We start from the raw sequence: 67913 nt of genomic DNA, 5'->3' as shown, positions 1-67913 counted from the left end.
ATATAAGAGATTTTCCTTTGGGGTCAACAATCTTAAATATTTCAGATTTACCGTCAACAGCCATCAAGTGTCTAGTTACTAAATGGTGTGCATTTGATGCATCACTTTTTTCAATCCATGGATTCACTTTACCCGAAAACACTAATACTACATTGGTGTACTGTGTGCAAAGATCAGTAAATATTTTTGAAACTTCATTATTATGCTTTAGCAATGTTGTTTGTCTGCTATCATCATTACTATCATGGATATTTTCATTAAGATCAGCCAAAGCTATAATTTTTCCTGAACTATTTTTATATGTATCTGCGTTATAAACTTTTACAGCAAAATCATTCTTTGATAACATTTCAAGGGCTTTTTCTGGTTGATCAACCGATGGGAAAAAACGACGGTCTTCAGAATTTTCAAATAATTGGAATAAGCTGTGACCATCAGTACCTTAAACACAAACAAAATAGATATAAGCTAATTATTACACATATTTTATTATTTTATATTTCAAAATCAATATTTTTATGGGTGACCTTTGCTAATAGTTGTTTTTATTATCTATATTCAATTAAATGTTTTAATATATTAAGTAATAATATAGAATTCCATTATAGTGTCCGCTTTATAGCTTCAGATAAAATGTTACCTACCTACTTAAATGTATAAGTGACAAACAGATAAAATGGATAGAAAACTTTAGTAGATACAGTTAAATGGCAAAAAAATATTATCAATATTACTTAATACCGATTTTATTTAGTAAAAATAAACAATAAGCATAAGCAAGTTCTTGGTTTTACCTTTATAAATGTAACTTTTTCAATTTTATATTCAATGTATTATTTTGATAATATATTTAACATTTATAATATGGCAATACAAATGCTGACTGGCTGATACAAAGAGCAATTAATATTAAAACAAAATATTATATATTTATATCAACATAAAGTAGATACCTATTAAGTAAGGTTAAAATTTCAAATATATAAGAGGAAGACTGAAGGGTGTACATAATTTATCGTTATAGGGGCATATTTGTGTTATAGTAATCATATATGCCACACCCAATACTTATTTTAATATTTTAAATAAAAAATAAACAGTTGACGGCATTTGGAATTATACTTAATATTTGTAGTTCTAATATTGAAATAAAGTAAAAAGCAATCAGACACAACCCCAAAACTAAAAAAATTATAATTATTTAATTTTTGTTAATTTTATTGTACTTATAATACCTAAATGATTTTGAATGTAACCATATTTGTTTATATTAGTGATTTTATTCATAGCAAAAATAACTAAAATAAGAGATAAAAACAAAATGGCCAAAAATTGTAGATCAGAGTATGAGATATTTATAAAAACAATTACAAACTAAACATGGAGTCTGATAAATTTTACAAAAGTGGATTGTTTAAGTCTGGAAAGTACTAATTGTCGTGTACTAAATGTGTTTGTAATTATATGTTACCTTTCATTGTGAAATCTTCAAGACTTAATTCATTTTCTAAGACCATTACTACTTTAGTATCCTCATCCCAGAGAGACAAAAGCATTTTTTTAAACTCAAGAGTACCCATATATTGTTGATATTTGGGTAAGGTTTCCAATTTTGTATTGCCACAAGAAATAGCAATTGTTGGCACTTCATTGGCAGTGGACAACGAAAGTGCACTCAAACACCCGAGTATTAATATAAGGTAATAAGACATTTTTTTTTTTTATAAAATGACAATTTAACTTATTCACAAATTAAAAAGCATACTCGGTGTATGAGATGTATCTAACTAAAAAAATATTTAGAAAATAGAAATTAGAAATGCACTTAACTAATCTAGTAGTTGAGTACTGTTCGACTGATAAGAAACAAAAATGGATAAAGGGAAACGCCCGGAATTCTTACAGTGTGTCCACACGCCGCACGTTTTGTCCTCTATTAATAAAATATGTTTTAGCAGTAAGTTTCCGCGCAGTTCTTGTCATAGACGTATTAATAAATTAATAATTTATTTATATGTCTATGGTTCTTGTAATAAAAAAGAGGGTAAGTGGAAACTGGAAGTTGCTTTGCTGTAAAGTAGGTTACAAGTTGTAAATAACTCGTCACTGAACTTGTAATGACTAATGCTTGGTGTTAGGTTTGAATTAAATGATATAAAATAATTGTATAAACAATTCTGAGCGAAGGCGGTCTGTGAGTCTATAACATTACAAGGTACCTTTATTTGATTATATATTTGTGATTAAAGTAATTTATTTTACTATCGTACATTTACACAACGGTAGGTTAATTTCATTTTTACCAAAAATAATTACATATGAAAATGTCATTGTGTTTAAACATTATTTAGATTTTTTGGTTGCAGTTTGTATTATTTATATAAAATAAATAAAAACATAAAAACAAAAAAATTCACATCATTATAAAATCAATACATTCATTGCTCCATTCAGAATGTAAAAAATAATTGGACAGCCATTTTATTTTAAATATTTTGTTCAGTACAAGTTAAATAAATAATTTGTTAAGAATCATTTATGAGAGCGTAGGGGTGAAGCCTCCCACTGTCTTGGTGCATAAGAAAAAACGTAGCTCACCCCCCCCCCCCCCAACTTTTTTCAATGGATTTCCGCCTACTCTTTAGTAATGGCTGACAATAACGATAAGTGGTTTTATAATAAGTGATTGTATTGTATAATATATTAATATATTATAACTATTTATTACTATAACACTTGTACTTTTTTACTATAAAAAAGTTTATCATGTTAATCATATTTATACAAGTGATTTTTTGAAGTGGATCCCCAATACAAACATATTTTTTGTCACGCCTGCACCGAAAGTTTGGTTTTCGACCACGGTTGAAGCGTTCGAAAGCAACCTTTTTCCGTCCAGTGGACGGAAAAGAGGAAATCCCCAAAAGTGCCGGGCGGAAAAGAGGAAATCCTCAAAAGTGCCGGGCGGAAAAGAAGAAATACCCAAAAGTGACGGCCGCCGGATGCGTATCCCCTGCACAACCAGAAACTAAAATGTATACCTACCACGGTCCTTCCAAAACATAAACTTTTGGTTACATCTTAAATTTATAGTATAACCTCCTTGCATGACGCATTAATATTTAATCATATTTTGTAGAATAGTCTATAATTGTTGCATAGATCCCTGTATAACCTTTTCCATGAACGCAGAGGCGTGACAAAAAATAGTATGTGTGGCTCACTTCCCACCCTTGCCACACAATATACTATTATATTCTTTTTAATTTGTACTTTTTAATAATTTCTTAAAAAGTAATAAAAACCCTTACAAATTAATAGGGTAAGTTAAATATTTAAAAGTATTAAAAGTATTAAAAATAAATAAAAATAAATAAATAGGTACCACTTAATATTTCAGCGGGTTGACCTTGGATTGAAATGAGGTTTTCGGGATGTGGCAGGAAGTAGGTACCTTACACACTTTCAAGAAAATGTTAAATTTGTAATTCTCAGTTACGCGCTGAAAATGGACGATTAGTTCATGAGTTTATCTACGTCGCGGTTTAAGGTCTGTATGTGTCGAGGGGACATTTTTTCACTAGTACATTAAGATAAATAACACCTCCTAATAGACAACCGCTCAAAATTCCAATTTCAAACAATTTTAGAAGTAAAAAGTGTGGTCGATAACCATCATTACTTTATTACTTTAATAACCTTTATAGTATTTTGTTATTGATTTATTAAAGTACATTTTTTTTTTGTTATACAAATTGAATAATCATTAAAGCATTTAGCTTTTAGCATTCAATTTGTATACTTTTTTCAATGATTTTATGACATCTGACTTTTTCATTTCATATATATACCGACAAATGATTTCATGAATACGTCAAAGCATAAAATATAAATAACCAACAGTGAAAATGGATGTTACATTTATTCAACCATCGTTTGAGAAAAAAATTGAATTATTCGTTATTTATAAAACGTTGAAAATCTGAAATGTGCATTTATGAAGTTTTAGAAAAATATTATGATTATTATTAAAAATAAAATAATTCCCATTTCCCAACAATTATTGTGACGTTATTATTAAATTTTCTACTCAATTTTGATAAGGTTACATAACAGAGGAATAGACCTGCTCAACGCTAAAACAAATACAAAAAAGCGGGTAAGTGGATATCGCTCTGCTTAAGTGGGTCATTGTTTAATGGATTGTATTAAACTTGAATTCAATGATATAGTATCATTCAAAGGTGGGCAAGTTAATGAAAATAATTAAGTTAAGTTAATAGGACACAAGATCGATCATTTAAAAGTTAACAGTTAACAAATTATAAATTTAACTCAATTAGTTAAAAGTTAATATTGAAAAAAAATATTAACTTAACTCAGTTTAAAAAAAGTTAATCTATTTTTTTAAAACTAGTATGTAAATCACATAAACAGTGAATTTGTGTTTCTAGTTTCTAACTTATAGATTATAAAAAACAATTTTATTGAACTTTTATCATAATATACTCTGTATACCCTTTTACTTTTACTTTACCTACTATTATTTACTATATAATTTAAACAATACTCATCTCAAATTAATAATTAAAAATTTTTTTTTTTATCGTATAACGATTGAATGTCATAATACGTGAAGATGAGTACATGACCTTCATATATATTATAAGTTATATAACATTAAAACATTAGCATGTTTGTGCCTAATTGCCCTAATTAAATTGCAGATAATTATTATTAAAATGCTTAATTCCGTGACAAATTTCGTATGTGTGGTATACTCGGCACACGATGCACGGTTAAGACATTACTTTTATTTATTTTTGCCATTGGGATCATTTTTCCGACAAATCATAATATTATAATAATAAAGCTTTAAATTTTTTTAATTACAAAATGAAGATAACACGGCGCTTTGGATATGCAATTCAGCTACAACGCGGTTCATTGTTATTAGTGCGCCTCACATACCAACGAATTGACATCCCACAAACATTTCTCTTGTGTATTATTATTAAACCCTATACGTGGCTCAGTGTGTATGTACAATTTTAGGAATCTGTAATAGAAATAGTGAAAACCGCGGAAGTAATGCAAAAGCAGTTTCCACGGCTTCACGTCGTCGGTTCAAAAGGAAAAAAAAAGTCGTCAGTTTCGTTACAGGCAACTATAGTTGCCAGTATAAAATGCAGACCGTGTAATTGGATACATTCAATAATATATAGTAACCATCTCTTTTGAGTTTACAAATGTATAGGGCTTGATCTGCAGGCAGTGAGGTGGGGTAGAATTCGACTTATCCACTACAGATGAGCGACCGATTACCGCAGTGTGGCTAAATTGGCGAGAGCTGAGAAGTCGTTGTTAGCTGTAAAATCTTTACATAGTCATTGAAGATCTACAAAATAATATTTCTTTGTCTGTCCATTCCATTTATTCGAACATAACCACGACTTACACGTGACTGCATACTCACTATTTCATTTTTCTAAAATTGTTGGCCTGCGCAATTATTGATATATTTAATTTCAAAAGTAAATATTAGTTCTAAAACTTAACAAGTTATACATTACAAGTTAAACTAGTTAAAGAATTTAAGTACCTCGGAGTAACTCTAAAAAACAACAATATTATGCATGAAGAAATAAATGTGAGGCTGAATGTAGCTAATTGATGTTTTTTCGTAATGGAGACTCTCTTTAAATCAAAAACACTATTGAAAAAAGTCAAAGAAAGGAAAATATTGTGCAATTTATTAAAAGTATAAGAATACAATGGGCCGGACATGCGTGGCAAGCAGATGGATGGCTAATAAAAGAAGTAATGACTTGGACTTAGCGGGGAGTATACCAAGGGGAAAATCACGAAGAAGCATAAAATAGATATGGAATGCGGCAGACCATGGTGGGGCGGATTGGCAAGTTATAGTGTATGATTGAGAAAAATGGGAGGAGGTAGTTTTGGCAGTAAAGATCCTCAATGGATTGTAAAGCCGGAAAAAAAATAGTATTGTATTAAATATAATTTTGATTGATATTCTGTAGGATGTCGATTTAAAATGGGTTGAAGAAAACATACCAGGTTCATTGTATGAAACGTAAGTTTTTAACATTTTGTTATAGCTAAACATTTGATATAAAAATTAACATTAAACTTAAATTTGTCCACTTCTTGTACTGTACCAATTTTGGACTATAGTGAGGTTAATATTTAATTTATTTTAGTTTACTAAAATATAGCCTGTGCACCAAATCATATAATTTTTATATTTTCAGGATGATCATAGTACTGCCATTGAGCGGTAAAAACTACAATAGACACTTTAAATTTAAGCTTATAAACAATGCTGTAGTCCATCACATAAATTAAACTAAGTAAAAATGTTTATTATTATTATTATTATTATTATTATTATTATCTTTATTGACGGAAAAAACTCCATTTACATAACAATATATATGCAATTGTGTAGAAATACAGATACAATATAATTAGGTACGAATAATATAAAATTCACATACAATTATATAAAAAAGAACATATATTATGAGGTATATAATTATATTAAATAAATTATATTATTATATATTAAATGATAAATTGTACAGCCATAATTAATTATTAACTAAAATGAATATCCATAGTGTTTTCTATACATATCAGTATATTTGTAGGTGATGATTTTAAGTATGTTTTGGAAACATTATTGATTAAAAAACTTTCTTGATATCTAGTGGATTTGGTATTAATTTAAAACTGTAATCGTTCAAGTAAATAATTACAATTTCTGATTTTAAAAAGTTTTATAAAAAAAATGCTTGGAAAATGTTCAGCAATGTGGCCTAAGCAAAATATGTCTCCTTTAGTAGCTGAAAAAATACATGATACTTTAGAAGTTTATTTTAAAACACCAAATAAAATTAGGTGGAACTGCATGTATGATGCTTTACTACAATTAAAAAAAAAATATTAAATGCACAAAATGGATTAGACAAGATCTATCTGGTATTGGACTATTGTGAAATACAACGAATCAAGAAATTGAACTAATGAATGAGTATTGTGATGTTATGTCACTGTAACGTCTCCTCTTCACCTATCGCTCTCTCGGGCGTCGTTCTGTTTATTTTAACGAGGTCTCGGAGACTCGAAATCGGTGTGTGATATTATTACTAGGGATCAGGGTTATGGTACTGTTGACTATCGACTTTCGACTATTGACTATCGACTCTCGACTATTCTATTTAACTATTTACCGCCAGGAGTCCCGGTCGTCTATTAACACGACATCGCGTCAGCAATATATATATTTCATACATAATATATACACATTTGCCATTACTAACACTCAGCATATTAGCCGTGCTCAACGTAGGGAGTAATGTACGATGTCGATGACGACATTCGTTACATCACCATTAGCTGATACTTTAGACTTTTTACAAGGGGTAGAAAGGTACATGGGCTTCTTACCGCCAAGTCTTCATGCATTGGAAAAAAAATTAAAAGCGATTGAAAACGAAATGTTGGTTTATTGTAAACCTCTATTACAAACAATCTGGAAGAAAAACGAATTAATATTAGCATCATGTTTAATACCAAGGTTCAAACTTATTTGGCTTGAAAGATATGATCAGTGTTTAGCTGAAGCAAATTTGAAAGCTTTGTTCTACACTACAGAAATCGATGCAAATGATACAAGTGATACTACCGACGAACAATTTGAGCTTTATCAATTGCAATGTCTTCCATTGAATAATCAACCAAAAAGTTCCTCTGCAGATGAGTTGAAAATGTACCTAAAAAGCCCATTGACAGAAGTTATGAAAGTTTTATTGGAGTATAATACACTAATACCCTCAAGTGCTCGAGATTGTTTTCTACTGGATCCAATATAATGACTGTTAAAATTTACAGATTAGGTGATGAACTAGTTGAGAAATTAGTTCTTCTAAAACAGAAAAAAGTTACTATTTAGACTATAGTACTTATAGTATAGTCTATTGTTATATAATATTAATATTTTATATTGTCTAAACAATTATGAGTAAAATATAAAAATATAAATGAATAAAAAAAAACTACAGTCAATATTATATTCTTAACTTAATAGTAAATTATAAATTTACTTGTAGGTATGTATAAGTACAGTAGAACCTCATTAATCCGGACTAATTGGGGCTCTAGGTTGTCCGAATTAATGAAAGTCCAGATTAAACAAAATAACCAAAAATTATAAATCTATAAAACTTTTATTGCATATTTTATTGGATAACTTAAATGACAATTGGTATTGATAAATATGTTATCGCAATAACCCGAATTTATAGGAAACTTGTAGAACTCGTTTTCATGTTTATTTTAATCTACGGTGAAAACTAGCGTAATTTTCCTACGACCGGTTTATTTACGTATTTTAAACGACTGTCCGGATTAAGCGAAGTCCGGACTAATGAGGTCCGGAATATAGAGGTTTTACTGTATAATAAAAAATTAAAGTACCTAAGTATATCTATTAAAAAAAAAAATTATGATTAAATAAGAATTTTTATTTTATCTGGAACTAAAAAAGGAACTAGTTCTTTTTCCAAAGGAACGAATTATATTTTTTTTAAGGAACAAGGAATGGAACGAATTCCTTTTTCTAAGGAACTTGCCAAACCCTGTTATCTGGATATGGGCCCATTCATAGTATATGATTTAAGGTTAATACAATAACTGTGATCACAACTTGAAAGTATGATTGGATGTAAATTGTAAAAGTCATAAGTATTAATGATTTATCAGCATGTATCCCCTCAATCTTACAAATGGGTATTAATTTCAGCAGATCTTATTTAGCATTGTTAGTTTTAACATTATAGTGATTATTTTTGTTAAAAACTAACGATGCTCAATGATAAATTTGATATCTTTCACACCTTTAAGACACACTTGGAGACAACACACGCATGTGTAACGCCTTCTTTAAAGTAAAATGTTTTATTGATTTTATTGATTTTATTGATTTTATTTTAGCTAACTCTAAAAATACTAGGAAAATGTTGAGATTTGGAGCAACTCTATAATGTATTTAAATTATTTTATTTTGGACTCCTTAAATCATGATCTGGAGAGTAAACCTTTTGGTCTTCCAGTATCCACAAATATTTCAATTTATAATGTAAAAGCCCGACTCTGCCACATACTCTGATATAAATAGCCACCTTTAAATTCTCTATATAAAATAAATTTAAGACAGAATTGTAAATCAAGTCACGACAGTATCTCTGAATATTATATAATATTTCTGATTTCAATGATTTTCAGTAGTTTCAATTTTGTATAATTTGATTGGAAAAATAGATGCCAATATTATTTGCACAAGATTGTGACTAACACAATTATACTTTTATCAAAACAAATTATATAAAAACTATTTTTGATATAATTTTTTTTTCTTGTAACGACGCGACGTTTTTAACCGAATCAGGCGACCGGGCACGTTTATCCAATACAACTGGTACTCATGAGTTGCACATTTCGTAATGATTTTTTTTTGAAAGAATATAATTTGATTTTTTTTTTTTGAGCTTAAGCCCAGCAACTTTGACCATTAGCTGTTTTTTTTTGTTTACAGTTTGTTTGTAGTGGGGAGTAACGGTTGGTTAACACACGTTTGTGTTAACCTAATCAGGCGATCGGGCACGACTGTCCAATATAACTTATCAGTATTGTACATTTCGTAATATTTTTTTTTGAAAGAATATGATTTTTTTTTTCGATTTTAAGCCCAGCATCTGTGACCATTAGTGTTTTTTTTTGTTTGTAGGCTGTTTGTAATGGGGAGTAACGGTTGGTTAAAACATGTTTGTATGTGCGTGGTAAGGATTTGTTGCTAAAAATGCCGGGTGGTCACCCATCCGGGAGCTAGTAACAGCGGTCGATACGTACACTCAAAACGTTTCCTCAGTTATGATGTCCAAATATCCACACTAAGGCACAGGATATGATTTACCGTTACTTGAAACATTCGATTTGTATTTCTCGCATAATATTAGTGGACGATACTTGCACCAACGTCTCTCGACATAAAGAGCAGACGACCGGGCACGTCTCTTTCAGATAAATTATTAAACCAAGTCCTTCGATTTACTAATGATTTACATTTTGTAGACGGGATAATTTTAAAGAGAAACTGTGTGAAATAACAGAATATTGTGCAGCCAATAAATATGTGGTCTGCTTTGTTATGATATATTATTATGCATTTGAACATTTATTACAATATACGACTATAATAGTAAATTATACATAAATTTCAAGTATGGATTTTTTTTACACTAACTATAGGGTCACTCAAAGTATAGTCAATCAAAGAAATTAATTGTTAAAGTTATTTAATGTGGGGAGATGAATTTAATTCAAGACACTCATTATTCTTAATATGCTGAAGTATTTATATCTATATAAATTAAATATCGGACAATTAGTTTTTTTGGTAAGTATTTAAAGTTCGTATGAGCAGAGTAGTGACTAGTGGAATAACATTTTTGAAAGGTTCATTGAACCTAGAATGTAGTTAATAGTTAAATTAAAACCCAAATGTACTTATAATATGTGTAATAGCTGTACTTAACCAACTATGGTAGTTTTTTTATAAAGATATTATAAGTAAAAACTCAAATTTGGCACTTATACAGTACTTAATACATTTTCCTTTAACTTAACAGAAATTATGGAGCTAAAATATAGAAATATCTATACGTACAGCGAGACATGGGACACACTAAGATACGGTCCATAGTTCATAGTTTTGTTTCATTTGTAAATTGTAATGATAATGCTTTGTAATATTTAATAAAGTTAGCTTAATGATTTGTTTGAACTATTTGTATATCAGGGAGATCAGTATTATTGTAACACGGTTATTAATATGAGTCTCACTGCATCCCAGTTTCGCCTACAGATAAATCATTACTTATTACCAGGGCTGTGAATTAAATGCATTTGTATATTTTTTTGATACACAGTATAAAACAATGCGGAACAGTGGATACAGCCAAAATTTGTTTTGATTTATGTATAGTTCAAATACGAAATCTTATTTAGCATATAGTTTAATGGGTCAGGGTAAATAATTACATGTTTTTTTGGTTACCTAGCTTGTATGTAAATTAAACATTTTTTTTTTTTTGTAAACCAATTTTATTATTATTTATTAATTTTAATAGTTTTTTAATAAAGACTTTTTGGTTTTTATAGAGCTTTTTTTTGAATAATTTTATTAAATATTTAAGACTTTTTTTAGTTTTTTTAGTGCATTCAACTCACAGCCCTGCTATTTACTTAACTTCCAATCATACCTATCGGCTACCGGCTACCACAGTTAATGTTAAATATCATATCAACAATTAACTTGATGACACTTAAAAGGATGTCAGATTTTTAGCACACTATTTATTTCTCTCTCTGACCCACACACAATTATAAGCGCAACTTACGGAGGCTGAAGGGGCTCAATCCCCGAAAACATGCAAATAAAATGCTAAAATGTGCAAAATGGTGCGAAAACAAATTTTTATTAGGAATTATGATAATTTGATTAGAACTTTTGTTTTTCGAGTTTTTAATTTAGTTTGGCAACTGGGAAGACAATTAATGTGATCGAAAAAATGATAAATAAGATATAATAGATGTAGTATACCTATATAGGTATTCAAAATAGATTATACTTTTTTGAGAGATTATTTAATCGACAATCGTTATTATAATATCGTAATTTTCTTAATTACGCCTAATTATATATAAAACCACATAATTGAGCAATGATAAAGTAGATGATAGCTGTCCATCCGCATATTAATATATTTAAAAAACAAATCTAAGTTTAATGAACTCAATTTATTGATAGATAAAAACAATTTTAATTTACCTTTTGTAATAATTGGTAATTTTTTATAATTTTTCAACAAATAAAGTAACAATATAGGTATCAGGAGCCTTGTATTATTTTTTTACTCAACAAAACGCTTTTTGGCCCAACAAATAAAATTTTATTGATATTTAATATTTATAGAAAAAAAAAAAATCGAAATTTAAAATTTTCCGTTAACCGATTTTTACCGATTTTGCGTAACATTTCCCGGTTTTCCTTAATTTTTTGTTCTTGACGCTTTTGAACACTAATGGGAATATTTAACCTTCCAAATGCATCAAAAATTCATTTTCCCATTGAACAAGAAACTGAAGTGGAAAATGAACCATTATATTTTTAACTACTTATCGTGTACACAGACACACAAAAAAAACACACATCATTGTAAAATCAATACATTCATCGCTCCGTTCAGAATCTAAAATAAAAATGTGTTCGTCACATCAAAATAATTAAAAAAATCATCTATATAGTATAGTAGATGAGTATAAAAGAGTGACCATATTCGTCCCGTTTTCGTAGCCCTGTCGACTGTAGTTGTCCCCTGGGGAATAACCGGTTTTCAGAAGGTAGACCAAAAACTAACTAAAATCAAAAATATATTCTTGGAGATGGCCATGGAACAGTTGATCAACTGAGTACTAAACATTATCATTTGATAATTTCAAGTACTTATCATTTGGATTTTGGGGACACGCAAGCGAATGTTTTAATAGTAATTATGTGGAACAAAATTTTAATATTATTTATTTGTTCAAACAAAAATTATTATTCGAATAAATATAAGCACCATCTAGCTGTCTAGAATCACTTAGATACTTCTATATACCGTATAATTTTTATAAAATCTGTTCACTTCACAACAAACTTACGTTCGTTCCTTTGTACGCTCGCTTGAATTATTTATACAGTTATAAAATTGCAATCGTCAGTAAAATGTTTATCACATTCTTCAGTGTCGTTCGAGTAACAATTATATTTGTACTTCTGAATTTAATAACCATCATCCGATGGAAGAATATTTTCGATGAGTGGATTTACCAGTGGAGGACTACAGTTTGGTGTCTCTTGACGGTATATACAGTAGAGCTTCCATATAACGGTCACCAAAGGGACTGTAAATAATGACCGCTATTTAGAAGTGCCCGTCCTACAGAGGTAGAATAACACTAGGATACACTCGATGGGACCAAAAAAATTACCGTTACATGGAGGTGACCGTCCTATAGAGGTGACCGTTAACGGAAGTTTTACTGTAGTATTAAATAAACAAATTACAACACTTTTATATAATGATAAATAATAGCGAGACCTAGGTAATTTTTTTATCTGGAAACAATTCCGTGCGAGGTTAAAATGTTCACCTTTTTGACTTACCCACCTTCGACAAGGAAAAATAATATTATAATTATTTTGTGATCATTTTTGTGTTTAAGAGAACCGTCGCGGATATAGAGATGACTGTCGCGGGCACTCCCCCGCAGCCATCCGAAAATTCCACGAGCAGGCCGACACCACGGCCCGTCATTGAAGATCCGGAGGTAAATGTTAGATCTCTGTTTTATTTTTAAACTAAAAATTTACTGTCCAAAATTAGTTTTAAGCTTAAGCTTCCTTCATCCTTGGTCCCTAATCGTAACACTATAGACAACCAAACACTTTATACGTACCTACTATTCCCGTCTAACAATAATTATAATGGTCGAAATTCAATATGTTTGTATTTTGATATGCTGTTATCGCTAACCTGTTGTCCGAAACGTTTGGCTGTTATTATTAGTTTTTAGACTTATTACGACTTTACGGTAGTTTGTGGAAATGTTAAGGCAAATAAATTGTTATTTACTATTTAAGCTTTTAGTTTTGATATATTTTGGCTGCGTTATAATATTGTTTATTCAACAGGTTTCAATTAGTAACTATGCTACTGCGTTGCTATAAGCTTGATGTCCAGATATCTTGAAAATATAAATTTAATGAATAAAAATGATTCTTAATTATTACGGAAAGGTACCTACTAATATAGCTATGTTTTACACTTATCAGACGGAGACAACTAATATCTGTGTAGCGTTCTCTTAAACAAGATGTTTACCAACTTAATAATTTTTCATCTAATTCGTAAATTTTTTTTTGAATGTGGTATCTGGATAATCAATAATCTTAAGAATTGAAAATTGGTAATAGTTATTTATACTGTTAATTCAGCTTTATGAATGACCTAGTCGAGCTTACAGCATTTGACTACATCTATATATATATAAATGAGTTGTTGTTCCTTTGTCTTGCTTAAACTCGAAAACGGCCGGACGGATTTTGCTCAAATTTTTTTTAAGATGTTCGTAATTGCCTGGAGAAGCTTGGAACGATCGAGAATTATAGGAAAATCCACTGGAAAAACAGAAAATTTCTATGTAAAAAAATTCAATAGTGGCGCCATCTGTACAAAAAAAAATTAATTAAATAATAAAAAAATTAGTTTAAAATTAAAATAATAATAGTGTATTGTATATTGGTTACTATTGGTTAATCGGACATGTTTGTTGATTTGTATTGTTGTTATTGTTGTTATTTTTATTTTTTAAATAAATAATTTTGATAATGAAGTACAAGATAACTTTTTCATTTTCATCAATTACAATTTACGATGACGAGGAAAAGACGACCTGACATAGGTTGTCGCAGTCAATCAAATGCGCGAAGAGCTAATTCACGTGCTAACCGAGTTAATGCAAATAAAACACAACAACAGCTAGCAAGAAATTATGAAATTGAGAGATTCCGCAAACGCAGTTCTACTGTGATTCTTGAACGAGCTGCATTTAACTATGATCCGGCAATTATTATTATTATTATTATTATTAAACATGCAAATAAACGAAACACCAATTTGCAACATCGCCAAAAATAGCGCAATGACCAAGATCTTACAGGTATGCAAATTGATTGTTTGGGATGAATGCACAATGACCCATAAGAGGTCACTGGAGGCACTGGACAGAGCGTTGAAAGATCTTCGTGACAACCAAAATATTTTTGGTGGGGCCATGATTCTTTTGTCGGGTGATTTTCGTCAGACACTTCCAGTTAGTCCAAGATCAACTGTTGCTGATGAACTAAACGCATGCCAAAAATCATCGAATTTGTGGCGGTACGTAAAGACAATACAATTAACAACTAACATGAGAGTTTTTTTGCAACAAGATGAAACTGCTAATGTGTTTGCGAAGCAGTTGTTAAACATTGGAAATAATAAAGTTGAAGTGGACTCCACGACCGGATTTATCAGAATACCCACAGATTTCTGTCACATCACAGACTCAAAAGAGGAGCTTATTCATCGTGTTTTCTCAGATATAGCGCAACAGTTAAATAACCATAATTGGCTGGGTGAACGAGCAATATTGGCGGCGAGAAATATACTCGTAGATGTCGATGATCTCAATGAGAAAATTCAGAAATTTATTCCGGGACAGTTGTTTTCTTTCAAATCAGTCGACAACGTTATGAACCAGGATGACGTAGTCAATTATCCAACGGAGTTTTTGAATTCACTGGAATTGCCTGGACTACCACCTCACAATTTGCAGCTAAAAGTAGGATCAATTGTCATCATGCTGCGTAACATTAATCAACCTCGACTGTGCAATGGAACAAGACTGGCTGTGAAAAAGGTAATGAACAACGTCATTGAAGCAACAATCATAAAAGGAAAATACAAAGAAGAGGATGTATTGATCCCACGTATACTGATGATTCCAACGGATTTACCATTTGATTTTAAACGTTTACAATTTCCAATACGTCTTGCATTTGCGATGACCATAAATAAATCTCAAGGCCAGTCGTTGGAAGTTTGCGGAATAAACTTGGAATTTCCCTGTTTCGCGCATGGACGTAGCATGGACGTAGCAATTATACGTAGCATGTTTGCGCGTCGGAAAACCGTCATCTTTGTTTATTTATGCACCAGAAAAAAAAACAAAAAATATAGTTTATCAGAAAGCTTTAAATTGATTAACAGACTGTATCATAACTATGTGTGTCTGTCAATAAAAAAATGAAACCTTATAAATATACAGTATTTCAGGATAAATCTGTTTTGTAAGTAAGCAACATAATGTGTAATTAATCGAAAATAATAATAAAAATTCATTCATAACTATCATTTTTTCTTTATAAATTATGGAATCATTTTGTTTGTTTTAAGTTTTGTTTTATACAAAAGTTTTGGTCTTTTATTTATCGATTGCGGAAGTACGAATATACGTACTGATATACGCTCATATACAAGAAAGAAAAAAAAGAATGTTGTATATCATAATAGATTAGAATAATAAACGTTTTGGTATAAATCTAGTTTAGCGGCTCCTCGAATTTTCGACTTTTTTTTTTGAAACACATGTAATTCGACGAGTTTAGAACGATGGGGCAAAAATAAATTTGCGGAAATGATTAGTTTTGAAGTTATGGACTTCCGAAGATCGCTATTTTCGGTGTTTTACTCATGCGCGCAACGTTCTATTTTAACGCTCTTAATAACGAATTTTTAAATTATTTTATTTTATAATTATTTTATATCTGCAACTGCGTAATCACTGCCCATATTCTACGACATAACTTACCCTGTAGCTTACTTAAGGTGGTGTTGCATAGCAAGTCGGGGGATATTTTCGATTTGCGGAGCGTAGCGAAGGCGCCGAGAAGCGTAGCGACGAGTGCCGGTAGCTGTGTAATCACTGCCCACATTATAAGAGCGTTAAAATATTTTTTTACGCGCCCATGCGTATTAACGTAAAATCGCGAACTTCGGAAGTCCATAACTTCAAAACTAATCATTTTCGCAAATTTATTTTTGCACTATCGTTCTAAACTCGTCGAATTACATATGTTTCAAAAAAAAAGTCGAAAATTCGAGGAGCCGCTAAACTAGATTAGTTCCAACGTTTTTTTTGTAATATTTTTTTCATTAATTTTACCAATTCGAATTCAATATTCATAATTAAGACAGTACAACATCTGTCGGGTCAGCAATTAACACACAGTTGAATACATATAAGAGGTAGGATTTTTAACGGGCTACGAAGTGCACGGGTTCAGCTAGTAGGTAATAATTATGATTGTATAATAAACTAGCTGATCCTGTGCACTTCGTTTCCCGGCAACCAATAATTATTATTATTATAGCTTCAAAATCCATGGAAACCATTTATAAAAAAAAATTTCCGTCGGAAATCTCAAAATTCCTGTTTGAGTACCTCCCGGGGTTGGTCCTCTCCCTTTTTAAATTAGCCTATCTTCTTTATATACAAAACATTCCACCGGAAATTTCAAAATAATATATAATTGGTTGCCATGGTAATATGGAGACACACAGGGTCGGAAATCTCTAAATAATATATAAATGGTTGCCATGGTAACATGGACACACACACTGACACACATACATTCATTTTTATATATAGATATATATGTTCGTGATAATGTATTAGGGTTACTGCATTTGGCATTGTATTCCACGTTTTTATTACTAAACTATTTGTTTCGATAACAGATCTTAAAATATTAATTTAAAATAGGTTCCTGTGAATAATATTTTTTAACTGCAATAAAATAACTAAGACGCTTTGTTTAAATATAAAATGTTGTCGACATTTGAACTTTAAATGCTTAAAAAAACGTGCCCTATGTATGTTTTATATTTTTCAACTTCTAGGTATTAATTATAATAACGATTTATCAGGAGAAACTATGTATTGAGTTTTTAAGCTTTTTGATTTACCGCCACAACTTTAACAAGGACGCAGAGGCTAAAATATATTTTATTTCGTTCTACACACTTTACATTAAACTTGGAGTTACTGTGCCCTCCACCTACAAAATAAGTGTATTTAATTCATAGATAAACATAGAGTAGTCAATTTCTATTTTTCTTTATCTACAGAGTACAGACTACATCACAATAAAACGATTTATGTCGGTATATTGGTACGATTATTAATTATTACTATACATAATTTTACAGTAAATGCACTGAACTATATAATATTCAAACAGTGAATTACGAAATGAAAATCCCCGATTTCCCAGACTACAATATTAGTATATTAATCACAATCACATGAAATTGATTGATCAAATGTTTTTTTATAATTATTACCACGTTGTTAATATTTAATTACAAATATAGGTACACAATGTTTGGGAATACTTATCATTGAAAAAAAATAATATATGGTAAATAATTTTCAAACATTAACAATGAAGGTTCTATTAAAAGAATAGGTACATTAATTACCTAGGTAAATTAATTAACTATTGTTTGATAATTATTAATTGTATTATTTAAGCACCTGCAAGGACGCATTTAAACATTATCGTATATATTATTATTTTGAGATTATTTTTGTGTTTAAGGAAAACGGATTTAAACATTATATTGTATTATAAATTTATAATATTATGATCATATTATATTATTTCGATGTTGCTTTTGTGTTTAAGGATACTGCCGCAGCCGACATCCCTTTCTTCCGCTATTACGTTGGGCCGGTGTTATATTGTACACAGCCCCTGCCACCCCCGGCAAGCGTAATTATTGCGGCAAATTTTTCTTACCTCCGCTATATCGGCCCTGCAATTTTTGATGTGATGGGGCCGCCGCCATTGGCTTGTTGTGTGGCTGAGTCAAGATTCACGTATCCGCCGTCATCCTCGTGCAGAGTCATTAATATTATGATAAAAATGAATCTGTGTTTAATATTTTGCTTTCCGGGTTATCGTTTCATTTGTAACATACAAGATTTTCAAGGAAGAAATTCGAGTTCAAGAGCATTCAAGAAGTTACATGTGCAATATACAAGCGATACGTATCAGACCAGTATCGGACTCAGACTTAAATACGAACCGATACGTATAACTATTCCATATCGATACGCATCGAATTTTTCTCCTTGAAAATCTTCATAAATATAGGTTCACAACAATTATTATTAATGTTCAATTGTATTATAAATGTATGTATTATTATAAAAAAATGTATTTATTATTATAAAAATGTATGTATTATTATTAAAATGTATTATTGTAAGGTTCAATAAAATAATAAATTTGTATGAACTATTAATTTCATGGATACCTACGGAGATTATAGGCTTCGGCAGGCCCCCCACAAGGGGGGGGGGGGGAAGCTGGCCTGGCTATTTTAAAAGTCAAATGAAACTGGAAATTTATAAATTTTGATAAGAATACTTAATTTATATTAAACTAGCTGAACCCGTGCACTTCGTTGCCCATTAAGTGTACCAAATATATGTGACTCAAACTTTGTTCAATTCGTTATTTAATATTCGGTGTATGGTTTCAAAATAAATCTTAACTTTTCCGTTGCCCGGAATAAAAATTCTGATTCGCAACAGTACATTACGCGGTAGATCGCGGACCCCGTGCTGTATGTACGTTAGTGTATGATTTAACTCTAAAGTATCAAAGTTATACCAAGTTTGTTGTATTCTACCTATGGTGGATTGATATAATCAATTAATACAAAATCCTAACCTTCCTAAAAATTCATTCAAATCGGTCTAACCATTTAGGAGGAGTTCAGTCACAACCACGGTTTAAGATAGTCCTATCTTAAACCGTGGTCACAACACACGTACAGTAGAATTATTGCGCTTAGCAACACATTTTTATATTATATGAAATCAACAAACATGCCCGATTAACCAATAGTTACCAATATAATATAATGCACTCAGTGGCGGCGCCAAAGGCGGGCCCGGGCGGGCCATAGCCCGCCTTAGAAACCCCTGGCCTGGCCCACCCGTTGGCCCGCCTAAAAATTTTGATTAAATTTAATAGTTGAAATTATTATTTTTAAGTACGTAAATAGAACATATCCCTGTAATTTCGTGGTCTGGTTTTCCTAAATCACCCACAGCTATAATACATGGATATAATATAGATTGTTTACGTTTTATGTTTGGTGCGGTTGTTCGCGGAAACGGCTTGGACGGGATTACGACAATATTATTGTATAAATCTAATTTTAGATAATTCTGAAATATGACTGTTAGTCATAACTCATAAGGAATAGATTACAATCATCAATTCTCATGGCAATCGTAGAATAATTTTAAAATAAGTTAAAATATGATTATTACCTTAGGTAATTCCGTTTACCTATTATTTATTTAGTTACATAATTGTCTAATATAATAATTATATTGTACAAGTATTTAATAGTTGTTTTATATTTCATTATGTACCTAGTTATGGTTTGCTAATGTATTAATATGTATTCAATTATAAACTTTGAAATCAAAATTTTTTAGATATATAATATTATGTTGTTTATTTAATAAAGAAAATATAAAGGATTGCAGTTTTATGTATTTAATTTTACTTTTCTTTTTAAATAAGTATCTGATAAATAAATAACCCAACTCACCAAAACTCCTGGTCACTGAGACTGTAACTCAACTACCATTTTTCAAGGGGGGAGGTCAAAGACCTTAAGAAATTAAATAAACAATTTTTATTACAAAAGTACTTATAGGTACTTATGTATGTAGATTCAAAGGTGGGTATTCCAAAAAAGGACACTCCGGCCCCTGTCACCCCCCCCCCCCCGTTGATTAAACTACCATACGTCCAAACAACTGTGCCTGCCCAAATATATGTTGGCCTCCCTTTGGCCCGCCCTGGGAAAAATTCCTGGCGCCGCCACTGAATGCACTGTTGCGCCACTGTTGTATTTTTGACATACAGATTTGAGATTTCCTACCTTTCCGGTGGATTTTCCTAAAATTTTATTTCGTAAAAACCTTCTCCTTGCAATTACGAACATCTTAAAAAAAATTTGAGCCAAATCGGACCAGCCGTTCTCGATTGATGAAGTGTTATACATTTTTGTCTCCATTTTTATATATATAGATAATATTTTATAGGGCTCTCAAAACATTTAGTACAGGGGCCCAATATTTAATGTGGGAGGCAAACAATGCATTGGAAGGGTTACGGGGAAAAACGATCATATAGTTAAAGGAAAGAATAAGTCCTTTTGGTTAGTTTCATAACGAATCGACACGTGAATCGAGTTATGAAAAAAGATCACGGTCAATGATATACCTAATACAGGTTTAAATTTACCATAACAGGAAAAAAAGGCCACATTTTAGGAATATTGACTATTATCGTTTTTCCCTTTAACCCTTCATTCGTTGCAACATCAATACATTTGTTTAATAAAATTAAAAATTATTATTTGATATTATTAAAAATCTAAAACATCATAATATTAGAATGCAAACATTAAAGGATAAGTGAAATATTGCAAAATATAATAATAATAGTGTTATTATAATGTGAAATGTTTATACATCGGCGTACTTCCTATAAAAAAATATGTACCCATGTGTCGGTGTCCGTATCCGTGTATCAATTCATAATATTTTGTGTCGTGTACAATATTATATAAGAATCTAACTTGATTTTGGAGACGAAGGAAACCGGTTTGTTTGTTTATTTATTATTGTTCTTCTTCTTATTATTATTAACTATTTATTTGTTTTTTGCACTTGATATTTTCCATTTGAAATATATATTAATTATTATTCATTGAACAAATAATTTATTGTTACATATTTTTCTACTTTATCTCTATTCTATAATAAAAAGAATAAAAATTACCACTCCAGTGGTTGAATTCAAAATGTAGGATATATCATTTTCAGAAATTAGCAATAACAATAACTACAATATACAATACATGTAATTATATTATATTATTTGTATAGCCAAATATAGTCTTATGTTTTTAAATTAAATTATAAAAAAATAATTTCTTCCGGAGGAAGGTCGGGCAGCTAGTTATTCATAAGTGCGCACACGCCAGGATAGGCAGTTGAATATATTACGTGACATTATTTTTATGTGTACATGGTTATATACGTCCCTAATCCCTATGATACAGATAATAGGTGAACAATATAAGTTAAGTGTGTTACACTAAATTATTAATAGCATCTATAACTTATAAAACGCTGGATTTGAAAAAAAATTATAGTTATAAATTAAAATTGTATTTTATGATTATTATTAGGTAAAACATATATTTCTATAAATTAAATCAAAACATTTATGTCCATTTCAAGTACCTACCCTATATAGGTATATGCACCTATTAATTATAATTATTCTACGACCGGGGACTGGAAAAACGACAGCGTCGTTTGTACCTCGCGTATTTTATACATTTCTAGTTCCGAACTAAGATATGCGACTACAACACTTGGATATAGTACCTACATTCTTCGTTGAATATTTATTTAAATTCTTAAAAGTAAATTTAAGCCCCAAAATAATATGACAAATTTACTTTAAACATAGACTCTTTCGGCTGAATCATTGACGTGTGTTTACTGCGACATTGACGAGGAAACGCTCCAGAATACAGAACTTAAAATATTGTGATTTATGAAATATAAAATTATACGGATCGCAGTAAGTTTTCGCTCATATCTGGTTTGCTTATTGAAATTTTAGAATTTTTAATTGACTGTATCTTCTACAACGACTTTGAGATTTGCCATAGAATATAAATGATAGATATTTTACTAGGTATTGGCGATTGAAAGCTTATCAATTATCAGACCGGCGGGGGTGGATCTGTAACGGGGAACATGTAAAATAATATAAAAATGATACACAGCGTCCCCGTTACATCTTATCAATTTCAATCGCCAATACCTACGTCAATATGATGAATCCACGGATATAAATATATAATATAATGCAACTTTTTATATCAAAGAATTCCGAGTTAGGGAACAATATTTGTTTGTTGAAATTTGAAATATAATAATATGATAAATTATTTAAATTATTATTTTCGTTTATTAATTGAACTATTGATTAAGATGGTGAATAGATATCAAAAGTATACGAGCATATTTTTATAAAAGCTTATTGTATTTTATGAATCATTAAATAAAAATGTGATTCCTGGATTTTAGAATCTTTATCTTTAGAATTAACATAAAGATATAGATACAGTACCTTAGTTACTAAGGCTTAGTACATCAAATGTACAGAACCTACTTTAATACCAACTAGATTTGTAAAATTCCTAGTCTAACATTTTTTACGAATACTGCCAATCGCAAAATTATTAATTATTATTTAATATTATGTTAATTTGAATTGTGTCGGGTACCTATAATTTATACTTTAGATTCTGAGCGGAGCGATGAATGTTTTAATTTTACAATGATGTGTGTATTTAATCTTTTAATTTTTTTTTTTGTTGTGTATATGTTAGTGGCAAAGTAGGAAATCCGGGCATTGTTATGCAATGCCCTAACATTTTGAGTAATGTAAGAATGACTATTTTAATACTCAATTTTTTCATACATTGACCGGGAATTGTACGAGGTTGCCGGGCAAAGTGTACCCCGCCCGCATTTAAGTGGGCAAAGTGAATTAATTAGTCCACACATTTATGTCGAATGGTATTTATACGTAACATTAACTAATATTTAAATAAATTAAAACTATTGAAATAACTATAATTTAATAATAAATAATATTCAACTTGTTCATGTCAAACTACTTTTAGATAAAAATATGAATTCTTCAGTAGGAGGTACCATACTGGATAATAGATTTAAAAACTATTAAAAAGCAATTAATATGTGGAGCGCCTATTAATTCAAGTTTTTTTTATGATTATTAAAAAATGCAGTAAAATGTTTCATTTTATTTTTAATATATTCAATATTTAATCTACAGTGCCCAAATCTAAATGAGCACTGTATACAATGCCCGGACAATGTTAACTTATTCCAACTTTGCCCTCGAAAAACATAATAAAGTATATGCAAAAAAGTACGTAATAAACTTGGTATGCTAAAACGAAGACGGCCTTTCGACTGTTCGGTCTGGCGTATTTTATACATTACGCTTTTGGGATTAAACGTATAAATGCTTCTACGTCACCCAGTTAACAGATTATCCGTGGCAATAAATATTTAATTTAAGTCTAAAAAGTAAATGTAAGCCCCAAACTAAAATGGAAACAAACTTACGCGTAAACATCGACTCTTCCGGTAAAACCTAGCTAGAGTGCCGCCGTCGCCGAAGAATCAGTAGTTATCCTCATCCATCTTCATCTCACTCCGAACTGCAACTTGAAAATATCGAAATATACTATGAGAATAACGCGATCATAACGAAATGTGCAAGCTACATTATAATATATAGGTATGGCTTAACGAACTGTCCATCAGTATAGGCTTATTATTTTTTTATTCACTGAAATTATTAGAATTGTTAATCGTCTCCGACGAATGTCGACAATTGACTATTGCCATGGAAAATAGATGATATAAAATATATTATTTACGAAGGTAAATCCATAGAACTTGTATATTATACTCAATGCCTATACGGTCTATTGTTAAATCATATGTTAATTTACAGAAATATTTGTGATCTGCAATGTTTAATCTCTTTTCTACGTCTGCAATGTATATGCTATCCTGGTTTTCTATTTCTGTATAGTTCGCTTGCACAATTTAACCATACAAACTGGTGGGCTGACTACGCCGCGTACCTACGTATGAAAATACCAAAAATTTCAATTAGCTATAACTTTAATATAAGCCTAACCCCCAAATTCAGACTTCATTTTCCATTAAAAACGTATGATTTCACGCAGTTCATTTTTGCAATATCGTTCTTAATTCTTTGTGACTTGTAATATACATTATGGATTACCTGCCGAAAAAAAATTGAAAAATTCGCGAGGGTGCTAAACTAGATTCTATAGTTCTTTAGCATACTCTTGAAACTTGTGTAGTGAGTAGTGAGTAGTGAGAATGGAAATATTCTAGAACCAAAGTTTTATCAAATGTATAATAAAATTGAATATTATACAATGATGTAATACTCTATTTGTAATAATTGACCACCTTTGTGATGGTCTGTTTCATCAATAATTTCCTCTTTAATAATTCCATTAAATACTTTATACTTGATTATCCATGTTCTCCTGTTTAACAATTCCAATAAATATTAAATAATTAATCATCACGTCCAATAAGTGGGGTCGATAACACTCTAGAACTGTGTATTATATCATTATACATTTATACCTAAGAGAAATTGCAAAACAGTTGATTTTTTCACTAATAAATAATAGGTAGGTAGATTACTAATGTATAAATTAAATATTTAAATATTGCATAACAATGCATAAATGGTAGGTACTATGAATGGTCCATGTCCAAGTGTCATAACTTTTAATTTAAAAGCAATTTCATGATAGAAATAAATAAGCAATATGGGAGTTGTGTACCAGTCAACATCTCTATATACAACCGTGGTACAATGGTACAAAGAACAAAATAATAATAATAATAATATGTACAATATTACTGTGAAATTACATATTCATATATGCAAAATAATTACTATTATTAAATCAAGGTGGATATAAATATCCTATACCTTGTATTAAATTATATATAAATAAATTGTTATTACGAGTTACGTCGACGACATCAGCTGTTGGCACGTTCCTAACTTCTTGCGCGTAATGACGACACGGCCGATAATTTAGTTGCTTTGTATCTTTTTTCCCCATTTTACCGTGTTGACTTGCGAACAAAAACATCTTATCACCGTAATCATATTCGTCTTTCTCTTTTTATTTTTATTCAGAATTTTTCCTGTGGCCCGTAGGTAATGGTTGTTAGTAAATCTGTTTTTGTTTTTTAGTTTTAGTTGTTGTTATTATTATTATTATTATTATTAATTATATATTATTATTAAAGTATTGTGGTGATACATTTTGAATGCACAATCATTATAACTTTTGTCCGTATATCCTACGATCCTGGCATCAAACCATTGCTTATCCAGTTACGTTACAAGTAAGTGCTATGGATCATCTTGTCGCATTCTTCCTTTCCGCTATGTCACAAGAACGATATTATTAAGTCGCAAAATAGTCGGGCACATTATCGGCGGCGAGCCAAACCTTCAACTTGATTTTGAAATTAGTAATATATTTTAACTATATAGGTCGTAATTACTGCCCAAAAAAATTTTTTTTGTTAAATGTAGGCCACCACTTAGCACAAATTTGTTTAAAAATATTCACTATACTTATGTTTGTATTTTGACGTATTGTGACATTAACTTATTTATTGTAAATTGCAGTGTTATGAATAAGCTCTAGTTTTGAATCTAAACTATACGAATTGGAAGATTCAAAATCAATAATGACCACCCAAATCAATTCCAAATGGTCTTGTGATGTCTGCACTTATGATAATTACCATTCGTCATTGAAATGTGTCATGTGTAGAAGACCCAAACTGCAGTTGTCCCAAGCTCAGGACATATATAGTCTTAGAGATGAACTTCCTGTTGAACCTCAACCTCAACTAATTGAAGGTAAAATTTAGTTATATAATCATTATTAACTGCATATGTATTGATACATTTTTGTTGTGAATTTAGCGTCTGGGGAAATTGATAACCGTGATAAAATAATTGATAGCAATCTAGTTGATGCACTTAACGAACAATTCAACACTGATTTGAAGATCAGTGATAGAGCTAATTCACCAGAAAATGAAGAGGCTTCATCTAGTTTAGAAACACGAGCACTTACCAAATGGTCTTGTGCTGCTTGTACATATCAAAATTGGCCTAAAAGTTTTAAATGTATCATGTGTGGTAAGATATATATTTTAATAATTTGATAAAAAAGTTAAATAAAATACAACATTTGTTGGTCATTGTTAAAACTTGATATACTCATGAATAAATCTATTTAACAGGAACAAGAGGACCTCGTAAAACATCACCATCACCCGATCATTCATTATGTGAACCTCCCACTATCATAACAAAACGAGTTAAGTCACCAGAAAAGGACCTAGCAGCAACTATTAATACAGATTCAAATATTTGCACATTAAAAAGGTTAGTTTATTTTATAATTTTACATAATAAATTACATTTTATTTTTATTTAATATAATTAAATTATTTTTTTTTTGTTTTGCATGTAACCCATTTAATAATATAATGTAACAATTTTGCACTAATAATGAAATATTATAAAAATATTTGTATAATATCCTTCTTAAACTTCATTACGCTATAAAATAAAAAAAAGATTCCTCAGATACCCTAAACCAACATCTTTGTGTAAATTGAATTAATATTACCTATAATATAAATGTTAATACATCAGGTTTTACAAAACTTATTCACTCAATTCACTAAATTGATGTATTATAACATTTTAAATTCTTTACCCACAAATAATTTTTCTTTTATTGTAGATCTTCATCAAGACGTCGTTTGGATGACATTAATAGTAACTATGATAGAGCCTGGCTCGCTGCTTGTGTAGGCGTAGTTCAAGGTGATTGGAGTCCTATTGCAGCTTATTTACACGCAGGTGGTGATCCAACCAGGTCATTGACATCAACTGAAGTAACATTACTTAATAGACCATCAGCGTTTGATACTGGACACACTTTAGTTCACCTTGCTGTTAGGTAAAGTATTATTATTATTATTTTCAGTTATTACGATTTATAATAGGTTTGTATATAAATAGGTAAATCATATTTAACATTATATTGTGTTGGTACCTGCTACTTGTATTGTTATTTTAAGAATTTAATTTCCGCTGTAAATGTTGTTTATGTAATGTTTATAATTATTATAGTATTTTATTTTAAAATAAATAATCGTACTTATTGATAATAGTACTTTAGATTAAATGTTAAATATATTTTTATTTTTATGTATTAGGGTTCAATATTATTCATAAAATAGTATGTATTTTAAAATTATAATAAGCCGAATATCTAAATATTATTATATTTTATATAGATTTCATCGTGAAGAAATTTTATCAAATCTTTTAAATGGAATTAATGCTACTAGTAGCTCAACAACTGTAAAACGAGTACCTTCTCATGTTGCCCATCAACTAGCAGATGAGATTGGAAAACATTTTCTTTCAACAATACGTGTAAGAAAATCCCTAATGCCGTGTCCATTTGTTACAGAATTTGCAACATTTTCCCTACCCTATGGTAAATTATTTAAATATATAACAATAAGAATTCATTAAATCGTAAAAAATATTTATCAACTTCTAGAAATTGAAGAACTTCCAAGACCAGTTCAAAGGCAACTACTTGATGAACTGCTTGATCGCAATGTTCAACATGAATTGGAAATTGAAGAAGTCCCTCCTGTGATTAATTGGTCATCTGAAGTCTGTGATGGATTATGTTCTAGACTATATGCATTATGGAATCGTTCAGCTGGTGATTGTTTACTGGATTCCTTAATGCAGTCTACCTGGGGTATTTTCGATAAAGACAATATACTAAGGAAAGCTTTAGCCGATTGTTTACATGAAAGCAACATGATGTAAGTAGATTATAAATTATTTTTGATTCATTTAATTTATGGTTTGAAATTGATGTAGGTTTTATCCAAGATGGAAAGAGTATGAAGCATGGCAAGCAAAACAGTTAGAATTTTGTTTAGACGAGTATCAATGGGCTGAAGATTGGGCTGCATTAGTATCTCAAGCTGAAAGGCCTGGGTCAAGCTTAGCTCAACTTCATGTATTTGCATTAGCTCATGTATTGCGTCGACCAATTATTGTATATGCTGTTAAATATGTGAAAAATTATCGTGGAGACCGTTTAGGTTATACAAATTTTGAAGGTAATACATTTAATATTTATAATATGTGCAATTTTAGTTTTTGAAATATTTAGTTTCCAACACTATAAATTCAACCATGCATAATATTATTCTAAACATCTTAAGATAATCTTATTCTAGTATACGATTTTAAGTGAACTATTTATTAATACTGTTTTGACTGTTCAAAAATATCTCCGATTATTTGAAATGTTTTAGATATTTAAATTCAAAATTTTTTTCTTTTGATTTTAGGCGTTTACTTGCCACTTCTATGGGAATCAAGTTTTTGTATTAAATCTCCAATAACCTTAGCTTATACACGAGGACATTTTTCTTCACTGGTGCCTGTTGAACCATTACCTCGGGGAAAGAGTACTACATACTTGCCACTTGTTGATCATGATCACAAATTATTACCAATACATTTTGTTACAAAATCCGAAGTAAAAAGTTTGATATATTTTTTCTTTTAACGTAATTTTTTTATTTATTTGTTTAATCTTTATTTTTTAGATGGGACATGAAGAGAATATTTTAAAACAATGGTTAGACGTTTGTTTAACAGAAAATGGTTTATTATTAGCTCGACAGCGTTTGCATAAACGACCATTGTTGGTTGCTCAAATGCTTGAGGAATGGTTAAACTATTATAGAAAGCAAGCGTAAGAATAATTTAAATACAATTTATTAGCACAAAATGATTTATTTCCATCTTTTATTATCTAGTCAAATGACAATCACGCCATTTTCACGGCCTATTTCTATACAAGACTATTCAAGTGAAGGAGAATCTGAACAAGAATAGTTTATGCTTTGCCAGTGTAGTGAGTTTCCTATATTTACAATATTTCATGATGTACAAATAAATCTTTAAATCTCAATATTTTTATTATTAATTATGCTTGTCACTATTAGATTTTTTTATGAAAGTCATATTATAAAACTGTTTATGTTTGATATGTACCTTAACAGGGTTCAAAGAAATTATTAATATTTATTTGAGCTGCTCTATTTATTATATCTAAAATATATAAGATTATTCATTAGGAATTTTCATTTAAATACATTTCCCAAAAAGTTGAATATAATTAAATAAATAAGTATGAACTTATGAATTAATTTATATATTAAATATTTAAAACTATACTAAAATATTAAAAATATCTTTTCGTGAATATTAATTAATAGATTATGTATTATTAATTATTATTAATATTAATAAAAAATGAAAAGATATTCTCAAATATAATATAGGTTAGGTATATTTTTATAGATTAAAAATAAATTTATATCACATTTAAATGCAAGTAAAAAAAAAAATCATGCATTGTAGGGTTAAAATAATAAATTGTTATTATATTAATAATAAATATTCGTGATAATTTAATACATACTTTATATATTATGTAATTTATAATTTGTGTGTATTTAATAAATTTGTAAAAACTGTTTTGTTATAATTTTGAAATTTACTTTTCTTAATTAAATTTGCTTGCGCATCTAATCACAATTCACAAGTCTATTATTACTTAAATCAAAATATTAAAATTATATTTCATTTAATTCTTTAACTACATTTAGAGTTTAAACAGACTATTCTAATTCTAGTCAAGTTTTTCTTATTATGTTTAGTAGGACGTTTATTTCTTTTTATTTTTATTGAAAACACATTGACATAAAACTCGAGTGACTTAGTTCATTGTGTTCAAAAATTATTAACTATTTATTATCTTTCATTTAAAACATATTAGATGTCTTATTAACAAACAACCTATTTTAATAACTACTATACGACCACAATTTAGTTATTGATTTTGAATTCTTTTTTATTATGTTTTACGTCTAAAACAATACCAAATATTTAGAAAATATTCTGATTATTGCTATGATTTATTACAAACTGGCTGATGGTTACACTATTTCCCAACTTATATTAAGCACTGCCAGTAATTCAATACTTTATACCAATTTATATTAATACATTTTATACTAAAATTGTATTTTCACTTAAAATTAAATAAATAAGTTGAAATTAGATTTATTGTACTTAAAATTTATAATTTTAGCTCAAAAATTAAATAGTTTAATTACATCTAATGTACAGATTTTGACTATGAGTAACATATTTTAATTATTTCTTAGATGGTTAATTGTTTATTATGGGTTTGTTAAAATATACTCAGGTATAATTTGGGAAAACTAAATTAAAATATAGAATAATCGACATTTTTATATTTAAATTAATGTATTTATGTTAAATAAGAATGTTGGAAATACTTGACTGTTTATTGATTGTACCAAATACAAAAAAAAAAAATGATTTAATGTGTAACTATTAACTGTTAGGGGACAAAAACGTATTTACCTATTGAATTATTGTTGTGTTACTATTGTTAACAACAAAAAAAGGAATTTATTATGTTAGGTTTATGATTGTAAATTGATATGCTGATGTGTCAGTTTTTAATGGACATAGAATTGTAAAGGCACTACTGTATGAATTACATATTTTATAATAGTGACGTTTCTCTCAATAAAAAATATATTCTGGATGCTGTTTGTAACAGCTGATAAATATGGATTTATAAAGAAATTATCATACACAATGATTGCACAATACCAGAATGTGTGCTACATATTTAAAAATTAATTTATAAAATCATATACCTAATAAATTAGAATATAAGATAGATGTATTATAATTTATAATTATCAAAGGCTGTAAATGGACAATTACAAAATAAAATTGTACTGTTTGTCTGTTCATATTTTCCAAGTACAATGTTTAAGACACTGGCAGCATCTATAGGTGTAGTGTCTTCTTGATTATAATATTGGAAGCCTACTATATTATGAACAATAAAATAAGAAATAATATAGGCCTTATAATAATTATATTTTAATTTGACAAAAAAATATATTTTAAATATGCCTCAATAATATTTATAGTTAGTTCTTAAAATAATATTATTACCGAACAGTTTAATTAATATTTAGTTTTCACGTACAAACAGTATAATGTGTATTGTGTATAGATTGCCTTTTCTTTAACACATAGTCAATAGGTATATACTATTTTTAGTTTCATTAATAATTTGTTGTGTTTTTAACTTTTGGGTTAGACTTATTGATGACACTTGTCGTGAAATTCATAGTCGGGTTCTTTTGTTAATATTATATTTTTAATTTGTTGAAATAAAATAAAATGTCAAATGTTTATGTAATCATGTTTTTATTTCTTGTTATTCTTAGAATAATTTATTTTATCATAACTCTTTAGAGAAATGATGACAATATTATTATATAGGTAATGTTATGAGTTATGTATAATGGCATACTACATATTATATTTAATTATATTCTATTAAAAATGTGTAGGTAAAAATAATATGAGTCATCAAATTTCTGACTATACTATATATTGTATGTATAATGTTCAAACTAGTATATGTATATAAAAAAATTAATTAGAATGGACAAAAGATAGAATCAATTTGTTTCAAACTGTTTTTTAGCTTGGATAAAATTGACAAAATGATATTTAGTTGTTTTTATTAACAAACATTTCATTGATCACAATGGTTTTGTTAAATCCATCTAGAATGATTGTAATTATCTCAGTAACTGTAAACATACCTTAAATTAACCTCTAAATTCTAATAAAAGTAACTTATAAAAATATGTCATAGTATAAAAAAGACAATTTATTTACACTTAAATACATTTATAAATGATTATTGACATTGATGGCAATTATACAGCGTTAAATGTTAATACAGCATGATTGCTCCGTTAGTTTTTTCTTCAATGATTGGTGATGGTGACTTTCTCGAGCGATTACTGGTTGCCCAGAACACGATGAAGATATTCAACATGTGTAAAATGGATGCAAGAATGATGAACCTAAACAATCAAAAAATTATTTTAGAGTTCTTAAAAAAGTTGTCTCTTAGTTTATGTTGAAAGCGACTACAGTAATTTAAATATCCAAGTATTAACTACTATATATCTCTAAATGTTCAGTTTGAACAGCCATACCTATTCCCCATGTTCCTAGGTTGGTGTTGGCATAGAACAATATGTTGGTATAAATGATAAAACACGGTTGCTCTACCAATAATGCAAGTTAAGGGGATTGGAAGCTGCGATTTTTCGTCTTTGTCTAACACACATGGAACATAGAAATTTAGACCTGTGTTCATTTCAACGTATCAATTGATTTAGTGAAGCGATAGCCGATATGAATTCTAAAAACTGATTTGAATTTGTCTATAAATGTCAATAAAATGTTATTCGTTGAGTCTTAAACTCTTAAAGCTTTAATATAAGGCTCCTACTATATTGTTACAATGACAATTGAAAAATATTAAAAAAATCCAGTCCCATTTTTTTTTTTATAAGCATTTTAAGTTCAAATCTTGACAAAATACGTAAGAATCACGAAAATGTGCAAATTATTTTGAGTTAGAAACACATAAAAAATTTTATACAAGATTCCTCAACAGTTTGTCTATCTTTATCAAAAAAAAAAAAATGTCTATTGTAAAGACAAATTAAATTATTATGAGCGTTTGAACTTGAATTTTTACGACATTGGATATTCACTGGATTTTTCATGTAAAGATTTTGTTGTATTTCAAAAACGGATACTGTAGATACATTAAATTTGGACCATATTATGTTTATTTTATCAATTCCCAAACATGATAAAATTTTCAAAATATTTTGACTCGTTTTGAGCTGTTAACGCACATTTTCATTTTTCAATATTTTTAGTTTTTTTTTCTATAAATGTCAATACAATTTTATTTGTTGGGTCAAAAATCGTGAAAATGTAATACTAAGTTCTTGGTATATTGTTTCAATAGCGGTTAAAATTATTAAAAATACATAAGCACAATTTTTTTATAAGCTTTTATAGTTTGATTTTTGACAATATTTCAAATTTGAAATTTAAAATGATTTTGTAGTTTAAAATGTATAATATATTTAACTTTAATAGTTAAGCTTTGAAAATTTAAACAAGTTTCCACGTAAATAGGTTGATAAATTACTTTATTCACAATAATATCAAATATACTTAGTAATATCATAGGCTGACTGACCGTTTTCGCTCAGAATCGTTTTTCGGATGCAATGATATATATCATTGAATTAAAATTTAACACCATCCATTGCAGTGACCCACTTGTAACCTACTGTCAGCAGAGCGACACCCACTTGCCCACCTTTTTATTGATTTTAACATCTCCAAAAATGTTTATGTACTGTTTCTTTTTTTTAGTACTAATTTTTTTAAGATTTAAAAAAAAAATGTGGGGTGTTAGAAAAATACCGAAAATCACCGCTTCACCCTTCAGTGGTTTACTGGTATGTATACTCTATTGAGTTGTGTACAATTTTTGTTTCTATGATTTTTAATTATACTTGTGTCTTATTGACTATAGGTACTGATTTTATAAGCTGTCGTTTTGATTATACACTTCCCAAAATTACTTATAGGATCTTTCAACAAAAACTAAATGACACGTATTAAAATTATTTGTTGATCAAGGGTTTTGTTTTTTTTTATCATAACCCAGTTCAATTAGGCCACAATTAGGTACCTATCCTACAAAATGAGATCTTCTTAGTCTCCTCTAGAACTACCTACACTAAGTGAACACCACATTAGTCCAACGTCTGTTGTCCATTTGAACTCTTCAATATTCATCATATTTTCTCCTACCAGCAACAAATTATTCTCCCTATAGTAGTGTCATTAGGTGTACTGTGGATGAGGTGAGTTCAAGCACAAACACGAAATGCGTGATTTCATGAACGAAATTCGTACCTATTCTATATTTTATCTAAGAATTAGACGAAACGGAACGGTGGCGCGGGTGGCCAGACAAAACTGAATTTATAGTTTATTTTACAATGGCCAATGGGGATGGCTAAAATGGCTAGCAGTGAGCTATCTATACACAATTTTATCCAAAAATGGATTAAACGAAAAATGATAAATGATCGTGGAACGATGACGTTTCGTTACAAATAAAATAAATATTATTTTAACAAAAAATAAGGAGGTACACCGTGTGGTAGTTAGATTGGGTAATATAGGTAGGTATATGGTATAGACTATAGGCATTATAGACGTGGTAAATATTCATCAGTGGTACGAAAGACAGAACAGAGGGGCCTTTGCCACCGATCGGTACGTCCTGTCCTTCTCGTAGAGGTCCGTGATCTGGTAAGGTGAGCGAGTTGACCGAATCGCGCTTTTTTCCCCTGTAGGCAGTGATGGGGATTGGAAGGGGTGGTACGTTGTCGCTGCGGCTGCAGTGCTTATAGGTACAGTTGTAATTTGTACTTGCGACTGCTGCGGCCCGCGACAATGAATTGAGTCTATTATTATTGTATTTTTGTAAATTTATATTTTTCTTAATAACGTCATTACCTACCGCCCCGCCTAACTGTCGAGACTAATAATCTAAATAGAAAAACGAAAAAACAATGGAACAAACCAGAATGAGAATCCTAGTGAAGCGTTTCCTTCTGACGTCCATTTATTGCGTCGATCGTCTTTATTCATCACATTGTACTGCAGTCTCTGGAAATATTGACCCACCCACAAACTGCCGGCCAACAGTTGGAAAAACACTGAAAAAAACATGCGAAAACTGTCAGAAAAGATATAAACACTAACAGTATAGAGGGAAGGTCATTTACTTGCACTGATGTTCCAAAAGTAAAGACCCGGTATGCCGGCTAGCGCAGATATAGGAGTGATGGCTGAATTTATGACTGCGAATACTGCTGCAGCCACGGCCATTATGAGTCCGGCTAATACCCCAATTACAGTCAATGCCCATAGGCTGTACACCATAATATCCGGATCCGTTTTCATCATTTCGATCACTTAAAAATCAAATAATTTCTAATTAGATGGATAAATACGATATGTTTAATATATTTTATTGTAAATGTGTTCATGTTTCTAAGGTACCTACGACTGCAGGTGGTGTTAGTTTCTATTATTTTAACACCTATAATATGCGTGATTAACTAATGATAATCTGAAAATAAAAACTGGGAACTCTTAGCTATATCGTAATTTATGATTTCAAAAATATGAAAAAATGAAATAAAACAATTTTTGAGAGTATTCTTAGCCAACCTCCTTGTGGTGTCTCTTGGATAAAGTTAATAGGCAGAAGTGTTTGTTCAACATATTGTCATACACATTTTTCATTTTACTGATACAACAATAGGGGAATCAACTGGTACATACACCTCTTCATAGGCCGGGAAGCAACTAATACATAAAGAAGTCTCGGGAATCAACTCAACAACAGTGCTTTTTTGAACAGGAACCGAATCGCCAATGGGGTATGAGGACCTCACGGACCAATTCGGTACACCAGCCAATATAATACAAAACGTTTGAGGTAGGTACCAGGTACCACGATATGGATGTATTTAAGTTACCTTTAATAGTAGGTTCCAATCATAGATATCTATAATACCTGCAATACACCAAAGGTAGGTACTATCACTAAAACGTTATTTGGAACCTATTCAAAATATATACCTATAAGCAATTTAATAACGGCATAATTATTAATTCGTTACTATACAATTTATCAGTAGATACCTACCTATATGAAATGAAATATACCGTGTAATATCATAATATGGTATAGTACCCATATATTATATTGTATTCCTATACATCACGCGCATTCAAAAATCGTGCGTTATCATGTGTACATGAAAAATAACATTAAAACATTAAAAACCGTACAATTTTTACGTTTTATGCGTATATAGGATCGTTCAGACGCATTCTCTAGTTCCTAATTGACTTGCCGACTTTCGTGAGACGGCTCGCCAGATATTTGTTGTCTAATGGATAAGTATATAATACCTACTCGTATGTATGCCTATATATTATACATAGGTACCTATACTGGTATTATACACAATGATTTAGTAGCATATAAACTCTCTCAACCCATGTAATCGTGTATCCACTAGGTGTCAGGACATTTGCACGGAATTCATTGTGGAACGACTGCGTGAGCGTTTAGAGTGAAACGTACCTACAAATCTTACAGGCTTCATTCATTCGTGAAGCACCTGCATGCCTAATTATGGATCTCGAATTCGTGTGTTGTGTGGGCTACGCGAAAGGCTATACCTATATGTAAGGGAACTATAGGTTTTGTAGTTGTTCTACTTTCGTTGGATTTATTTTTAAGCCTTCACAATGAAATTTGCTTTTTTACACACGAGTAAAACAAGTGCTAAAGTATGTATATCCACCTTTAGTCACCTACAGATTGCAAGTAACTATTATAGGTACAAGAACATGATCCAAGTTAGAATAAAACTAAACATTATATAGACAAGATATATTTCAAAACTTGTTTAATGTTCAGAATACAATATATTATAATATAAAAGCGCGGTGTACCAGAATGACCTGGCAATTTTTTTTATACATAATTTATAATTGGTTGCGCACTACCTACACAAGTACTTTGCTCTACACAAGTAGGTACAGTATACCATTTTTTAAATTTTTTTTTTACTGAAAATAAAAAATGTTGAATATGAACATTTTTATGATAAATCCGAAATATCCAATTTTTAAATCTATTTTTGAAAAAAAATGTTGATGGTAAAACGTCTATTTAAATCAAGTATTTATTTAAAAAAAAATTAATTAAAATATTCTCACTACTTGTCGTTTGTGCATAATTAATCCTCAGCTCCTGGTAAAAATGTGTGCAAAAATGTGTAAGTACGTGGTGACACGAGCGTGTGTGATAAATAATACCACTATACCTATGTCATATCTCTGCAGGTTCAAAAAGATTTATAATTTAAATAATGTTTTAATTTTAAATTTTTTTTGCGAATTTTAACGAATTCGTTTCTATACTAAAATAATTAGATGTTTACCTATTGTTTGAATAACATTTTATTTAACAATTTACAATTTTGTTATTTTTTGTATAATGTAAATAATGACAAATTAATGAATCTAATCAAGTTTAGATGGTCTCATTTTATTTTAGATTTTATTAATTTAAAATGTTTTTATAGCAATAATATGCAAGAACGTTCTATTCGCTCCAAAATAATCAGGAAATCAATAAAAAAAAAAACAAGTTTTCCTAATTTTTTTTGATTTCATACAGACTACGAGCAACAGCTTACATCTATATTCTATATAGGTAAATTATTTTCGAAACAGAAATTATAAAATATAATCTGCAAGTGAACAAAATAATATTAATGTCATGATTTTAATATAGATATCAGCTACGATCTACCTATATATAATATATATTATATATTGGTAGTATAATAATTGACAAAAATTGTTATCGTGGTACATGCCAGTATGCCACATATAGGTAGGTATACTGCTGTCTGCTCACCATCGACGCTGTACGTCCGTAGTCCATAGCCGATATTTAAGTACTTATCGCCGTAAAACAGCCCCAAGTTGACTTGGCCCACAGACTCTGTAGTGTTGGAAGTGCGCCGAGCCGACGCCACGACCCATCGTTTGGAGCCCAGGCCAGCGCCAATGAGACCGATGGCGGCGCACGAGTAAATAAACGTGCAGAATATCAGCCGGCGCTTGTTCAGGTTCATCGTTCCCAGCGATGCCAAACCGTTCACCTGTGGATCAATTACACACATGATAGATTTTAGCAAATTGTATTCAATATTATATTATTAATAATAAGTTATAAATTAGGTAGGTGGTATGAATTAACCCATAACAATTAACAATATTCGCATGATGGTCGACATCCACCGCGATCAGAAACCGATGTACGCGAATTTATTACGACATTATATTGATATGCACCAACGTTCAACCTAATCCCTGCACAGGAGTGTGATGTACACACTATATATTATACCATGTATATGTCAAATATCCAGTTTGAATTTACCGATATAGGCACAATATGAGCTTAAATAATAGGTGCGTCACCACTATATATTATAACAGAAGATAAAAATACCTACCTACTCACAAATTAAATTAGCTAGGTACACGTTTAATTTGTTGACGAATAAAATATAAAATAACAACGGTTATAGATATGAGGTATAACACAATATTTATTTATTTCGTGATGTATCTATATAATATAAAGTAGAAATTCGATCGCTCAAACCGGGATGTTTTCAACCATAATATCTTTGAGTATTGACCATGATTCGATAAAATATCCCTGTGTGGGATAATTTTACATCCGTTTGGACCAACAAATTTGTAGTTAGGTAACTACTGTGTTTTATACATTATATTATATAACAGAGTTGATTGAAAACATGATTTTTTAAAAAAAATCAAAAAAACTGTTTTAATCGTTTAAAACATGTTTTTTTTAAATGATTTTTTCAACTGTTTTAAACATGTTTAAAACAAAATATGTAATTTATTTTCAAAAAAAAATTATTTATTTAATATCTTAATTTTTTTAGCTTTAGACCACGAACTAAGATATACCTAAGCCCTTAGGTATATCTTAGTTTGTGCTTTAGACTTAAAAATCGTTTTTGATAATAAATTATAATTGATAACAAAAGACTGACCTGTTATCTACATCGTGATAAAGAATAATATAATTTTAACATTTTGGCGAGTTTGCGTCACAATATTTCCGAATATGAAATATGATACAACTATACAAGTAAGAAGTACCTATACTGTTAGTAATTTGAATAAGTGAAATCAGAAATTATAATTATAAAATATAAATGTTATAAATTTCAAATTTGTTTATGAAACAAAAAAAAAATAATAGATAGGAGTTGCCAGTATGAACTTATAAACACATAAATTATGTTTTTCTGTTTTAAACAACTGTTTTTTTTATGTTGTTTAAATTATTTGTTTTAAACGTTTTAAACAAAACCATGTTTGATTAATTTAGTTTTGTTTTAAACATCTCAACTCTGTTATATAATATGTTATAGACAAAATTATCGTATAGTTCGAAATTCAACGTTAAGACGCTTTGTCATTTTAATTTCCTTTACACAAATTACAATATATAATCAATATACCTAGTACCAATTACCTATAACATTAAGTGCATCTCATCCCATGATATTTTTCAGCACGTACAACCATACTATAATATAGGTACACTGTATGGCGTCTGCAGTGTTCATTAAAAACGTTTTCGGTGATGCGTTAAAGAGGTTGAGAAAGAGCAAAAAATCAAAATACATTTCAATGACGTGCGCATGTATTTAAGTACCTATGTCAAGTATAATCTATACAATTTGCGAATACTCAGTGAAAAAAAAAACGGACATCCCATGGTAGAAATCAACCATGTATATTATTACTATGTGAGGACAGAGGAAGTCACAGATACCAATTAAACGTTCGGTGCAGCGTGGAAAAACGATTTCGCTCCTTGGTGACTTTCACTGTACCTACGACAAATTAAACGAAAAAAGGACATATGTTGTCACTGCTGTCAGTCAAAATAAATAAATTTGCTCATTTTTAAAAGCGCATGAAACATTATTGTAAATTGTAGACATTGAAATTCACTCGATACCTGGCAAGTTTAGAAATTAGAGATCTGAGATTTATTTACAGTTATCATATTGATAGGTATCAAGGTATCAGATATGTATATCAAGCTATTATACAGGAACAATGTTTTGTCAATGAAAAGTAAGAAATATATTTTTAAATCCAAGATAAATTCAAAACCGTAGACTTTTTTGAAGACTAAAATACCAATTAATAGTTTTACTTTTACCTAATTAGTAATTTTTTATAATATTGCTGTATACGCTAAACGCCTTTACGCAACTATTACTATCTAAAAATCAAACAGTCAATTAATATATTAACGATTGACATAATAGTTAAAATTGCATTAACGAGGTAATCTTCTATTAACAACTTTATAGTTATAATTCAATTTAATCTACTATCCTTATCATAACACAATTTTCATCAACACTAAAGTCATATAATATTTCATGGCTGTATACTTGTGTATAGTTGTGTATACCGCTACTAAATAATTAATTCGAAACCCTATGAGTCATGAGAAAATATATTTAAAATGTATACATTTATATACTTACCGAAACGTTATAAATAAAAATAAATTGAATATGCACCTACATCTAAACATTTACAAATACTTATTTAATTAATTTTTTATGACGAAAATATATAGTTATTATGGGTCAATTAACAATATAAATATATAATAACAGAATATATTATAGTTGGTATTTGGTACAATTATAAACTATGTTTTGATAATATACAATATAAATAAATAAATTACTTTAGTAAATTGGTGTTTAAAATATATGGAAGCGAATTTATTGCCACATATTTATCATATTTGTCGAGTATATTTTCCTCATTTAGACAGACTCATCATCATTAGTGGCCCTCAGGTATTATATAGGTACAATTATAACCAGTATTCCCTATTTCCCTGCAAAGACATAGGCAGAAGTAGTGTAGGTTAATCCTATATCTACCTATGTATGTGCTTACTGCTTATTGAGATCCGATGATTTTAATTGTCCTTTAATTGGTTTTCTATTTCTATTCACTCGCGATAAATTGTTATTTATTTTCTAATACGACTCTTATTAGAATTAATTAAATATCATGATTACTAAAGTAATGAAAAATGATAACATATGTTTCTATTTTCTCAACCACGCATTATTTCTTAAAACTATTTGGATATTTTATGAATCTATTTTGATACGGTAGAAACTCTAGATTAAATTGTTATTTTTGTAAGAACCAGCAGAGAACTGAGAAAATGTGAAGAGCAAAATGTCAAGAATCCAGAAGTGTATTCTGGTATTTAGAGTAAGTACCTACCTATATGTATAAATAAATTTGCTTTCTCAATACTTTTGCTCGAATAAAATAATAGGTATGTTAAATTTCAGTGTAATATTGCGCAATCAACACATTTACAAACTATTTGAGAACCTATATTATATATTATAGTATAGGTAGGTGCCTACCTATACTTAGTAATCGTCTCCCCCCCCCATCGGTCTCACCACGGGGACGACTCTGTACTAATTATTGAAGAAAATTATAAAATCCGAAAAAAATTACATTAGCGTGCTGCGCAAACTATAAATGGTCCAGTTATTAAGTAGCACTTGACTAATGGATGCAAGTATGGTCTTGACACCTGATGTAGTGTGTAGCCATTGACCTTGTACACTCCGTTTATATTTGTATTTATTTATGAATTATATACCTACACAACTGCACGAAGAGGAACGGTCATAATTCTTCACGAAAATAGGGTGTATGATTTATTACAATGGATTTTATTCGATCAAACCTGTTAAACAGTATAATAATATATATACCTTCGAAAATGTACATTATTTAAATTATGATTAAAATGTTTTGGGAAAATTTTATATTATTTTCACAAAGGATAATGTAGTTATTATAATATAAATCGTACTATACCTACACGCTAACGTAACGTTTATAGTTCATACATATTTAAAACAAAAACAATGATGACGAAGCGGTAATAGTTATACTTAATAAATTATTCCAATTGTATTTATAATCGAACTATGTATTCTTATAAACGTGCATTTTAAAGAGTATTAGATATTTTAATTTTGATATCTTGGTAAAAAAAATTGTAATTTATATGTTGTGCCTATTAGTGTGTTAAAATAATGATATATTTAAAACGTTTTAATTATTGTCAGTTTAACAACAAAAATAAATAATACAGTTTCTGTAAATTATGTTTTACATGTTATAATTTATAACTTTAGTATACTTCAGGTATGGTAACCATGCAACATGCATATAAATGTTGTATACCTACCTATAATAACCTGTACGGTCATAGGTGGCCAGGTGGGTACCTACCACTTACATACGTATACTTATTTCATTTGATATTTATTAATTTTATTTGACTGCAGAATTTCTATTACCTAGCTAATAATAATATATATTGTGTCCTATACAGCATAAATGCATAGTACCCATTATATTTTACAGCAATGCGGATGTATAGGTAGACAGTATATATGTATATACAGTATACACTCTAGAAGTCTATACCCCTCATTATACAATACAAAATGCATATACAATTTATATTATTAAGCTAAATGTGTATTTACATTACGTAGGTATACCTACCTATTAGAATATCTAGTAAAAACCCCCTCAACAATTCCCAAGACATTAATTTCATGTATGCGTATTATATATCTAGGGCTCTCATATTTCACACATACTATCACTATATTGGTATAGGTAGGTACCTATATAATAATATATATACCACTGTGCAGGCTTTCAAACGACGGCTTTGACAAAGTAACCTAATAACCACGATGCAGAGAAGATCTTCTCTACATTGTGCGAATAACTAATAAGTATAATATTTTTACTTTATTTACGATGTATGAGGTTTCTAAAGCCTTTCTGTAAAAATACTCAAACACATATTTTAGGTAGGTAGGTACATCGTGTATATTACAAAATCATGTGCGTAGGTAGATCGTAATTTTTAACCGGCGAAAATTCGGTTCAATGCTGATATATGCACATAAATAATAACTAATAAGGTACTTACTAGTTTCATAGGAATAACGTAAAAAAAAAATTAGACTATAAAAAGTGGCACATCAAACACTTTCGTTTGTTTGATAAGACTTCTTTATTTATTTTTATTTCATGCTAACACTTTATCAGTACCTACTACAGATAACCTACACTTAAATTTAAGTTAATACGCTGCAGCCCACATACTTACATATACTTTATTATTATATTATGATCATCACAATTTATTACGTTTTGATTTTTCAATTAAACCATTTACAAATAAGCACCTACTTATATTGAGTTACCTGTATGGTTCAAAGCACATATGTTTCATTTAAAATCCCAGTTAAAATAATAACTTAAAAAAAGTTATATTAAATATTAAGTAGGTACCCATAGGGATATATACTGCAGATAAAGGCATATTATAAGATAAAGTTGTAGAGTTTTTGTAAATAATGGTGTTTCTTTATTTTCGATTCACATTATTGTAAATTGTTATAAGAAATTAAGAACTATAGGTATATTCGTTGGTTTTATTAGTACAACCTATACAGTACTGAGATTTTTCTCGTTTTTTTCTTCTTCTTTTTCTTCTTTGGCTTTTACAGGCCTTTAAGGCCGATTGCCGCAACAACATATTGTCTCCAATCTTCTCTATCTTGTGCCGTTTCTTCAGCATTCCTTACTTCCAAAATCTTCAGGTCTTATTTTATTCTATCTGTCAGTCTTTATCTAGGTCGTCCTCTGGATCTCTTTGCGTTTGGTTTCCATGCAGTTATTTGTCCGATTAGTCCTTTTGATCTCCATACATGTCCAGCCCAGCCTATTCGTGCGCTTTTCAACATCCCAACAATATTGGTTTCGTTATATAATTCTTCTAAATTTTTATTGCTACGTATTTCATATTCTCCTTCATTGTTTATTTATCATAATTCATATATATTTGTAAATTGCCATTTGGCGTCAATAAAATAAAATAAAGTAATATAATTTAAAAATATATTTCTAATTTCATTTTCGTAGTATGCTCATATAATATTTTGTATTAATTACTCATATTATATCATATATTATAATATTATGTACTGAAGTATAATATCTGTATTCTACTATATCCTGTCCACTTTAAAGTTTTACACCAAAACCATATTAAGAAATATATGTTAACAATATGACTAATAAATCTTTATTATCTTATTAGCTTTCATTAGGTTAGGTATCAATATTCAGTAAGTACTAAATAATATAATTATTTAAGTATTATTACTTCACTAATTAAATCAGGAGGCAGAAGAAATTAAAAAGTACTTAAGTACCAATTCACATTGTTATTTTTTCTTAATTTATGCGTATTCATCGTTAATAAATTTGTATTTTATAATATAGGTACAAATGATTCTTTATCACTTTTTTTTATTTTGCAGTATGCGAAGTAATACAATGTAGATTTATTATAAATTCGTAGGTATTATAATTTTAATACCGAGTATACCGTAGTTTATACCTATTAATTTCCATGGTTTGAAGCCAAATAACTAACTCATGTCCGTGTCTTGTTGTTAATCGAATTGAGCTGCGCCGGATGTGCCTACTCGATGATAACTACAAGAAAATTAGCCATGGTCCGAAAAGTAATTAACACAGTGACCTGACCATGGCGAAGACGGAAATGTCCTCAATGTTATATTTTAACATGTTTACAAAGAATGAAATAACCTATAATATTGAATATGTACCTATAATCTATAATAATATATACCTACTATGTAATATTATAAGACAGTGGGTAGGTAGGTAGGTAGGTAGGTAGACGCACGAAAGAAATCGTTAACCGTGTTTAAGTCATTCGTTCATGTTATTATTGCTAGAATTTTTGAAAAAAAAAAAAAGCATAATATACGAATTTGTAAAAAGTGATATCGGAAAAATAATAATAGGTATATTATATTACTGTTATGTTATACAGATTGTATATAATATTATGTTTATTATTCGCGGTTATTTGAAATTTTTCCCGGGCCACACTGTTTGGATTCTGAAAAAATTCATATTTTACCGTATGCATCTCACTTAATAATATATTTATGTATTATATATTTATATATGATTATTATATTTTTTTATCGATTTGATCCGGATGTCATAACATACAACACGTACCTACCTATCGTCATCATATTGTCGTAGTTCCAATATCACTACCGGCTTAATAATTATATTGTCCCGAGAATTTTGTAATGAATAACAAATACCTACATGTCAGCCCGTCATATTAATTCAAAATATGTAATTAAAGAAAATATATTCTAATAAAAACAAGCTTTATCAAAATATCTATATTGAAATATTTTTATTTATTTTTTAAAATTATTTTACACAACTCCTAAACATAAGATATTAATAGAAGCGCGTGCTGGAGATCGAGGGGAATTATTGACATGCTCTAACGATTACTGTAGTGTATGATTATTATATGAAAGTATACAGAATATACGGTTATATATACATTATACATATTATTATTATTGGCTTTCACGTGTGCAATATCAAAACCATTTTACCAATAATACCACGACACAATGATTGCGATCAAAATATCAAATTAGTTTTAATATAAATATAATATCGGTAGGTGCACCGAATTTTCACTTTCCCTGTGCACACAAACGCTAATTATTCCGATGAAATTGGGTCAAGGTTACATATACATGCGACATGCGCGCTGATTTATCAAAATTACACATGACAAAATCAAATATATCTAAGAATATATAATACTATATGCCTACGTAAATAATCTATACTTGTATATAGTATTTTATGATATAGACATATTATCATTACCTATAGATTTTTTAATTGGATATGTTGATACATGCATGTACAATGTAGGTATATATTGCATTGGTCGATGCAGTCGTCTTATCACGTTATAATTTCGTATAAAATATTTAATATTAAATGGTGCACGAGTCCACGTCTTGCATATTAAATTTGATGCACACGTGAGCAGGGTCAATGGACCGCTCTTCGGACCATGGGTTTGGCCGATTAAACTGGCTTACGGCGTGATCGGAGAGATGATTCGATAAGACCTTATGAAGAAAAAAAAATGAAAAACAAAAAACACGCCAAACAAAATGGTTTTGTACACATTGCATAAAACCGTAGGTTTATATAAATAAATGCATTAAGTAGGTCGAAAACGACCAACGCGCGATGTATTTATTGCGGCTAAATGTAAATATAAATAAAATTATGAGGAAAAAATCGCGGGCGTTTAAGTCTCCGCTCAACATCATTACCGTACGCGCAAACCAGTCAGATAATAATAGTTTCAAATGTAGGTATAATGGGTAGTATTATAGGTATTATTATTGATTATAAATACTAGTATTTATAATTAATGGTATTATGTATTACTGTATTAGGTAGGTACTATTGTCTATTTGTTATAGATATAAGTCCACAAGGATTCACTTATTGAGTTACCTATACTAAGTATGTACTAAGGATAATATATCTATGACAATGGGTTAAGTAAGTATGGGGCTCATAGATGATTATATAATGTTAGTAATTAGTATATTGATATATCAATATAAATAGTTTGTAAAAATAATTCAAGTATAATAAATACTAAAATAATCTAATATTACATAATATAGCTTATATTTTTGTAAGCCCGTTTTTAAGGATTATTATACTTAGTATATAAACATTTGAATTACTATTAGAAACTACTCATAAGAATTTTGATTTAGATACATCAACATTTAAAAAAAATCATCCATTAAATAATTTAAAGAATGAAGGGGGATTCTTATTATTTGAAAAATAGATGTTGGTATTGCTATAAGAGTGACAGTACACTCCTTAAGTAGTACAACAAATATCAGAAATATGAAAATTTGATCTCTAAGTTAACTTAAAAATTCTAAAAACTATAATTCAAATAAATGTACCTATATAATATTTCAAGGAAAAAATGGGGATGAGCATGCTTAAAAAATCACCATGTAGGTATATAATATTATAGCAAATTATAGAAAATGTATTTATTATTACTTGTATAATGTATAATATATAGGATTTAAATAATAAATATAATAATAATATAAAAACAAATGTATAAGAAAAATAATTATGATTGATCTTTTTGTTCAACATTGACTTAATATGAAGTGCTATCATTGGATGGTTCCTCCTCCCAAATCTTCAAAAGCCACTTTACATATTATATTTTTATTTCCTTATGTTTATTGTAGGTACCTACTATATTAGTTTAAGTACTATCGTACTAAATATACTAATTACTTATAAGTCCTAACTCCTAGACCTTAGCAATGTGTAATACAGGTTGTATCTACCGGTTAGTTGGTACCATTAATATATATTATGTAAATTATTATATATAGGTAGGTATTATATATTGTGGTAGTAGGTATGTATGTACCTAGTACCATTGAATTTAAATTTATGACCAATGCTAGTATACCTACCTAACATGTATATCAAAATTGTTTTCACATATTAAAATATGTAGGTACAGTTATAAAATGTAAATTAGATATATTATATACCTATCGGCTATCTGAACAATAGATATACTATGTAATTTACAAAGATATTATTGAATACATATTTAATATTCATATAAATCATTTAATAATACAAGTTTTTAAGAATAAATTGTTGATTTAAAAATAATCAGATAATATGGTTTTATTATCTACTATCGTAGGATGCAAGTCCACACCCTCACATTTTTTGAAAATGACTGCAATGACACCATCGAATAAACTTTAACTTTTAAATACAGTGCAACTCTATATTTTGTAGGTAACATATAAGTACCCCATGAATGACGCTTTACTATATTTTAATGTATACATTTGAATCATTTTTTATCATGTTACAAAATTTTAATAAGTATAATAATTATACTTTATGTTTATTATAATTTATGATACTAATATAATATGCTTATATTGTTATATGCAAGCCGCAAGGTAAGTACTAAAGTACCTACGCATATAATATATAGTAAAAGTCCCTAGGCTCATAGTGTGTATATTAAATAAAAAGTAAAAACCAATTATAAGCTACACAATGTAGATTTTAAGAATTAAGATTTAAGACATAAGTACCTATTAAACCTGATAAACGAGATGTATTTATTTTAAATTTAAAAATACTATATTTTACAATACGGAAGTACCTATATTATTATTTTAAGCCTCTAACATTCAAAATTAGTTAATCATACACTTATATATTATATACATCCAATACAGGAATATCAGGTACCTATATATTTGGTCGTATACAGACAGTAGGTATTGACATATGTGTTATAAATTATAATTGTATTAGCTTATATACATTTATCTAAATATATTTTTAATCAGTAGACACTGTACACTAATGTAAACTTTTACATTAGTTCCTGTACCTATATCTATTGCCTATAATAGCTACGTACTAAATATGTACTAGATTGGACATTATTTTGTAAAATGCAATAAAATTCAGCTATAATATTTATGAAGTAGTTACATTAACTGTATATTATATAATATTTGTAGTATCAACCATTCTAGCAGGAATCTAATCTAAAATATATCTACTCATTATTCGGTATATATTATATTTAGGAACATTTCATACGTACTCACAAGTGTTTAAATTATATATATGAGATTTAAATATAACGACTTTCGCATCTTATTTATAAGGTTTAGTAATACAGGGCAAAAGTATAAAATTATAATTTAATTCTCATAGTCAAACCCGTTATTTTTTTACCTATAGTATAATATTATTTGCATAATATATACCATTAATATGATCGTTATATTTGAATGTTAGAAGAAATCCATTGTCTGAAAGACCAATCACATATATCATTAATACGTCTTACAATTTACATATAGTATACCTAATGCGTTATGGTTAATATAGTCTATTTCCAAAATTAATTTTATTTTATAGTTCATTTCATATTTATTCTATAGTCTATAGGTTATAGGCGAGTAGGTTTTTATTTATGTATATATTTAATACAAAGTATAATAATAAAAGTACATAATATGTGCTATCACTGCTAACTGTATTTGTTTATAGGTATCTATATACTAGGTAGGTCGGTACATATAATACATATGTATAATGTAGATACTAGATATTATATTGCATTTTATAGGTAGGTAGGTACTTATAGTCACAATAATCCCACACAACTTCAGCTATGATTATTAAAAATATATATTAATAGGCATATTATAAATTGCCCAATCGAAATTTTAGAATTTGAAATATTATAATATTGTGGGCAATTTATTGATGTGCAGCTATCATCTATTAATAAATGCATGTATATGCGTTCAATAACGTTTTATATGTAACAACGTAACGCTGTAGCCAACCGCTGAACCGCATAAAACAATACGTAAAACGTGACGCGTACCTATTATATTATATTATTATAATTTATTAAATCGCGGATGGATGATCATCTGGAATGTTAATAGACTATATTATACGATATAATAATATAAAGTATGCGCGTAATATCACATTTTCCAACATATTATGCAAAATGTAATTGATTAAAAACGAAGAGAAAAATATAGCTATTATATTAATTGCATAGAAAACGAATACTATTATTATAATGTTATTATATAGCCTGGGCCCTGAGACACTATTATAAAATATAAGATGAGGTACACCTAACACTGCAGCGTCACTGTGTCAATACGCGTAGTATAATATTATATTATGTTTATCGCGGGATGATTGCAGCATTGTTTGAACGCAAACCAACGAATATTACAGCTGGTCAAGTTTAATTTACTACAACATTATATCTGCCTATAATCTATATTATATGTATATTTTAAAATCGAACGCATCAGTGAGCACATCGATTTGAACGAACTACGATGTATTGGCCTGTACTATGGGTATTATTATACTTGATGGAGACCATACGGCACTATATATACATAAAACTAAAAATCCATATAAAAATCCGACTATAGGTACCTTACAAACGCATTTATCAATATTTATGTGCGTGTACGATGTAAAATGGGAACGACGATTAGGTATATAGATGTATATATATATATAAATAAATAACATATTACATTGTTATACCTATATTGTGGCAGCCTAATATAGGAGGAGGAGTGTAGATATTATGACGATCGCGATGAGCGATCATCTGACCATCGTTACATTACTATTATGGTATTGATCGATAATACCGATATCTGATATATAATAGAGTTCTGTATTGTAGGTGCATGTGCGATACGGTTTGGCGCAGATCTCTAACCATCGGGTGTAAAATAAAATATCATATATTATTATATATATATATATATATAGGTACGCCGTCGGTCACCGGACAAAAGGCTGCAGACATTGTTACATCATGAAATTATAACATATACACAATATATACTATATAGGCGGTACCCGAGTGTTTTTTTTACATCAGACTTTATCGTTTACAATAGTATTATTCACCCCGCGGTTTAAAACGCAACTGTGCACATGGAAATGTATTTTTTACACGGTACACGACGCATGGTCTGATATAATGCATCGAGTTCCGTTCTCGTGTTATTAATATCAGTAAAACGTCAAAGTCGACCTATAGATATAATGTACGTATTGTGTTACAACAGCAGTTATATAGGTACACACTATAAAATAATTATAATTTTTATATATAATGTTATATGTATTTCCTTTCGATTAAAACCAGGGATCGCAGTCATTGCGACAGGTGCACGCCGAAAAGGGGGGCATGCAGTGCTACACGATATATATCGAAGCTATAATATTATTTTATTGTGTATTATTGTATATACATCGCATACTGCAGTGTGTTTTTTATACCACAACAGCCGAATGCACTTTACAACAATTTCGGCCGACCCCAACGCTGGACGAGACACTATCTGCAGCTGTTGTATGGCTGTACCTATATATTATATACATAGACAGATACTTATAAAATGAGTCGAAATATTTTCCACAGCAGACTATATAACATCGTATAATATAATATATAACCTGTTTTACAGCTACGATATATTATTATATGATGCTTATATATATATATAGAGACCACTATTTTTTTTTTTTTTGTAACAACCAGTGTCCCGACATATATTATTTTAATTTTTAAGTACTTTCGGTCAAATAATATATTTAAAAAACGCACTGTCAGAAACAAAAACACATCATATTATATTATATTAGCATCCATATACCTATATAATATAATATAGGTGACTGTGCAGTGTACACGCGGTGAAGCGGTGAAGACAGACAGACATAATATATATACTACATCGTCGTAATATAGGTATAGATCGATCAAGTCGTCTGGAAAAGGAGAATCCTTACAAATATGTATTAAATAAAATTACAATATATGCGTGCGAATACTATAACATGAGAACTCGGTTTGGTACAAGTCGCGATCCACAGACTATACGTCCCGACATTTTTCTCCATTTTATATTGTAACCTGATTTTTTACAACGTGAACGAGCACTAATTAACTTTGCCCTAGAGATTAGAGAATGCTGTGCCAAATCCTATACGCGTCTGATGGTTTGCTCGGTGCACTTTAATCACTCCGATAATGAAATCATCACGCGTAGTCGTTATAACGACGACTTGGCATGATTTGTTTTTCGTGTAACCTTCAGATAATTTTTCAATTACCTACTTACGTCTATCCTTAAAATAATTTATTACGATGATTATCGTTTTAATATCAATTTTCGAGTTGGTCTTAAACAGTTTTAAATTGTGGCCATGATGTGATGTAGTTAAGGAGTTATTAAACGGAAAAGAAAACTTTTTTGTACTACATAGGTACCTAATAATATTATATTATCGACCAACGTAGTAAGGTCTAAGATGGTTTATATATTTTATCATTTATTATTCGGGTGTTGGCTGTTTTTCTTCATATTATTCACAATTCCACTATTACTGTATATGCCATAATTTATATTATACTATAATATACTATAATAATATAGTCATATAGATTGTCACTTAAATATTACACAATATATATTATTGAAGTGCCTAAGTGTATAGTTTAATATAGAATTGTTGGTTAAAAAAATAGTGTTATACATTTTTCTAAAAGTCAACTATTCACATTATGCAGTATGCACATCTCACATAGCAAATAATAATATTATCAAATATACTTATTACGTATTATTATGTATTGTAAACCGCATAGGTATTTATCCTTCTTTTAATATTCGTGGTGGCAAGATTTGTCTCGAGACATTGTACCTTATTGTGTTGTCGAGCTTTTATGCAAGAACCTATTTTCCTAATAATAAAGCCTATAATATGCTGTCAAACAAACCTGCATTTTATCGACTAATGAAACGTATTGTTTGGTAATTATAATATCCCCGTACGACTTACGACTGCGACCCTCCACGAGACGACTGTTGTCGTTGTTATACAATACACACAACGGCGGTCAAGGTTGTTACTATTGTTCCCATCAGAAACCAAGCGTACACAACAATACTGTCGCCTACTCGCCTGTCATAGTGTCGTCCGAAGTCAGGCTCGAATGCAACCAGTAACTACTAAGTACCTCTACTTACTATTAAGTTTTTAATATGTAGAATGTTGATGTATCGTATATTATGCATCACACGCGACGTAACATATATAATGGAATATTTTACGTCTTTACTTTCAACAACATATTATAGGTACCTACCAACGTCCTACACAGATTCTTGTTTAAACTTTAAATACGCATGCGCGCATACACATAATATTGGTATCAATATTATATCGTAAAACGTATTGAAAAAATGTTATGCGCCTATATGTTTACCACGTCCCATCTAATATTGTTTGTCAACAGAAAAAAATTTTCCAAACGCAAAAATGTGGGTACCTACATAATATTCTAATAAATAATAATTAACGGTTCGTCGGCGCACATAAACGCAGTGATTCGCGATTGTGTATACGCCGTTAAATTTTAAACACAACAATAACTCAGTCACGACGATTTACGACTGTTATTAAATCGCCATTGCGCATGAGAAGTCCGCGTCACCGATGCCTGTATACATTATACCTAGGTATAGGTAGATACAGCAGCCCCTGGAAACCGCGTTCGTAGCAGCTACCATATCGCTATAATAATATTATATAGACGCGAATAACAATTACTGCGGCAGCGCATCTCTTTGAGTAATTACAAATCGAAGGCGAAAGTGCAGCCGTATAGTATACTGGCGGAATGCCTAAACAGCTATTATAGTCTATACATTATTATTGTGGCCGGTGCAGTGTTGTAACCGTAAAATGTCGTCGAGCAATATTGGCGCTATAATAACCGTTATTATTATTTAGGTATTATTTCTTACAGAAACGCGCGCGCCGCAATCTCAGCAGCAGCAGGCTCGTCGCCCATATAATAATAATATTATAATAGTTGTAGTATAATATAATACCATAATAATAATATAGCGTAGGTACGTATTATCGATGATTTTTTTTTCGATTTCAAAGAAAATATTATAATATTGAAATGGCTGTACAATATATAGTCACATATAGATATTGTGTATTACACGCAGTTATTTTGTAGCAAGTGTGTATATTGGTAACTGCAGGTAAGGTATACATAATACGGGGTAAATCTTTTATCAAAAAACACGCTTCTAAAATACTATCAAATATTTTGAAAAATAAATTTTCTTACACGCAATTTTAATAGTCGTTAAGAAACAACGTTTTTGAAAAGATTATAAAAATAATTTACAATTTTTTGTCGCAATATAGGTTTTACTTTTTTCCATTATTTCAAATCAGACTATTCTTCTGATTATTTTGATACATATAGAAATACTATTATATCTCATTATAATTTTAAGCCAGTATATAGTTTATGAGATATAACTTCATAATTATTAAAAATATATTTTTTAATGATTTCATGAGCGGATATATAGGAGTGACACATAGGTACCTCGCAAAAGGTTTGTCCCCTACAACTCCACTCACGTATTAACTTTAAATACTTATACATGAGTTATATCACTCATTAGCTATTCACCCGAAATTTGATTTGTACACGTCAAAATACTCCGAATATTAATATTCTGCTTAGGAATATGAAATATCGTCGTATAGAGCTGCGCGGGATTGTCGGTGCCGTATATAACTGCAGCGGATTAAACATCGTCCTTCAGTCTAAAACAATGAAATTCGCTTTTCGTTTCGAATAACCGCGAGGTCGCCTCCGTGACGTTTTGTTCCGTACCATCATAGGCAGGTACAATATTATAATAATATTAACCACGCGCGCGACTGCAGCCTGCTGCAACCAGCCGTTTTCCCCTCATTTCTTATAAGCATCTTTCTCGGAACGATCCGATCGAACTGCAATATTGCACAACTACCACACTATATACCACGGTATACGATCCCCCCGCAGCCGGGATCACGATGAGCACCTATATATAAACGCGTATTTATATATATATATATAGGTACATATCGTGGGAAACGCTGCGGATAATCGTCGCGGAGCGGAATCCACGCGCGGATTCCTCACGAATACAGTAATACGTCATACAATAATATCATATAAAATAAAACATAACATACGAGCAAATCACAGATAATAATATGCGGTAATATGAGGTAATATCGAGATTCGAGGCGACGTATTGAAGTAACAATATTAAAATATATTATAATAATATGTAATATGACGTGTCTCGTACAGCTGCAGTCGCTCGTAGGTACGCGAATGCCCACAATTACGTAATTACCTGTAGGTACGAGTTAATCCTATTTAGGTACAAGGTAGGTACCTAGGTACCAGCGCTTACACATGCACGGTGGCGTCATCCATTTATATACCTACACGATACGTAAAAAAGTCAACGCCGTCGCAATTTTTTGTGTCGGCGTCGTGCTTACGCGCGGTCTAGATACGCAGTCGAGTCTCGAGGGAAATACAAATAAATTCTACTAGGTATTTATGCGTATTTTTCGAGCTGTACACAACTTAAAACGAATTCAAGGGGTAAATAGTTGAATAGTTTTCACTTGGCGAAACGATTTATTCAGTTGTGTCAAACAGTGTGTTTAGTTGAGAGTAGGCACTAAAATTGATTATTTAAAAAGTTGTAGTTTCACGGTTGCACCGACTTATTTTACAGTAGATTATTTCAACTATGTATAAAATACTGAAATAGTATCTCAAATTTAACCATTTTATGAAACCTCGAACCTATATATTGACTCGGCTGTAGTATAAATTGTACAGCGACGGAACGACGATAAAAAACCCGATCAAAAGTCATATTATAATAATTATACTGTATACGCAACAGGTATATAGGCAAGTACACGACGAGTTTAATAATGCGAATACTGATATATAACAAAATGACGACGGATAAAACTGGGTTTGTGGTACGCGACTGCTGCACCAGCTGTATAATATACACTGCATGCATTGGCGGACCTTGTAACGATATTATACACGGACTCGATCGATAAGGTTCATTATTCTGTGGATATATTCTACATCTATATGCGCGTACTATCACTATAGGTACATGTATGTAAACAAACTAAAAAAACGCACGAGAATTGCGGAGAAAAACGTTGTACATAATATGGGACGTGATGCCTGCGCACTGCACTATTTGTGTATAATATTGAAGCATTTCTATAGCAGAGATTCATAATAATATTATGTTAGGTGTACGAACCGTTTGCATACATTAGATTACAATTGTTTATTATTATTATTATTGACTGTTGCGGTGGACGGACCAGCTGCCAGTAATCAATTAACTCTCATAGTTTAAAGTATAGGTAGAAATTTAATTGTAATATGATGTGCGCAGAATTTTTTTCGCTGGTTGTGCAGAGTAATTGTATGGCAGAGATACATTTTCTTACTACTATTATACTACAATATAGCAATATAAGATAATTTTATTATTGATTAAAGTCGGTTTTTTTTTTAGTGTAAAATATATATTTAAAAAAAATATATGTTTAATATGTTTTGTTACGTTACATCTTACCTGTAATTCAAAATTGTAGTAATGAATTTTGTAAATAAATCAAAAATGTCAAGTGTGTAGAATTATTGTTTGAAGTGCGCACGCCTTATGTATGCATGTGGTAGCCAGCAAAAGTGCCCGTACAGATGAAATACTATATTCAGTATATTATACACTACCCTACGTATATGGATACTAATTGGATAGCAAGTATTGGAAGTTGAATCAATAATATAAAAATAAAACTCAAAATTCAATCTCACCTTTTTTTACTACCAAAATTCATACATTTTTAAATCTTAAAAAAAAATTACAATAATGTAAATCCAAACTGTAAAATATCAAATATAATATATTGATACATACTTTTTTTTTTTCCTAGAGAAGACCTTAAACCACTACATGATACATACCTAATTGTAACCTTTAAAACATGCATAGGAAAACAATTGGACTCTTTATTAATAATTATTGAACATTTAATTTTAATGTGACATATTATTCAAAAGAGATAATACCGACGTAAAATCAGTTTTAGAAATTGAAATAATTGATGGACGCAATTATAGGGACAGTAGGAAATACATTATACATATAGGGCCTAAACGAAGTTATTGACCTAGTACTTTATAAAATAAGGGTAGATACTTATTTGGAAGGTTTTAATTTCAGAATTATTTTAAATGTAGTTATTACAATTTAAAACATCAATAATTTGATGCCAACAGTCATAAGTCATAATATAAAAAATTCCTGTAATATATTTACTATTTAAAATATTATATTAATTTTTAAGTTCAGTACGATTCACCTGATTTAACTTAAATTGCATTAATATTATGATGTTTTATGTAAGTAGCTTTATTTAAACTAGTATTACCTATTTTCTTTATTAATTATTATTATTTAATATCACAGTAATAACATGCATATTTTGTAAGAAATGGACTAACACAATTATTTGTGTGACTTTATAGCAGCTAAAATTTGACCAATTACAAATGATGCGATCGGTTATAAACGTCGAGGAACATTTTATTGTGATTTGAATAATCGTCATATATTCAAATACCTAAATAGGTACCTATACAACTTCGGACCTTCCATCTCAAATTATATTTGTAATCTACTACAATAATAATCTACTAAACACAATATATAATTATGTACCTACTACCTACTATATAATATATAATATTATAAATACTTAATATTATTTTTTATAATTGTAAGCCGTCATGACTGGATCAATTTACATAAACAAGTTACGAGGATTTAAAATTTTAATATAACTAGTATCTATCTGCAGCAGTTTTAATGTATAGGTTAAAACAGATTATAACTCCCAAAACTCTGCCAATATACGTTAGTTACAGTTTCGCTTTTTTCAAAAATGTAACGATAAAATTATGCGATTTTATAGTAAGTTCGTGTATTATGTTTAAAATGTATATGTACTCACATGATAAATATTCCGCAAGAATAATAATTATTCAAACGAAGCAATTATAACCACTTGTCCTTCCGAGTGCCGACGGTAGTCACACCATTCACACGTAGGTACGGTATATTATATGGTAGAAATATACAGGAATCAACCGATAAGCGAAAAATAACTATTATGAATATTAATATCAGATTCACCGGCTCGACTATTTTCAATGAAGAAAATGCATTGTTATACACGAACCAGCGGCGGTGCGAACTGAATAAACGAGGACGAATCACGACGGGTTCGACAGAAACTGACGGTGGGTCCGAGTTCCGCTCGTTCCGTGCCGGTCGTGTGTCATCTCCCCACTCTGCACATTATATATTTTTTGCTGTAGGTAACACTATCTACATATAGAGAGGTACCTACACCGAAAACTACATGCTGTACACACCGTTTAATACCAGGTATAGGTACAGCTGGTGGGCGAAGGCTTTGGTGCACGGTGAATTTTTCTTCTTTTTTTTTCCACATCAGTAGATATACTGCAAAATAAAATAAATGTCGTTTCCTCTTGAAAACATAAAGAAAATCTTACCTATAAACTATATATTGCGGTTGCCTGCCTAAATGTATTATAGAAAACGAAAAAAAGATTCTACGCGTCCCTGCGCGTCTATAATACCGTGAGGCGCCACGCGGTGTATTTATAAACGATGCACCGATTAGCTGCTATACACAATCCTGTTCCAATATACAATACAGCCAATACAGGTAAATTCAAAATTTTACTCACTAACGATTTATCGACATCTTAAATTTAATGAGTATTACTGTGTATAGTACATAGGTATACATAATTCTTGTTCGGTAAAATCATTAAGTCTTAAGGGGGTTCACCTTCACACTTAAGCCGTGTTGTGTCGTTAGCACATTTTGGTCCACAAATCTGTAACCATACGGCTAAAAGTTGAATATAATCAACTATGCGGTATCGTTTGGTTACTGTGGTATCGCGTGATCAAATAAAAATATACCATATGGAATACCTTAATTAAACCACGCGGTTCAGACAATCAGAGAAAATTATTTTACACGACACGACACGATGTAGTATATGAACCCTTTTAATGCCTATTATTATTGGTAACGATTTCTAGATTGTACCTATACCGTACCCAGTACACTAGCACAATAGTACCGTTAGTAAATAACCAAGCAAGTCCGGACTTGTCTACTTTTCACACTTAATATCGTGACCAAGGTGAGTGTCCATTAACATATTATAATATAATTACATAAACAATATATGAATCGGATATACGATACCTATAGTTGGTAGGTATCTCGTTCAAAGTCATTCTTATTTTTTGGACAGAAATGTATTGTAGGTGTAAAAAAATATCGCGTTCAAAACAGTTAAATTGTGATTTTCTAAAAAAAGAGGACTTGCCTTCATGTTGTAGGGAAGCAATCATTAATATTTTAAATTTTAAAACAATGATATCTTAATTTGTCGTGTTTACATAATATATAGTAATATATATTTAACATAATATTATAATATTATATTATATAAATAATATCTATATTAGGCGGTTCAGATGGTTTATGTGTAATAATTTGAACACTAAATTAAACACCTAATGATATGACTTTGAATTTGTTTTTCTAAAAACTTAAGGCACAAATTCTATAATACATAGTTTATAGTTATGAAAAATGTAAAGAATGTATATAATAGGTAGCTCGCGGTAGGCACATAAAAACTGATTAATATCAGTGATTTTAATACCTATACTTATTCAATGTTGATATTAAACATTTATTTATACATTAACGAAGTGTTAAAAGTTATAAATTTAAACTTAATTATATTATGTTTAATCTTAAAGTTTTATAATGTTGAAGAGAGTAATTATTATTTACTTCTATTTACGCTTGTGTTAATTTGGTGTGCCTGAATCAGTTTCTAATTTTTTTACGACTATTACGTTAAACTGTCTAATTAATTATCATATAATCGATCGTTGAACACTGAACAAGTATAATTTGTTATCCATTAACTGTATAAAAAATCTATATAGGTATAAATGTATAATATATAATTCACAGCAATAAACGCTAATTACTGTGTTATATAATCGTCGTTCCGCAGTCTGAGATACTAACGATACCATACCGATCAAGTCCTCATGAAAAGACCAAAAGGGAGTCCTGGCGTAAATTTTGTTCTAGTTTAAATCTATCAATTCACATCATAGAATTCTGGGACGCCGATAAATTATGTGTTTGAAGTTCTATACGACGCGTCAACGCGTATAACGAACTACGAACGTCACTGTGTATTATGAAAATATCAGACTGCAGTCAGATACATGCAGTAGACTGCAGCAGTTAGGTATATCTGAACTTTTTTCGATTAACTATTTAATTATTATTCATATATGTTTGGGGCGGGGAGGGGGAGCTTGGAATTTAGAGGTGCCTACCTAATCTTTAACGAATTAAATAATGCAGCTATAATTTACAAACAATACATATTTTAACGACGACTATATTTACACGAAGTCTATACAAAGGAACTTAAACGTCATCGCTACGGTTTCCGGTTTGGACAGGACTTCTTCTATATCTAATATCTAGTATACCTATAATATTATGATGTTTTTATCTGAATATCTCATGATTACGTATGCACCGAAGACAAACATGACGCCGCCGTCATCTATAATAATCTTATTCCACATTTCCAGCTCACTCGTATTAAAGTATACAAATATTTAAGGAAAATTTTTTTTTTATTTATAACGTCACAATATAATATAAATTAAGGAAAGGTATATAGTTTTAATACCATATCATAAATTGATGTATATTATATTTTATACTTTATGGCCTCATGTATGTTCGTAATCGATACCTACCGATACTGCAATATATTCTATCGCCTATTGGTATCGACTACCTTTTTGTTCCATTGTGATACTGCATGTTTCTACGTTCTGTCTATTGTCTTCAATATCCTATATTTTCTATAGAAACTTCGCCAATTTTTGTAATTTATATAACTATTAGTAAGGAAGGTTGAATTACATTTTATCGAAAATATTGCATTTCAAAATGTCATTGTCTATATAAAATATATTAGTAAGCTTTATTAATTAGTAATTTATATAGAACTATATATAACTATAAATTGGTAAAAAAAAGTTGTGTGATGATAATTTTTCTTTTTTTTTTTGGAGGGGGGGAATTTCGTATTTCCCACCCGAGCCACCACATACAAGTACCTAAGTACCGTTGTTCCGTGTTCGTCTCATGAATTATGAGTTTATGACGTATAATTTATATAGTTAAGGTAGGTATAGTCGTATAAGTAGATAAATAAAGGGTGTAGGACGTAGGTACATAAATATTAATTATACAATAAGCCGATTTCCAGTATCTATATGGGCATATGGATATATAATCTGGGAAAGTTGATTCACATAATTTCTTCTTAATTTAATTAACTTTAAAGTTTAAGTCCCTCAACGTACATCTTGACACTCCGTCCCTTTCTATGTTCTTTCCTGCACGGCTGTACCTCTAATTATCGATGTTTACCAACTTACTTTAGATATCTGATATATATTTTAATCTACTTCATCATTATTTTGCACATATACATTATACATATATTGATATATACGTTATTTATATGTTTGACTGTAAAATTAAAAATATTTTTTTGTTGTCACTTTAAGATTGTTTATATAATATGTTTACCTACTTTTGTCAAAGGGCTAAGCCTGTCAAATAAATAAAATAAAATAATACAATGTGCACATAATATTAAGAACCGTGTTCTGAACTCATTAACGTAGGTTTTCTTGTATTTTATATTCACAATGTTCATTTATGCAAATACAAATTTAAAATTAGTTCCTAATCAATAGTCATTGGTAGCGAATGAAATTAAATACCTACTCAGTAGTCAGTAGGTAGGTAACCGTAAATTTTTAGTCAGACTCTCGTATTTTTTACAGTCCATATTGAGGTTTCTTATTGCATTAATGACATTCAAGCTTATCAGTGAAACTTCCCATACGTGAATTGACTATCTGTTTAGTGTTTTCACACATTGGCTTATTCATTTTGGGTATAGGTACCTACCTACCAACAATACCATGTGCACATTCATTTAATTTTAATTAATAATACAAATCTTTGAATAAAAAAAAATATAAAAGTGAAGTATATGTATACATATTAATTTTATTAGATTAGGTAAACGTGCAGCCTAACTGTTAGCTTTTTTTGTTATTTATTTATGTATAAACGGATAAGACCCCTTATTAGAAAAAAAGTAACAAGAGACCAGCTATCGATTATAATAATATGTGTATACGTTTAAACGCACGCGCATATATAGGTACCTACCAATCTACAATTTCAGTAGATTACATGGATAATAATAGGTACTTCTAAAACTTGCCTGCGAAATAATAACACATACATCCATCAATGTAGTTAGAATAATATCACGTACCTACAATTCTGTGTACCATCCACATTGAATACTAATGATAAAGAAATCGTGGACACCCGTCAAAATGAAATAGGTAAATTCATTACCCATATTTATTCTATACATGATTATTAACTTTTCGATGATTATAATAGGTAGGTACATTTATACAACCGCTTAATTCACAAGGATGAAAAACAAACATTCATTTTCAAAACCATTTAGGAGAAAGTAAACACGTGTATCACGACCAGTGACCACAATTATTAGTGTGTTGTACATAATAACATTATATAATATTATAGTAATCCATGGAACTTCAAAGTTAAAATGTCATTCTGAATATCCTGAACTTCATATAGATAGAAGTAGTTACTATAGTCGATAGAGCAATAGTCAGTGACGGATCCGTAGGGCTGTCCCTTAGAGCTCACACAGCGACACACACACAACGCATAAATAAATTATAAATAATTCAAATTGTTTCTAAAGAAATATCTAATCTAAAAATTTTAATTATATGAGTGATTAAATAAATTTACAAAAATGTAAGTAAAAATAATGAAATCTATATTTTGTTATATTTTATTTCATTTGAAGTTGACAGGAATTTTTTACTTCCTATTTAATAGCAAAGTACCAACTAGATTAACTTTCCTATCAGATGAAAGATGCTGAAATAAATCTTTGGTGGCGTGATTCAAATGAATTCTCATCCCCCCCCCTTATCCCCCCCTTATCCCCTCCCCAACGGATCATTATTCTGTATTGGCCCCTGATAATAATATCAATTTTGTTGTTCAAAATACAGTATATACACTTCCAACTATTGTCTAGGTATTTGTATTATATTATATTTTTTCCGAATTTGTTATTTGTAACTGGTAAGTATAACTGTACTTATACGTTAAAACTGACGTGATGATGATAAAATTTTAAATAATGAACCATTACAGGTAGATTAGTGATGGACCGGATCTTAGTAGGTTTGAAGAAGTAATACAAATACATAAACAGTGTATAAATGTAATATAATATACCTAAGTCATGAAAAAGTCTCAACTATAGTATCCATGCCACATATGTGTGTTTGTGTTAGGTTAGATTTAAACAGATTTGTATGGTACACGAGTTATTATCTGGTATTTTTTCTTTTGTTATTTTTTCAACGTTTTTCGGACTCGTGAACTCGAAAAATGTACACACATAACAATACGAATAATGCTTAAATGATTGAATGAAAAACAATTTTTTTTTTTTGAGATTTTAAAATATAGGTTAATAATTACTAGTGTATATATATATAGCATAAAATATATAATCAATAAAACATAATTTTGTCATCGGAAATTAATTGAAAAAAAACAAAAGGAAAAAAGATGAACAATCGCATGAAATAAATAACTGATAGCTGCAGGCCAGTCTGACCGGAAGGGCCTACGAGGTATGGTGTGAAATGAACAGTTCCCGTGGCCGGTCCTGGGTGGACATGTATTGTCGGCACAAGACGATCGTAACGGCCAGTGCCGATGGTGAACGTTGATGCACGGCGATAGCGACAACGGTTCGTGGATATGCGGCGACAGGAACAGTGGCGACCGGTGAAAATGCTCGGTTGGCGGGTTTTTGGGGAGGAAATATTCGGTACAGACATCCGGTTCGTCCGATGCATTATTTTCGCACCCGGACGGCGCGGCGCCCGGTCATTGAGAGTGAACGGCCGGCAGCCAATACCACACCCACCACTACCCGTCATTATTTCATTATAATATTATTATAAATATATTTATGATCGATTAAACCATGGAAGATTGAACTATACCAACCAATATTATATAGCTAACCATATTTTGATCAGGATTTTGTGTGTAGGTACACCTAGTTATATTTATCACTTTTTTGTAACTGAAAATGGTATAAAAAAAAGGCTCTTGGGACGTACTGTTGGACTTTTGATGTTCCCTTTAGACCAGGGATGGCCGACCCGTGGCCCACCTTGGAAATTTTCGTAGTCCGCGAGATTTATCATAAAACAATTTTACTTTTGTGCCAATAGGTATAGAATATTCTGGAATTCCCGCACAACGAGTTGAGAAGCCAATATCCCACCGATTCGTGGTTTATTCATCAAATAAGACTTATTCTGATATTGAAAAACTGGTAATTATCTATCGAATGATGATACTATATCGATGATACTATATGATAATAAGATAGTGAGATGGAGTGGCGTTATTTGGGGGAGGGACTGGTGCATTTACCCCAGTCTAGTATTTACATCAACAGCATATTTACCACACACCTCCTCCCCACCCCCCGTTAAGCTCTATGACACTATGCTATGAGAATCTGAGTGAAAACAATTCTAGGTTGGAAAAGCAGTGAAAAATTGTCCTAGTCTAATAAAAATGAAATGACGACACTGGTGACTGGTGAGGTGGCGATGTATAAAATATTATAATTAGTTAGTATATATTACTATTAGTTGTTAGACAGAGAGGTCCCTTCAGCTCCGTTTCCGAATATTACATTCGCTTATAACTTGAAAGTATAGATAAATAGCTTAATAGCGTGAATATGGTTTTCCCGCGGTGGTCACGATAATGTCATTCATCATCATTTATTGGGTAATGTCAAGGACTTATAAGGAATGGAGCATGAGAAGAACGACGTCGATTATCCGTTCATGTGCCTATGAAACAAGTATAGGTATAATAGGTATATAATACATATACATATCATATAATATATAGGTAAATAGGTGTTGTAACCATAATTGCGTTCTATTTTAATATTTATAAATAAACAATTATAATATTATCGTGCACGAGACACGAGTAAGATTATACTTTCAGGGTATTTTATAGTTTGATTGTATTAATACTACCTATATTCTATATTTTAAAATCAATGATTATACACGTGTCATGTACCTTTTTACGTATATACCTGGCAAAGTGTAAAATATGTCATATTTTAAAGTGACGTGTTAACTTTTAGATTCTGAGAGTAGCGAATGAATGTACTGACCTATTTAGTATAATATTTACAATGATGTGTGTTAAATTTTTCTCTCGGTCATCAACAATCAACATTTATGGTAGGTAGTAAAAATGGTCCCATTTTCGACATCAGCATCTTTTCCAATAGAAAAATGTATCTAGATGGTGCATTTGGGAGATAAAAATAGAAAATTCCCAATAGTTTTCAAAAGCGTAGGGAATAAAAACAAATTAAAAAAATGGGAATTCTTAATCAAAACCAATTTTTGATAAATGTATTTTATTTTATGGTACAACTCAAAAACTAACAAACACTTGCAATTCTTACCAAATATTTATATTAGCATTTTTCATATTGGAAATTAGTATGTACAATGTACATTGTACATTGTACCTATAGTAACATTTTCAAAGTTTTTTTTTTACTCTTATTGAGAAATTTTACAATGTTTTTTTTTTAAATCTACAAAACTATTGACTATAATTTCATACTTGTAGCTTAAGTGGTTCCGGCTAGATTATTTTTTTACCCCTTTTAACCCATGTAGGGGTTGAATATAGAAAATCCTTTCTTAGTGCAGGGTGTCTACATCACAAAACAAATCTACTATCCAAATGTCATACTCATAGATTCAGCGGTTCCGGCTAGGTGATGATGAATCACTAAGGACAAGTAATTTTATATATATAGATAGATAGATAGACACTACCGTTTAATTTTTATTTCTAAATATAAATCTGTCAAGAAGTTCCATCACTGGATGAATTCTTCCTTCAAGCCTCCAATCCATCATCTCCCACAGCGCTTGTACTTATTGTGAAAAAACACATTTACAGATTGTACCTATAAATAAATAGGTAGTTACAAAAAAAAAAATGTATATATGCTGTAAGCAGTCAACTAAAAATTACATAAAATATAACAAATATAGAGCTTTTCCGCCTTTTTTTAAATTATAAATAAAAAATAAAAAATAAACATTTTAAAGTTTTGAATTCCGAGTACCTACTGTTCTGTTTTTTATTCATATTGGGAAAAACGGGAATATTTAGTATTTAAGTAACACTCGTTTTAAACAAAAAGGTTTTTTGTTTTATAAATTATAATAGTTTTCAGAAAGAATCAATCGCATGTGTTTATATTTTCACAAATTATTTATATGGTCTTAAAATGATGTGTGTGTTAACCATTATTTATTTATTTATTTATATATTTCAACGTCTAACGGCAATTAACAAAGACAAATACATAAATATTGGTAAGTATTAGATAACAAATTAGTATATATAAAACACATTATAAGTATATAGCTAAAGTACTGATAGAACATAAAAATTAAAATATAATTACTATATATATTATTATTATTATTATTTATTAAGAAAAAACAAAACGTTGTGTGGTCTGTGTCTAAGATTTATTCTACTATTCACTTTTGCCTAAAATTCCAAAAGTCTTGGGTCTGAGTTAATTTTAAGCATAGTTCTTTGGATAGGATCTTTGCATAGATAATTTGTTCTGAAAAGTGCTGATTTCAAAAATTTGTTTACTATGGGACCCATTTTTAGATATATGAAATTTAACCCTTTCGAGTAGACGGATAGCATCGGTTTTCCCTAAAACTAAATTATTTAAGAATCTTGTATCTAGCATATTTCTTCTAACACCAAGGTTAGATAAGTTTAAAAATTTCGATACCGATGTGTAGTCATGTGGAAGGCGAGTAATTTTTAAAACATATCCCAGTGAACGGAAGAAATCGTTTTTGAACCCTTTTAATCCTTTGGATGTCTTTCTGAGTGTAGGGGGACCATAAAACAGAGCCGTAATCTAAAATTTACCGCACCAATGATGTATGTAATGTTAATAGGCAATTAGCTTGATCAAAGTTCGACGCATTTCGGCGAATAAAACCCTGCAGTGTACGTAGCGCTTTGTAAGTGATACGCTCAACATGAATACTAAAAGATAAAGATGGTACTAATGTGAATCCTAAATCTTCTACTTGATCCACTCGGGGCAAGCATTCATTATACATTAAGTAATCAAAATTGATATAACTACGTGTTCTGAAAAATGTCATTACCTTGCATTTATTGAAGTTTAAGGAAAGTCCAGCCAAATTACACCAGTCAACCAGTTTGAATATAGAATCTTGCAATGCGCAATACAGTCTTCTGGAGTTTGTATTTTATAAAATATTTTTGCATCATCAGCAAATAAAAGTATTCTACAGGGTGATATAATCATTGATATACCTAGTATAAATAAAAATATTAAATAATAGCGGTGAGAGGTGTCCACCTTCGGATACACCAGAGGTTGCCTTAACGTTATCCGATATATTATTTAAGCAAATCAACAAATTGAAATCTATCACCGAGGTATGATTGAATACATGATAATAATGGATTTCCCACACCCAACTTATCCAAAATAAGTATTAATATATTATGATCAATTCAGTCAAATGCTATCGAAAAATCAGTATATATGACATCAACTTGTTGGCGGAGTTCAAATGCATCTAACAGTGGCGGATCCCAGGGGGGGGGG

At 29.9% G+C, this 67913-nt stretch overlaps 4 protein-coding genes across 5 annotated transcripts in view; 2 read left to right on the top strand and 2 right to left on the bottom strand.

The window, feature by feature from the left end:
* LOC100169264 (uncharacterized) overlaps window positions 1-1858 on the bottom strand; it is a 17661-nt gene extending 15803 nt beyond the window's left edge. The window contains exons 1-2 of the mRNA NM_001168669.1: window positions 1472-1858; window positions 1-441 (exon numbers count right to left, since the gene is read on the bottom strand). Coding sequence (NP_001162140.1) covers window positions 1-441; window positions 1472-1712 — 682 coding nt within the window. The 5' untranslated portion in view covers window positions 1713-1858. The remainder of the gene's footprint in view (window positions 442-1471) is intronic.
* Window positions 1859-14832: 12974 nt separating this feature from the next.
* On the top strand, window positions 14833-16068 carry LOC103309479 (ATP-dependent DNA helicase PIF1-like). Its single transcript, XM_008184996.2, is given in 2 exon segments — window positions 14833-15828; window positions 15830-16068. Coding segments are annotated over 2 exon segments (1101 nt in total). The 3' UTR covers window positions 15935-16068.
* A 9505-nt stretch (window positions 16069-25573) lies between these two features.
* Window positions 25574-29567, top strand: LOC100161078 (ubiquitin thioesterase trabid). 2 transcript variants are annotated; one of them, XM_001944475.5, is made up of 11 exons: window positions 25574-25854; window positions 26144-26380; window positions 26447-26665; window positions 26770-26914; window positions 27279-27497; window positions 27838-28043; window positions 28110-28386; window positions 28445-28689; window positions 28924-29114; window positions 29185-29333; window positions 29398-29567. In XM_001944475.5, exons 2-11 carry the CDS (start codon window positions 26206-26208, stop codon window positions 29474-29476), a joined length of 1905 nt encoding a protein of 634 aa, XP_001944510.1. In that variant the 5' UTR covers window positions 25574-25854; window positions 26144-26205; the 3' UTR covers window positions 29477-29567. The 2 variants fall into 2 exon arrangements, with proteins under 2 accessions (XP_001944510.1, XP_016659956.1); XM_016804467.2 differs by lacking the exon at window positions 25574-25854 and adding an exon at window positions 25874-25983.
* Window positions 29568-32073: 2506 nt separating this feature from the next.
* LOC100166516 (clarin-3) lies at window positions 32074-58156 on the bottom strand. Its single transcript, NM_001326654.1, is given in 5 exon segments — window positions 32074-32574; window positions 35181-35316; window positions 35386-35574; window positions 38106-38352; window positions 57872-58156. Coding segments are annotated over 4 exon segments (678 nt in total). The 5' UTR covers window positions 38326-38352; window positions 57872-58156; the 3' UTR covers window positions 32074-32441.
* Between the last annotated feature and the right edge of the window lie 9757 nt (window positions 58157-67913).

Source organism: Acyrthosiphon pisum, chromosome A2, assembly GCF_005508785.2.
Source record: "Acyrthosiphon pisum isolate AL4f chromosome A2, pea_aphid_22Mar2018_4r6ur, whole genome shotgun sequence".
NCBI classification, from domain to species: domain Eukaryota; kingdom Metazoa; phylum Arthropoda; class Insecta; order Hemiptera; family Aphididae; genus Acyrthosiphon; species Acyrthosiphon pisum.
The sequence above is the reverse complement of the archived record's forward strand: the minus strand, read 5'-3'. Positions and strand labels throughout refer to the sequence as shown.

What these genes read in the sequence shown, in the direction of transcription:
- LOC100161078 (XM_001944475.5), top strand. Translation starts at nt 26,206, where the DNA reads ATGACCACCCAAATCAATTCCAAATGGTCTTGTGATGTCTGCACTTAT. An exon ending in TTAGTTCACCTTGCTGTTAG is followed by an intron (nt 27,498 to 27,837) that starts GTAAAGTATTAT and finishes TATTTTATATAG; the next exon opens with ATTTCATCGTGAAGAAATTT. An exon ending in TTACATGAAAGCAACATGAT is followed by an intron (nt 28,387 to 28,444) that starts GTAAGTAGATTA and finishes AAATTGATGTAG; the next exon opens with GTTTTATCCAAGATGGAAAG.